This window comes from Phaethon aethereus (genome assembly GCF_964289735.1).
Source record: "Phaethon aethereus genome assembly, chromosome: 2".
Lineage (NCBI taxonomy): Eukaryota > Metazoa > Chordata > Aves > Phaethontiformes > Phaethontidae > Phaethon > Phaethon aethereus.
The window spans coordinates 167,418,633-167,490,721 of record NC_138582.1 but is presented as its reverse complement, the minus strand read 5'-3'; the positions used below and the strand labels follow the sequence as shown (position 1 = coordinate 167,490,721).

The 72,089-nt window shown below is 40.6% G+C and overlaps 1 protein-coding gene across 1 annotated transcript; it reads right to left on the bottom strand.

The window, feature by feature from the left end:
* Window positions 1–24,249: 24,249 nt before the first annotated feature.
* Window positions 24,250–42,461, bottom strand: GHRHR (growth hormone releasing hormone receptor). Its single transcript, XM_081996298.1, has 12 exons — window positions 42,374–42,461; window positions 41,641–41,748; window positions 40,355–40,455; window positions 37,156–37,253; window positions 35,250–35,382; window positions 34,190–34,343; window positions 32,003–32,063; window positions 31,197–31,266; window positions 29,506–29,597; window positions 28,646–28,775; window positions 27,101–27,142; window positions 24,250–24,761 (listed from the first exon to the last, which is right to left on the bottom strand). Exons 1-12 carry the CDS (start codon window positions 42,444–42,446, stop codon window positions 24,639–24,641), a joined length of 1,185 nt encoding a protein of 394 aa, XP_081852424.1. The 5' UTR covers window positions 42,447–42,461; the 3' UTR covers window positions 24,250–24,638.
* Window positions 42,462–72,089: the final 29,628 nt, after the last annotated feature.

Genomic DNA, 72,089 nt, shown 5'->3' with positions numbered 1-72,089 from the left:
ATAACATCTGAGGGATAATAGTTTAAATGAACAGTTGCTGCAAATAAATGGTCAAACCTACACTGCATATCGTCTTCATTTAATAAAATGCTGTGGCTTTTTTAGCCACACAGCATCTTCTACTACAGTTTTTGTCTGCGAAGATTGCTTGAAACCAGACAGCAGAACATTTTTGTAGTCACTCAGAATCTGAAGGGTAAGCTCTCTTTTTAAAAAAAATAGGCAAATGGATGTGGAAGAGCATGCTGGTGACAGACTGTGTGGAAAGGAGCAGGAATATATCAAGGTCTTTAACTGAGCTCCATCACTCTTAAAATGAATCATATGTAATAGCTCTTTGGCAGTAGTAGCTGGGCTATTTTAAAGAGCTGTTTGAGAGTAACAGCAAGGTTACTTTTCCTGACACCTGAAAGAATTGGACCATCACATGACTTAATACTCATTAGACTCTCTTCTAAACCACCTTTAATATGCTACAAGACTGTATAACAATGAAGAAATAGACTAAGCTAAATTAGTATTCCTAATTTCTAGGACAAAAGACTAAATTCTGTTTCCCTGATCTTTTTTGCAGTTTTCTTTTCCTGACTGCAACACAATGAGTAAGCGTACAATATGGCACTTTAGCCAAGAAGTGGTGTTTGACCGTGCCTAAGCTTCTTATCAGTTGTGGTGTGAAGTGACACAGATGAGTTCATGAAGTTTCAGAGTCCCTTGCAGTTTTCCCCTAAGAAGCAGCAGCTCTGCCAGGCAGTGGTAACTCTTCATAACATCCGAACTCGTTAGCGGCAACCACCTCCTGATTCTCTAATATACTGAACCACAGTGTTATGCAGCTCCTGTGCTGAGATGTGAATGACAGCACCACGTGCCAAAATATGGAGCAGGACTTGCTGGCAACTGGTGGCCAGAACTCGTGTGAAAATTGTTTTCTTTTTTAAAAGGTCTATTTGGCTTCCTTAATAGTTAATGGAGAGAGAGACTTATTTTAGGACATGTTTTATTTAATCTAGTTCAGCTGTTTATTTGACAAGGAGTGAGTTGGTCACACAATCCGCTGCCTATATTGACTAAATCTCCGCTGTTCATAGGGGGAGTCAAAGATACTGGTTTATATGTAGATATCTACACTATAAACATCTACACTTTGTCATATAAAACACACACTTCACATTCAAAATCCGGCACTCGTCTGGTTCCCAAACAGCCAGGCTTTACAGCAGGAAGAAGGCAGCGATCAACAGCAGCCTTTACATTAACAGAAACGCTTCCGTAAGCGATCGCACTTCCACCAGTCATCTTCCATGAGCAGATAAATGTTTCCTTTGGGGCATGCCCAGAACCATGTACATTTTGATGGCACTGAGCAGCTGAGCGTGTAATTCATATTTATGCGCTGTCGGGATTTAAAAACTAATCATTTCTCCAAATCCAGTTAAGAGACGTACAGAAAGTTTTTGCACCAATTGCAGGCTCAGAAAATTGAAGCATTTTGTTTTTTCCTTTTTATCCAGTAACTCACGGTCAGAGATTTTAAGTCTGTCTCTCGGACAAGGAGAGCTAAACCCACGTAAGCCTGTCCTAACCATTGGGGTGCAGTCTGGTGGCATTCTATAATCCTCCTGCCATTTGTTTTTCCTGTCACAAGTGCTCATTGCCAGTTACCTGAGCTCGAGAGAGGAACGGGATTTGTGGTTAGGTGATGCACCCATTTACAGCCTGCTCTGATGAATGCATACATTACTTACATTAGTTGAAAGTGGGACTGAAGTTTAGCTCCCTTCCCTCCAGTGACTAGCCTCTGGGGTTCAAAATTACATCTACTGATATCTCTCTTTCTCTCAGTGGTCCAATTCGTTCTGAATTATTTCATGCAAAGTGGAGCAGCTTAAGGAGAGAGTGAAAGCATCTGCTTCCTCCATCCTAGACAAGTCCACAGCAGCTGACAGACTTGTGGCTGGAGTACCCCGTGCACACACGTCGGTTTAATCTCTGGAAGTACACCAAGGTTCCTCACCGTCGAGGGGAAGGTTCTGCTGAGCTTCCCCCCAGATAAAGGGTGGCAGCACTTCTTCCATGGAAGAAAAGGTTCCTGTGTATCTTGTGGAGGGGTTTTGTTTGGGTTTTGTTTAATGTAAACCAGAGACCAAGTTATTTAATTCCAGGAGTCTGCATAAAACTGTGGATTCCCTATGAAGAAAAGGCAGCTCCCCACAGTTCAGGATAAAATACTGAAATCTTCCAGAGTCGCAGAACTCAAGGCAAAACCCCTTCTTTCACATCGCTCGCTGCCCAGCCTGCACGGGCTCCTGTGCACAGACCTGGCTGTTTCAGCTCTCCCCTTCTGCCCCTCCAGCTTGGACGCCTGCAGCTTGGTGCCTGAAGGCACTGTAAGAAGTAGCACATTGTCCACCTCCACAGAGCCGACCCAAAGTGATTTATTAAGTCTCACACAAGAAGTGTGCAGTGGACAGCAGGGTCGAATTCATCTCCTGAGTCTTAATGTGATATCGTATCTACTGGATCGCCCTGCCTCTGAAGGTTTCATTTCTGAAAATCTTGACAACCAGATGCTCTTCAGTTACATTTTAGTGTCTTAGGATGCAGTCGTGCACATGTTTCCCAGGTCAAATTCTGATTTGTGGGATCAAAGACAATTATTTTTCATTTTATGCTTCATGGGTAAGTACTTTGTAACATGAAATGTAACTGTCCTTTTTGATGTACGGACTATTTCTTTCCCATTTTGACTCAAAAAGATTACTATTTTCCTAAAACATTTTTCATATGCAATAAAATGCACTTATTTCTTTCAATTTTTTTCCCTTCTTTTTATTTTCCTTTAAACACAACATGCAAGGGAAGTGTCATTCTGGCTACTGAGGCTTGAAAGAGAAGGGCAGTACCTTCCACAAGGCTCGAGAGAAAGCTGGAATAGCAGTAGTGCTTACTGGCCCTCAATGGAAATAAAGGTAGCTGAGCAGGACTATTTGGAATATGTAAAAGAATAGTTTATTTGTATTTTAGATTGCATTATATGTGGGAGAGTTTAGTCCTCAAAACTCAGGGACACTCTACACTTAAGAAAATAGTATGATTAACATTATAAACCTGAGCAAACGAACTAGCCCTGCATGGATCTAGTCAAACTAACTGAATTACATGGCTTGGAACCATAAAGCACCAAAACCCTAAATCAGAGGCAGAGGGAAGGGAGATGGTGTTCTAAGGTACAGAGTTTGTTGTATTTCTGCTAAGCAGCAAAGATGATAGAGAGGCAGATGATGGCAATCGGCAGCTGAATTTCAGCAGAAAGCGTCCAGAGAGGAATGGCTCGCTGCGGTGGGTTAGCAGGCGGCCCTGCCTACAGGGTCAGATGCAGCTCAGTAAGGTCCTGCTCATCTGCAGACCAGTGAGAGACTTCCAGAATTTGGCACAACAACCTGCAAAAGGTGTCACGAAGGAGGTAGAAGTTTGTCAGCTCCTCTTCTAATCACTTCAACAGAAAATTCAAGAGAGTTTTAAATTATTGCTGCTGTATTCTGGGAAAAGGGTAGTTCCTTCCCTTTTTCTCCCTGCTTTTGTCCCGTCTCCCTCAAAGTACTGTTGTTTTGTCAATACAGTTGATTTATAATTTGGGAGCGGTGCTCCTCAAGTACTCAGGGAGTTGGAATTAGCTTCCAGGTTTCTGGGCAGGGGCTCAAGCTGGTATTTACAGAAAGCCCCTTAAAAATGAACTCAGTCCTGCTGGTACCAATGAAAAATGAAGGACTTACACAAGGAGAGTCTGTTTGCACCTAGGTCCAAAAACATGATTTGCAAAGGCTTAAGGATAGGAAAGATCATATGTTGGTCTCATTTGTCCACTTCCACTTAGCCCCATAATTTCATTCAATCACTTTTCCAAGGGACCAAAGAGCTCTTTTTGTCTTGGAATGGGCTCTGTTTTGAGGAGTCTCTTTTCAAAACTTGGAGAAACCACTGCTGTGTTCAGAGGGAAGCTGGGGTGAGGGAAGAAAATAGTTAACTCACAGATTATTTTCCCTCATTATTAAAACTTAACTGTATTTGAATTTATCTTTCTCTTCCTACTGTTGGCCAACGTTAGGCTTGCCTGCACTAATACCTCTTTAGGACCTCACATAGTCACTTTCATAAATCCTAATAGGTGCAATTTCCATCTCAACAAATCTAAACACCAATGCAAACCTGACTCAACAGAAATATCTGCAAGAAAAACCCATTTATTTTAGAATAAAAAACAGCCTCGGGATAGATTTGAAGGAGTTGTTTAATTGAGCCACCCTCTCTTCCTCACTCCATATGCAAACAGCAGCAGTTGAATTCCTAATGTGTCCTAATTCTTTGGAAAATGAAATCAGTTTTTGCCATTCTTAGAGCAAGCTAGATCCTTCCTTTGTCTCCATTATTCCCCCTATATCTATCAGTTCGTCAGCCGATGTTTATGCCATTCTCTGTGTAAGCTGGGATCTTGCTCTCTTATGTACTGTTCAAGACCTGCCAACATGAAGAGAATATTACAGCCCTGTAGCTACTGCACAAACAAAAGGGATGCCAACGACAGCGATTCAGTATCTATTTTAAGAAGAACAGCAGGCAGGCTCTCAGTTTCCTTTATGCAGTCCTCAACTAGTAATAATTATAGTTTATAGGTCCTTACCTGTAGAAAGACAGAAATAAATTTTCCAATGTGAATATATAAAAAAAAAAGAAAAAGAAAAAAAAAAGAAGAGTCAACTTTTTAGGGTCTGATAAGGCAGAAATACATGTTGCAGTGATGTCATTGGGTGCATTGATCCATCCCAATGAGCCATCCCACATATGAGAGTTCCTTGCTCCCTTCACTCTTCCAGGACTGCGGTATGGTCATGACAGTCACAAATCTGAAACTCTTGTTGAGTTCTAGTTCTATGCCTGTGGACACCATTCATCAACTTATATATTAAATTATACAATGAGTGATATTGTTACCGAATCATCTTAAATAACTTCATCATATTTCCCTGCATTTGGTGTGTATTCAGAAATTCAAAAACATTAATTGAAATTAGAGTGAGCCTTGACTAATTTAAAGCAAAAGATGCCTGTGATGGAAGTCGAAGTTACTTATACTTATGTATATTTATCTTAAGAACTCTGGCTCTCAGAGAATCATTAACAAGTGGGAAGAAACTTGCCAGAATTCTCCCTATCCACCGGATTAATTCCCCAATTAATTTCGAGAAATACTTCTGTTCTTTTACAGATTAAAATACTAGATCCTGGCATGCTCACTTAGAAACAAACAATGGATCCTTCTGGATCTGTTGCCAGAAGGAGAAGGAAAGAAATTTTAAGAAAAAAAATTCACGTGTGCCTTTACTTCTATCCTTTTTTCTACTGAAGTGAGGAATCGTTGGTGGAAAATCAGTGTGCATTATCTCAGCAACCTCTTAGATATTTGACAAACAGCTCAAACAGAGGAATGATCTGAGGCTGGGTGGCAGTTAAATAATCTGGTCAGTGATTGACTGCAATCCAGATGGCAAGAGATTATGTGAATGCTATTCACAGTGAGCCTTGTTTTAAAAGACTTTTCTTGGGCAAGTAGAGATCTGGCTCTTTCATTCCCTTGGGAATGTTCTTTTTACAAACGTACACGTTCGTTCATCCTCTGCATGCTAGGCATCCCAGGCACCTTCTGTACACGTATGAGCTGAGTTATTCCTCCTTAGAGATGGACCTCTTTTTGTAGATGAAAACACACCGATTTAATTGTCTAAATATATCTACATGTGTGCAAAGTATCTAAGTGTTCATTATGGTCAGTGAAGGTCTGATCAATACTGTGGAGCCCAAAGAGCTGTTCCGCTCACCAGATGGAGGACAGTACCTTACGACGTACCTTCCAGCACCTACTACAGCAGGTTGGTTTTGGTTTTCTACTGCTTCCTGGAGGCTACCAGTGAGTCACAGCATGGGTAACTCAGACATCCTAGGGCATCTCCAGTGTCACTTGACAGCTATTTTATCACAGCTGAATCAAGCTCTTCGCTAACAGTGATGGGGGCCTGGATGCAGTGTACGCATGTAGACAAGATGCTGTTTATATAGAGAGAGTCCAGAAGCATAGCCCGTCAGCTTTCAGCTAGGAAAATATTTGCAGGCCATTAACCTCTTTGGATTTGAAATGAACAATTTCCTTCTTCAACAGAACACAAAGAAAAGGTCATTCTGATTTTGAGATAAGGGCTGCTGTTACCTACAAGAGGGATCGGATGTGAGCATTTGAGGTCTCATATAGTACATTATTCTGAGAATCTATTACAGTGAGAGCTATAAGATTTCTCTTCTCTAATGAGTAGTGAAGGAAGGCAGGCAATGTAATAAATGAAAAAATATTTGAGAAAAAAAAGATCCTTTTAGAACATTTGTCCTACTTTCTCAATCACTTTCTGGTTTTCACGTCCTGGTTTTGGTGGTTTCCTTTTTGGCAACTGCTCCTGAAATCTTACACTTAGCGCTAACATCTGATTCTCATCTCACTTCATCCTACCTCAGTTTTTCACTCTGGAGAAACAACTAATCATACTGCCAGGGATTTACAATTCATTGTCTCTGTATTACAACAGGATGACTGTCTGGAGAACTGGATTTGGTTCTTGCTTCTGATATTGAAATTTGGCACATTTTTGGGTAAATTCTCTTTTGATTCCATCTTGGTTGGTTGAAAAGTCTCATTAAATTTAATTTACTTTGTGCCCATATATCTCTTTCTACTCTTAGCTGATATTTATTTGTGCAAGGTAGGCAGGTTACCTGTTGGATCCTTATATTCACTGGAGAGAAATAAAAACTGCAATAAGATGATTTGTCTAATTCTAAGATAACAATTACCTCCTTCGATGCCAATGTCTCTCCAGTGACTACAAAAAATAGGAGACTAGCATAAACTGAAGGATGTAACTTTTAAATATTTATAACTAGGTGATGTGAATTATATGTTTTATAAGTAGGACCTCAGGCAAAAATATTTTAACTATGTTGCTTATTTAAGTGGACTGAGTGGAGAGAACTCATGATAAAATTAATGGTGATCAATTAACATATCAACCTGAATCATTCTGTAAAGCTTGAGGAAGCAGAATAATTTGTGGTTTATGTTTAGCAACAAAAATGAGAAGAAACAGAAAAAAAGTGAAACTCTGTTTTTTGTCAATGTTATTTTCCACCATTTATGCAGTCAATTAAAAAAGGACAACATCACACAGAAGTGTTTTTATTTGGTTTTCTTTTGGGGGTTGTGTGTGTGTGTGTGTGTGTGTGTGTGTCTCAGCTGTGTTTCTCTCTCTGGTCTTCGGTATCTTAATCTGTAGGATTTTCCAAATCTATCTATCTGTTACATTCTGAGTAGGGAGCCTGTATAAAGTATACTTGCTCCCTTGCAATTACAGTCCCCACATAACGGTCTTTTAAAGATATAAAATGTGACTGTCAAAAGGAAAGTTGTACATTCATGTTTACATCTACTATGGCTGAAACAAGCAAACAAAAGATTTAAATCTCAGCAAGAGGTGTTTCAGGTAATTATAAAGACATTAGTTATAAAGTATTCTAGCAAGAAGTATCTCCAGCAATATTCTTATTTCTGGGTTTCATTAGGAGCAGACTGTATAAATATCTAAACTATCCTTTAGGTAAGCAGGGTCTTCCTTGAAGAAAGAATATGGGCTAGGTAACTTCTTGAGGCTTTTGCAGCTGTATTTTCAATGATCTTTTGGTTTTGTCCTTAACTGCAATGAAAAACTAGAGAGCATGTCTATCAGGACATGGATTTCATTGAGAGAAAATTGAAGAAAATCAGGATACGGGTTGCACAGAGAGCTTCAAAGCAGAGCCAGCTGAATTACTTGTTATTGATACATGACTCAAAATGCACAATAATAATTTTGGAGGATCCTTACAGATTGAAATTTCATGTTTGTATGAGCTACCAAACTCATGTTATTATTCCTCTGTTAGTCTCTTCAGTTACTTAACAGCACAGAACAAATAAATTGGCTCTTTTTGGGCTGCTTGGAAGATGCTTGACAAACAAATGCTTGATTTATGGGAGCAATATGTGCTATAGATAAATGTACATGTAAAAAACTCCTTTCTTTCATGAATTGATAGCACAGGGGAAAGCTATGCTGTCATTCCAGAATGTGAACAATTATTGAGTTTCTCTCTCTGCTCTTGGCCACCCTTACACCGAAGACTGTCTTACTCCACAAAAGGCATTCTTGAAGACAATGGGTCTAACAGAAGTGGCAGAAGAGAAGTGGTAGAAAGAGTCCTCTGAGCAGACCACTATCCACTTGGTTAATGGGTAGAGAGATGATTTATGCAATATATTAACAACAACAGCTGTTGGCAATGATATTTATTAGTGACTGCATCTGTAATTAAGTCCTGATCTCAATGAAATATAAAGTGCTTATCTTTAATACGTAAAATCTCCTGGAGATAGAAAGCATCTCTCCTATGCTGGATTTCTGTTGTGCTGCTTTGTTTCAACTGTCCCTGATTCAGCTCATCTGGATGCTAATTGCTTTCATTTTCATCCAACTTTCACTCTACAGAGAGGAACTAATGCTGGGCTCACCCATCAGGGAAAGGAAACTGCTGATGCTCAACTAGTTAGAACAGTTCTACATTGCTACCAGCTACGAATGCGTCTTACAAAGTAGTGAGTATTAGATGATAGATAGATATTGCTATCTAGAAGATATGGACAGGTAGAACAATAGACAGGCAGGCAGACAGATGAATAGATCTGCTGCTCCTTGATTGTTTCAGATGCCAAGATTGCAAGTCTAACAGACTGACTGATTGATTATCTTCCTCCTAGATACTTAATGGTTATAGTAATAGCTGGGGTCAATCTGCCAGCAGTTGCTCATGAAAAGTAATTAATCTGGTTCATACCCTTACCCAGGGGAAAATAAATTATGTATATGTCTTCCTTTGGTTGTCCTTTGCAGGCAGAATTTCCCAGCTTCTAAAGCACTTTCAATCTAGATACAGAGTAAGGGTTTCTTTATTGAGAGAAATGGAAATTTAAAGTCTGTGGAAGCTCAGAAGCAAAATGTCAATCAACTGAGGGTGAAAGCAATTCATAAACTTGAAGTCATCTGTTCATCTCTACATTCATACTCTCTGGTACCAAGAAGGAATCAGATACTCTGTGTGTGCCACTCTCATGCACTACAAACTGCACATGTGGATGAACAATAATTTTTGGAAAAAACACTTCTTGTTTTGGGCAGAGACATAAAGCTGGATTCATCTTACGTAAAATCAAAGTGTCTTTTGCCCTGAAGTGGTCAGACAGTTGGACTAGATGATCATTGTAGGTCCCTTCTAATGGAAAATATTCTATTCTATTCTGTTTTTCAAGCTAAACTTGTAGGCGGCCAGTGGAGACACACAGACGCTTCCAAATGTCAATTCAATCTCTGTTAAAGTATGACTAACAGAGGTCAGATGAATTAGAGGTGGGAAATTCCGGATTTCATTTCACTGGATTTCGTTTTATTGACTATAGAGGTGGTCTATACAACCAGCTTAGATTTGATTTCTAACTCCTGAATAGCTAATAGAAGGTAAAAGAACTTCACCTTCTAACTTGTTCTCGTTGGACTAATTTATTTTCGTCACTTACTAAGTCGTCTTTTATCTCTATGAAAGCTTCCTGCACGTGCTCCTCCTGCCCCCATTTCCAACAGCCTCCCCTGAGGCAGTGTCTAGAAGTTACAATGCAATCTAAATTGATGATTTTAAGCTTGCCCACAGCAATTAGCCATGTAGGTTTAATTGCCATGTAGTCAGATATATGTGTCAAAATCTGTTACGCACCTTTGAAAAATCTCTCCCTCCACCTACGTGGTAATATACACAAAGATTATCTTCTGCTTACAGGCCTTCTATCATCTAAGAGGACTAAACACTACAGTGATGCTGTATGGGGCTATGAATTTTGATTAACTCTTCTGCAATTTGCTTACCTAACTAAACAACTTGCCTTCATTATCTGAGCACTGCTACTGGTGTTTGGGATTATGTTCAGTTCTCTTTACAAAGCTGCATTTTCTTTGCATAAATTTTAAAAGAAATATTTCATAAAAAAGATGCTGCTTCTTCAACTTCTGATGTTCTCATTCTTTCAGTCTTTGTTTTTCCTAAGACTCTGAAATGTTTGAAGTCTTCATGCTTTCATTTCAATTCTCTTGAGAAGACACTACAATGAGAGAAGAACGAAGTCTTGCCTGTGGCTTCTAACCTCCAGACAGGCATTGAAAATAAAATAATTTTTTTCTCAACTGCAACACTAAAAACATGTTGCCATGGTAGCAACAATGTAATTGGATAAATGTTATGATCAGTCTTCATGGATCCCATTCATCTTGGTTGGGAGGGCCTTGCCTTATCATATAGCATGGTTGGAGGTTAAAAACATCTACTTTGTCATACAGCAAGGGTCAATAGTCCTAGTCAGTAATCTCAGTCTCTCTTAGGGTACTGTTTTCAGAAATAACCAGGACATCGAGTAAAACCTAGCACCTAAATCAGTGAACAATAACAACGATTATACCTAAGCTTTAAGCCGAAGTCAGTATGATGGACAGAATAAATTACCACACAGTCCAGCAGCTCAAGAAACTTGCACATTGGTCCTTCAGCTTCCATCAAATTCTTACCCCACTAGGCCTCTAGCAGATGGTTCAGAAGGACACAGGTCTCCTGTAGGACCTCAGTCACATCTGCCACCTTGAGTAATCCAAGCATCTCAAGCAACAGAAAAGACCTGTGTATGGACAACTGGATCAAGTCATTGATATTCGTATTCCCACTTTTAGTGGTGGGATTTAGCTTTAAATACAGGCACTTAAATATAAGTGGCTATGGTATATGTTAGCTGTCATGCTTGCATCATCTGCCTGTACCAGTGAAGAATTTTTTTTATCTGTTTCAAGTCATTTGTCTGACATAGTTCCAATCTGTCAGTCCCATATAACTGTTCTGGAAACCCTAAAGTAACTTATATGATGAGCATCTCATCTAATGTTAATTGTAATAGATGACTATGAGCGACTGAATGACATCTTAAAACACTACCTAATTAGCTCCCCCTATGAGACATCCTTCCACTTGCCCTTCTTTTCACAAGGCCATAATTTTCATGCAGCTCCTACATTATACTGGTCAGCATCACATAGGTGTGTAAGATTTTTCAGGACATCTCAAACAGCAGTAGGTATTTTTGAACAATTGAATCTAGATGCTTTTTAAAAGATTAGATTTATCTGATACCAGTCCCATCTCTCAATAATACCAAACACCTACACTATTGTGTGAAGCTAGAGGTAAGTGCTAATAATAACATATTGTTATTAATTAGTTAGTAAGAAGAAAACTCTCTGCAGCTCTAGAATGCAGGGTAGAATTTGTCTCCTTTAATACAGTATTGAAAGGCTTCTGTCTCAGTCTGACATAGGTATCCTCTTGTCTGTCTTCATGGATTTAGAGAGAGAGGCATCACTAAAGGACAATTTATTTCATTTCGGCATACTGCGCCTAAGGTCACAAGTACAGCGCTCTGAAAGATGCCTACTTCTCTCCATCATGTAGCCAGTGAGCCTTGCTTGACTAGTGGAGATTTAGAATTCTGGTGTTAGGCTAAGTCAGTCCTACCCAAAGTATTTGAATTGCATGCGGAAATTACTTGACTATGTGTCAACACAATTCATACTTGAAATATATAGGAAAGCTAGTATGAAAAAAGCTTGCCCTAAGGCAAGTTCCACGTAGAGCATAACAGAAACCACAGAGCTAAAATCTGACACTTTTTCATGTCTTATTTTGAAACTGAACTCCTGAAGAAAGAATAAAGCAGACAAGGTTTTGTTTGTTTGATTGGTTGGTTGGGTTTTATGTAAAAATTCATTTCATGAACACCGACCAAGCACAGTTATACAGAAAAGCAGATAAGAAAAAATAAGTTCTAAGGACCATATTGCAGATCTAGTCGGTATTTTTAGTTTGCTCTCCAGAAAAAACAGAACACGCAGCAGCAGGGTTCTCCTCTTCAAAGCCCTGACATCTGAGAAGTGATAGGAATAAATTAAACATTTTACCTGTTGAAAGTGTCCAGGGGTGTCTCCTGAGTCTCCTGCAGAGGACTGTGAAGTAAGCAGCATAGCAAACAAGAGGGGCAAGTGAACAGGCTTTGACACTTTTCGGCAAGTTCACTTCGTCTCACCTGCTACAGAACAATTGCTCTGACTTTCTGTGGAAAGTGTAGGATCTGTTCCGTTTGATTTTCTTTATGGGCAGCTCCACTTGCCATTTTTTTTCACCTTTTTTATCTGCAATGTCTCACAGAGCATCTCTGCTCTTCATTCTGTTTCTCCTTTAACTTTCCTTCTCACTCTCGGCATCCTACATGCCTTGTTTCTTTAGAAAGCAATGTGATCTTGAAAAAGACTCAGCTGAAATTCAGTTAAAAGAAAGCATGCTTACAAATACACGCAGTAGAGACAGAAATCAACTTTGATTCTTGAATCGGGTTTCAGATGCTGCAATTTAGACACTTATACACCTGAAAATTAAACTTCTAAATTAGAAATGGGACCCTTCTAAAGTCACTGGTGAGTGATACCACATCTGCAGTGCGGTTCATCTCAATGTCTTAGCTGAAACTCAACCGTATGAAACAGTATTTCTGATCCAACACATTTTTTTTTAATCAATTATTATTAAACATTATCAAAGTTTAGCCATTTTAGTTTAGCTTTGCCAAGATATTGACAAGCAAATCAGAAAAGGCAGCACATGAGTCAGAAGGCTTTAGATTATAACTTTTAAACTTTACACACCTACAAAAGGAAGAATAGCATGTATTTTTCAGCTCCCTTATCAGGTTGACCTTTACTGTGAAGAGGTCAAGTTGCACTCTGCTTCTTAGGCTTGATCTCATTTATATTTCATACATTGGCTCAAAGCTCAAACCTGAATCTTAGAGCTTAATTCCTGTGAGTTCCAAGGCACCTGTACTGAAAATCCGAAGGCAGTTTTCTTCAGACTTGGATTTTTTCCTAGAAGCTTTGGTGACACATATCTCAGACAGAACTTAGCTTGACCCAAGCATCCCGGCAGAAGGATGCTCCTCACCAGTGCCACCCGTTTGCCTTTGGCTGAGTCTAGCCCAGGTGCCTCCCCTGCCAAAACCCCTCGTGCTCCGCAGATGAACATCTACAGTGAAGCAGCTCGTGACTACTGGCCGTGTTCGGTTATTTGGGCTGCCCTATTGCACACGCCCCGAGCAACAGGCTCTCACATTTTGGTTTTGCCTGGCACACGTCGGTTCCTGCAACATCTTACAGAGCAAACACGGACCAGCCACCGAGGCCACGTACTCCCCTGCTGCCTTTTCCTCATCACATGTTTACCCAGCCTGGAATCGACTGCTTGATGTTTGTCCAATTTTGCTGCTAAAAACCTTGTTTTTCTCATCAAAAAAGCTTTTCAGCACTCCAAATCCTAAAAGCCTGTTAGAGGACACGTGTTTTTTATATGGATCTTTTATCAGACTATTTTCCAGTGTGGCCTGTTATCCCCTCTTGCTGATGCCACACACTGGCAGAGACTCTGGTTACAATCTCTTTGTTGAGATATTTCCTGCGGTTACACTTCCTGGAGCTACTTTATAAGTGCTCAGGTAAACCGACATGCAGGGGAACAGAAATTTGGAAGAGGTGGAGCTGTATGAATATACAGGAAAAAACCATCTCTATATAGGGAAAAACAGCATAGGTACTGCACAAGGTAATTCTGGAAAAAACATGCGTGTGTCTGTGTGTTTGGTGTGTCTGTGTGTGTGTCTGTATCTGTGTGCATTCTGAAATATTTTTACATACTGCTAAAAAAAAAGCCCCATTTTTTTAACCTGAGGAAAAGGAGATTAAGAGTTTAACGTTTCTCCAAAAGTCTTCTCCCTGAAATTACACTGAATCACAGAATCACAGAATCATTAAGGTTGAAAAGACCTTTAAGATCATCAAGGTCAACCATCAACCCAACACCACCGTGTCCACTTGACCACGTCCTGAAGTGACACATCTACATGGTTTTTGAATACTTCCAGTGATGGTGTGGATCAATGTTTTCAAATAGTTTTAATATTTTAAGAATAGCCTGTCTTTGTGAATTATCATTATGTCATAAGAAAAGGCAATATTAACAAAATGCAAATTCTAATAGCTCATAGGAGCCCTAAGGAAAATGCAAAAGTAAAACATTCAAAATTATTTAATGGAATTAAATTGTATTGAAATTGTCAGGTCTGATATTTGGGTCTGCCTTTTACTTTTTCAGGTAGACCAAACATTTCAGTGTGAACTCCATAATCCTTTTTCAAAATCAATATTCCATGCAAAACATCTTGGTTTCATTGAGGAAGGATTTTTAACAGACATACTGGCCTCCAAAACCAATGAAGAAATTATTAAAGGAAGGTTCCAGCCAACTGTAATGGAAATACTTTTCATTTTTCTTTCTGTAACTTTAATATTTCATTGTTCAAATATGTGGCTATAAAGACAGACAAGTGGAGTACTAGCGGAAATGTAGTACATGACCAAATGCTGAGCAGTCACCTATGAAGTGAAAAAGCAGAAAAATTAGAGGAATTTAGCTTCCTTTTGTCTCAGTCATTATATGACTCACCAAATGTTCCTCTCCATCACATATCAGAGGTCGAGGTACCAATGTTCTGGCAGTTTTCTTGCTGGGTGCAGAGGTAACCACTTCCTGCTAAAAGCGTCTGAATTGTTTTCAAATAGCTGATAAATGCAAGTGCCAAAAGGAAAGTAGGGGAAAAAAAAAAAGAAAAAAAAAAAGAGAGAGAGAAACAAAAAGAACACAACATTTTAAATGTGAGCTGTGAATTAATCAAATTAAATTATATTTTCCACCGTGTCTCTAGGAGGAAAGAAAATTACTGGTGTTCCAATAGTCGCTACTTTATTAAAAGCCACTCTATTTTTTTTTCCAAAGCTTTTAAAGCAGAGACAGACCAAGATTAAAATCCAAGTAGTTAAAAGCTACTTTCCTTTTGTTGCTGAGCTTCTGAAAGAGCACTCAGGAAAACAGATGCAAACAACATGCACAAAAGCTGACGGATGAGGATAGACAGCCCTCGCACCTGGTTGCTTCGGTGTATTTTGTCTGGAAAAGCCAGAGCGATCGCACCAGGGCAGATAGAGTAGCGTGTGTCCAGGGTTCCGCATACCCACGCAGGTCTCCGGGAGTCTCCTGGATGTGAGCCCTGAAACACCCTGCAAGGTCCCGACATGTCCTAGTGCAGGGCGGCAAACGGGCTTGTGAAGGCTCGAGGTAGCCTGTGGATGCCGGGCAAAACAGCTGACTCGGGAGACGATCGTAAGACTGGTCACGCCTGGTGAGAACCAGATTTGAGGAGTCTCTGGGGTGGTTGTGAAGGCTGTAAATTTGTACAGTGTCAGCACAGCGAGTGCAGGCAACGCTCACAGCTTTCTGCCGCTTGCCTACGTGTAGTAGAGGACGTTGGAAGGGACCATCAGGCTAAACGTCAGATCATCTACCGATGATCTAGGTGGGCTTCCTTTATAAACCCTGGAGAGCTAGCGAGGGGAGTCTGCAGTGCAATTCACCTCATCTTAAAACAGAGTATCTAAAACAGATTAGGTAAATCACATTTTATCAGTTTTTTTGGTCAATTTTTATCAATTTATCAAAATTATCTATTCGTCGTTTTTTACTGTAAAGAGAGCCTGGGTTGCCTGGCCTGAATTTAGGCACTTGCCTCTTAGACAACCACATAATGTCAGACAAATCCCATCCCTTTGCACCTGACCAGGTGATCCCACTGGGACTGCATCTGGAATGGTAAAAACTTACTTTCTTTGTAACGGTCTCCCATTACAAAGACCATAAGACACACAGTTCCTACGGCAGACACATCTTCAGCAGGAAAAAAAAAAGGTGGTGGTCAACAACAGGGAATCCCACGATACCTTTCTTAGGTTGATAAGTAGGGTAGTTTGATTTTTAATGGTGGTCGTTGTCTGCATTTCCTGCATAAAGATACTGCATAAAGAGCAAATTTTACATTAACAAAGACACAAAAAAACATGCTTTGGATTAATATAGTCCCTGTTGCAGGAAGAGACTTAAGTATGTGTGCAACATTAACCATGTGAGTAGGTGGAGGTGGTTTCCACAGCTGGTGTGGACCGTTTTCCAAGAATGCAACAACTCTTCAGCAGTATTACAGAGACTCTAAAATTGGTAGAAAAATGTTCATTTTTCAATAAAACATTGATATTTATAAAATAGTCAGTCTAGGCCTGGTTATGAAATTAATAGTAAGTTAATGTTTCCAATACCTTAATTGTTGTAACCTTTTCTTTATCAGAAGGAAAATGGAAAAGCTATTTTCAGTCAGAACTGGAATAAAATTCTTTAATCCCCTGCATAAAATATGACAGCTCTGTAATCTGTGATGGTAGCATGTGGAAAATAATTCTATTAACATTCATCTAGCCATAAAAATTTCTTTTTATTTATTCTTTCTCTTTTACCTATCCACAAGCATTCAAAAAACTTTTTTTTTAAATGAACTCTGTAGCTATATAATCACCTACCAGAATCAGAATCCATCTGTGTTTCAGGTCTAGCTCTTTTATCAGAACAGATCCTCACAGAGGTCACTACAAGCCTACAAGGTTTTCTCTCTAAAATCTATTAAAAAGTATTAAAACACCATAAATGCACTAGCAAAACAAAATAAAGACAGGCAGCTACTGAGGTTTTGTCACAATATTAAAAAAAGGAGCACTATGTGATTTTTAGAGCTGACTTCACAAATGCCTCCACTACTGTCACAGTCAAGTGACCAAGCCACCGTGGGGTCACCCGCAAACGAGTTTTCTTACAACTGTGAACAGCCCAGCAGCTGTGGCACTAAGCCTAGGTCAGCTGTTAATTCCATTTTTTTCTTGGCATCTCAGGTAGATTTAAAGCTTGAATGAGTTGAGCTCTGTACAACCACAGCAATCCTGCTGCCCGTACCCAAGGTGCTTTTGCACCAAATCCACGTTCGCTGCTTGATGGGGTGTAGCCTGAGAGTGCCCGGCTTCTGGCAGGAGTTGTTTTCACTCAAACGCTAGTGCTGAGGCACTGATTGATACAGTCAAATGATTCAGCTCTTGCTTTGTCAACTCTGCCATCTGCCTGCTTCTCCGTCATCTGTCCAAATGGGAGGGGATAGACCCACAGCAGTCCATCTCTTCCCAGAAGCTCTCACCGGCAATGCAAGGAGACATGGCAGTCCCCAGAGGGACTCTCTTTGTGCTTGGAGATGTCTATAGCCTGCTATGGAAAGCCATTATGACCCTGAGCCATCTCCAGTGTGGCTGTAAAAGTGAAATGATACATATTCCACTTCGCTGTCAGTCAACGGTGGCCTTGCAAGCAGCTTTCAGGCTGCTCTCTAGTCATGTTTGCTGGTCCAGGAGCCTGTAGACCACGCTCAGGGGTCAGTATGAGCTTCAGCCATGCCTGAAGCCACATTTGCAGTCTCACAACCTGTACAAGGCTTGACCGGCTGGCCTCGAGGGCACCTTGGGCTTGACCTACTAAGGGACCTCCGGTGTAAACACACGGCACTACCCTGCAGAGAGGCTTCCAGGTGCCTTTATGATCATTTCAGCAATCCCAGGCAAGCAGAAAGGGAAAGAAAGGTGTCATGTCCTGGCAGCAGGACGGATAGTGGAGTCCGTCGGTGCTGTACCGAGTGCTGAGGGTTTCACTGGAAAGATGGTCAAATAATTCATCCACTGAATGGAACATCTTAATTGGTAAATGTCAAGGGAATCTGTCAAAAATATAATCCGGTTTAAGTGGGATGAAGTCTGTGACGGTCCCGGCTGCCATCTAGTGGAGTCATGATGTGTCTTTAGACTAAGAGAAATATATAAATAGTACATATGGGAATAACAGAAAACTAACCTGTAATCTGTAGGTTAAATAACATCATTACCTGAGAAGAAGTCATAAAAAAATAAAGTAGCCTAGACACCAGTGGAACTGAGGACAGAACCACATTGCAATCACAGGAAAGAGACAATAACGGAACACTGAAGGTGTCTTGCCCACTATTTCTGAAACAGTTTGTGTCCCCTCTTTCACCTCCTCGGAAAAACACATAAAGGGTTTAATTCCCAAGAAAAGTTGGGCTGTTTTCAGGGTAATCATACCGTATTTTAATTCCCCCCACCCCAGCTTGTTTTCTAGCATGGACACTTTGCAACACAACTACTTTTACGCTAGAAAAGGTGGCAAATATTTTCACTGAAAGTTCACTTTACAACTTTCTGACCGGCAGTGTTTGTTCACCCTCCGAGCAGATCAGAACATACATCAGGTCTAGCCTGTACCTTGTCACCGATGGTGGCCAGAACACCTAGGGAAGAGTGCAAGCACAGGGCAGGCATACATACTTCTTCCCTGAGCAACTCCCACTTACGTCTCTGGCATTTTCCAAATTTTGCACTCATTTGTCCAATCTTGTCTTGAACCCATGCAAATTTTGCATGTCTGGCAAGGCTTTGTAAAACAGTGTCGTGCAGGAAATGAGGGAATTTTTCAAGGAAAAAAAAAACCCTCTCACCTCTATGCTGACACTGCTCATTTTCCTTTAACATGCTTTTATGTTCCCTTATGAAATTTGACCTTGGTTCTGTAGACCCTACTGGATAAAAAAGCACAGTTAATACAGTATAAACAGAATATCATGTATTTTTTCCCATCAGGCTGATTTGGACTCAGTGTTCTGTTTTACACATTGTTGTTACCTGTTTAGTAAGGAGATGGAGAAAATCCTTAACCAGTTAATGCACTTAGTGTGAATTAGGTGTGGATATTTCTCTACTTTCTAAAATCACTTCAAATCATCAGAAGTTAATGCTATTACCCAAAAAAGGTGTTTCTACAATTTTCTGTGTGCTGATATCAGCACTCATGCAGACATAGTCAACTGGGTGAAGGAACTGATCTGGCTGGAAACCAATCTGAGTTATTAAAACAAAGCTTGTGCTTGGGCAGAGCAGGGGAGCCACTACCTCACCCTCTTATCATTTCCTAACCTTGGCTTAGCTACAGCAGCTAGAGGTGAATCCCATTCCTAATTTAATGGTGTAGTTCTAGCTGTTTGTCCTGGTTATGGGGAATCTAGCTTAGTCATTTCTTCTTCACTCATTGTCACGGGAGAAAGGGAAAAGGTCCTCTTCAGGTTGCTTCTTCCCACCTCCCTAACACAGCTCTATCAAAGTTCAAGGTGAAATTTGGCTCAGTGAATATTTTCCATCTGTGGCATAATAGGTAGCTCCAAAAAGAAAAGAATAATTTTGCTAATATTTTAAACACGTAAAAAGCAGCGAGAGAACAGTCTGATCCAAGTTGAATTTGGGAAAAGGAAATGGATACATATAGCCCTCCAATTCGGAAGTGGATTGACCAGAAGAAAGGACTATATAAACTAAGTCTGGAGCAAGGAATGTCATCATCATCCAGACAGCTCTGCACATGACTGACTATGATACAGATAAAACGGTCTGTCAAGTTAAGTAACTGTAATAGGGAAAATAAAGAAACACGCATTTATTACAGACATTTGTATGTACAATATTAAGGATTTATTGTATGTGCTTCTGTCTCTTTAATAAAGGTATTTATTGTCCACTTTGATACAGCAGTTTTGTTCAATCACATACAAAATGGCAGGAAAACCCTATTGCTACATGAAAGGACATATAATCTTTTCACTTTCTTTTCTCATATTGTAAAATATTAATATGTATTAAAATTGATAGCATTTGAACCAAAATAAGTAAACACTTATTATTGAACCAACATAAATAAACATTGCTATTCATTTAAAATTATGACATAAAATATGAACATGATACATTTTTATTTGTGACTAAACGACATTGATGTTCTGCAAGCATAAAAGTAATGAAACATTCATACAAACTGCAATTCTCTTTTTAAGCTCCCTCGTTATAAGATTTTCATAGTATGTTATAAAATCATTTTCACCAACCAGAAAACTCACCAACATTTGGACATATTTTGCAGTAGGCAAGATCTGATTAAAAGCGGTATTCTTTATGAATAATTGCAAGACATTCACCTTAAGGATACCATGTTAATAACTTAATTTGATAATATGAGAGCACAATTCAAACTAGATAGTATATAGATATAATTCTCTCTTGCAATGAAAGATGATGTGGATTACGCATGACTGATCTCAGTTTCAATTTCCAGACCTCTCCCTGATCATCAGGGAACCATAACGTTAGAATTAAAAGATGTTTCATGCTTGTTCTCAGTCTATTATCCCTTTTCCTACAGATACACACAGGCAACACAGAAGACCTTAGATCTTAAAACACGAAAGGGTTTCAGGTACGAACTGGTTTAGATAGATAACAAATTTTGCTACTAGGGTTTTTATTTGAATAATCAATCTAAAGCTCACTAAACACTTTGGGCCACTTCTAGTATTTTTATGTTTTTTCTTCTCTACAGCATCCTACAATAAGGCCAATGTCCTTATCCCTGTAGGACACCCCTGGATAGAGGTGCCAAATGTTTACTGTATTACAGATTTAACCATAATTCAAATAAAACAAGACACTGAAAAGCTGCCCTTTCTTCACTCAAATCTGAAATTATTTCATGATTTCGTAATGTAAAAACAACAATAACAGCCTTGCCTTGATGATGGATAAAGAGAGAAGAACCAAAACTCTTCACTGTTAGTCACTATATGATGCACCATTTCATTTTGTTAACATAAAATATATACTGTTAGTAGGAGAGCCGTTGCTATTGGTTGCCATTGAAGTTCTTAACACTTACACTGTGTGGGGAAGCAAGGTAAGGCACTAAGCTAGAGTGAAAAAAACATCGTAAAAGGGTGAGTGCCTGACCAAGAAAAGATAAAAAAATTTAGGAGAAAACCGATGGACAAGAGTCATTAGGCCCTGCCTCTGTTCATGTTAGAAAAAGCTGGGATGACTAGAAGAGAACAAAGACCTAGTTTTTAATAGCCCTATTTAGGTGAGAATGGATGCTGCAGATAGATACTTGAATGCAGCCAAATAATTGTCTATGTTACATATGCTACAGAGACAATGGAAATTATTTGGACAGACTGACAGTATTCTTAATTCAGAGGGATTTGGGACCAATGTTAGGTAGCAAATGTTACCTGAATGTGTAATGTAGAAGAAACTAATCAAACACTCTGCAGTGAGGTATTTCCACTAAAAAAAAAAAAAAAAAAGGAAGATGGGGACTTTAGTGATGCAATGATGTCAAAAATATTACATCTTTTTAGGAATCTGGCCGGTGTCTTTGAGGGTAGAAGGAGTTAATCCTTGTTATACAGTTAGTTGTGATACAACATAAAAGCCAAGTTCAAATGACTTAAGTTGCACCTAAGCTGGCAGATGAAGCTAAAAGTGCTGGTCTTTTTTTCTGCTGCAGCCTGGAGTGAGATCAGCACAGCCACCGCGCCTGGAAGCTCTTTTCTACTGCTGCCTTTACTCATTGCAGTGTAAAACCTGTAGCAATTTGCACACCCTGGAAACTATTCTCTATCTTCAGGTCAGTTTTCCATTGCTCTGGCCCTACTCCAAGTGAAAGTAAATCATACTTAGCATAATTTACTCTGTAAAGGTTAAGGAGTTTCTGTTACTCACACTTTTCATACCTGTTTTATCAAACTTTGCAAGTGACAGACGAGAAGCTGCAGAAACATAATCTAATTTCATAAGTGTGCATGTGCTCTTAAGCTAGTGTTAAGCTCAGTAAAAATTATCTAAATTCAGTGCAACTCTTTCTTGAAAAATTGAAAATTTCTTAAGTTTTTAAATTCTGCTTAACACTTTATAATCAAGATTGAATTTGCTAAAAATATAATGCAACCTTAAAATCCATGTCATGCCTAGTCATAACTGATATTAATATCTTACTTAAATAGAGTCATGTTTTCTGATTTTAGACATTTGTGTTTCCGGTTTCAGCTGTCCGACAGGAAAATATTCCCCCCATAGTGGTTATTTATTTCAGGAAGGAATTAAATGTTTTCTGAAGATTCCTGCCTCTGTTCATGTTAGAAAAAGCTGAGATGACTAGAAAAGGACAAAGACCTAGTTTTTGATAGCCTTGTTTAGGTGAGAATGGATGCTGCAGATACTTGAATGCAGCCAAATAATTGTCTGTATTATATATGATACAAAGACGACAGAAATTATTTGGATAGACTGACAGTATTCATAATTCAGAGGGATTTGGCGCCAAGCCCTTAATTCAGGCTTTTATAAAAGCAGAGAACAAAAGCCCTGAGAAGTCCACGTATTCACATGCCTTCATATCTGTTATTAATGTTCACAGTTAATGTCAAAGTCATCATGGTAACACCATTTCAGTATCGTAGGACTTAATTACAAGCCAGAAAATCTATTTGATATAGTCAAGACTTACAGGTCTTAATATGACATGTTATATCACTGGTTGAGACATGAAGATAAGAAAATGCCATCACACATTCAGAAGTCAGCTGAGCCAGACAATGGCTGATCTGTTCAACAGAAGAAAGAAATTTATTTTTTTTTATCATCTCTTCTTTTATCTTCCAGTTACGGAATATGATGATCTCCAGAGTAAATTTGTCACTTCACAATTATACAACAGAAATGCAGCAGCTGTAAGAAATTTTCTGTCTAAGCATATATGGGTAGAGATGAGTAAAATGTAGACTTCCTAGTTGAGTTATTACTCTGGTCTCCTTTCTAGCTCATAGAGACCATGATCATTTTGAGGCTGAAAAACACCCATCTCCAGGAAAGAAGACTCATTCAACTACCTCAACACTCATGCTTACAGGTTGTGCCACTTTTTCACATTAGCTGGGTGCTATATAACACTGAAACCCATGCATACTCATCTCTCTGTTAGTCTCTGACTTTCAACAGATCACCAACCATTTGACGCATGCTTCCATCCAGCTCACCTTGAATCCTTCTGAATAAAGGAAAGAAACCAATATAAACAATATCTTGGACCCCACATTGTAATATGTGTTCCAAAGAGTCACTGCAGAAATGGAAATAAACACCTTCCTCCCACTGCTCCCTCAGATCTGAATTCAGCCATTGCTGTATTTTTCACAGATGGAAGAAAAAACAAGGAGAATACCGATGTTTTTTAATGGAAAGAGGAAAACACATCCTTGGAAGTCAGCTTTTACGTAAAAACTAGATGGCATAACATTCCAATTCTTCAAGTTAGCTGTAATTACCTGGATAGAGAAAGGAAAATGGAAAATCCACTTTTCTCTATTATCATTTCTGTTGTTTAATCGAACTTGGCAGGTCACTGAAATGTCCAGAAGAGCAGTGCAAAAATGTATCAGTCTGATAGTCCTCACTGTTTGGTACAGTTTAACTTTCTTCACTCCTTTCCAAACCCTCATGTTCCCATCAAAAAAGGTTAATCAATCTATTACGCTAGAGGTTACAACTACCATTGGGGAAAAAAACAACAACAGAAAAACACACCACAAAACAAACAAACAAACAAATGCCCTCAAGTGCAAACACTGGGAATGCAACTTTATTTTCAAGCCTCTGAATATTTTACAACACTGGAGAGCAAAACAATCACACATAAGAAAATACTTAGCAGTGTTCCTAGCAGTCTCCTAGTCCATCTCCTCTGGGTCTCATTCTCTTTCTGTGCAAAAGCTTGCTTTTCTTTCTAACTTACGTGCAAAGAGCAGTTATTCCGTAATGATTATCTTATAGAGCCTCCCAACACCTCCACTTTCTGCTACTTAGCTGTCAGAAATTTTCTAACCTGTAGCTACTGGAATAACACCACAACATGAAAGTGTATTGGTTTTTATTGTGAACTTTGAATCTTTTTGCTTCTCAAGAGACAATATGAAAAGACAATATAAGAGGACTTTTTAGTCATTGTCCTGCAGTTTAACAAGACATTTGGTTTCTCATTTGCATGTCTACTGAATCAGAACAAGGAACAAAGCTTGAACAAGCTGGATAGACTCCGTTTCCCATTGTGTAAGGATGGAATACCAGTTTCCAGAGCTGGTCATCTATGGTGTCACTGAAGGGTACTACTGGTGTCGGCTCTCTAGACACATTATGCTATATGGTTCATCAGTGAAAATGCACAGGAAGTGAACCAAGAAGAAGTGACTTTTGGGTTTGCTGTGGTGCAAAACATGTCAATGAGAGGGGTATTTTAATCAGCCAGTCACTGTATAATATGTCACTGCAATGCTTGTCCTGCAAAAGAAATCCAATGGGCAGAACTGCTACAGAAGTGGATCCTCCTCCAATTTGCTCCGTATAAGCTGCAGTCATTACATTTGGTGGATCTTTAAGGTTGTTTGTGGTTTTTTTTTTTTTTCCTAATTGGGCTTTTGCATGTGATTACTCCAGGTCCTGAGGCTATCTTTAGCACATAGATGTGGTCATTTTTACTCCAGAACTAGACGGCACAGTCCATCTTGTCCTCCTCCACACTGGCATAAGTCCATATCTCTTACCATGCCACCTCCGGCCAATTTCCGCTTGTACCTCAAAAGGAAAGGAGAATGCTATTTTGTGGTCAAATACTGCTTGGGAGTAGACTGGTGGGAAAGAGCAAAGACAGAAATGGTGGCTAGAGAAGGGTAAAATTTAGACATCTCAGTCCAAGTTAGTTCCTCTAGGCTTCCTTTCTAGCTGATAGAGAAAAGTAGGATCTTCCAGAGAATGTTTCATCTAGCTTGTCTCAGCATGCTCATCTCTCTGCACTGACGAAAATGTCTGGTGTGGCTATCTCAGAGTTGGCCTCCCACGCTGAAAAGAGTAAATGAACCTCACTCTTCCTCTCAAGCAGCAAGGACATACTCTATGTGAGTCCACCCAGTCCTGCATTCCTACTCAATGACTATGGGCCCAAGAAAGTCTTTTATTAGTGCTGTCACACAGTTGAATATACGAAAAAAAGTCCCACTTCCATTTTTCGCTTTCCTGGTTTCTATTTCTACCTGGTGATCCTCAGTCCACCTTCCTTTGCTGAACTGAAAAATCTGTCATCACTAAGTAACTTTCTCCCATCAGAGTAGTTACGCTTTGACATCTTTATGCATGATCAAGTCACCTCAATCGTCTTCTGGGAAAGAAAAGAGCTTGAGGTGTCTAACTTTAGCACTATGAAATATTTTCTCCAGCACTAGAATATTTTCCCAGCTTTTTTTTCATAACTTCTCCCATTTTTTTTAAATATGCCTTTGAAAATTTATTCTAGGTCTCACCAACGTTGCCTACACAATTAAACACATCTCTCCACATTGCTTGCTCTTCCTCAGTTGTTAAGGGATGTTGTCTTGTTGCCATCTGTTTCTAGAAAAGTATAATCTGCATCAAGTTTCTTAACTGACACTCACCAATCTGTGGCAGAAATAATACTACTTTGCTATTTAAGACCACAAAGTGAAGTCCGTCAGCAATCAGGAGACATTTGCTCTCTGTTTTTGACAACTATCTGTACCATGCATTGGCATGTTCACAAAAACATACGGTGGGTCGAGACCAGCCACTAAAGCCTGCTTTCACATCTGGTTCTCATTAGAACTGTACCTTCCGAGATGTTTAATAGGAAGGAAATTTCTAAATTGAAGTGTTGTATGTTGCACAGCTGGGATGTTAAGCTGGATGTAAAGCTTATCTACTATATCTACGATAAAAAAAGAGATTAATAATAAAAAAAGATTATTAATAGACTAGTGAAGAGGAGTGTTAACTGAGCACAAGCATCATCAGAGCAGTCAACAATTCATAGCTGTAAACTCAACTGAAAGCTAAGAAATGTTAACATATGGGAAGATACATTTTAATATTTCAGAAATTTTTGACAAAATTATCAATTAAGTGTGCACCATGGAACACGCAGACAGTTACATACTGTTTGCAAGCTTAGTCAGCCCTAGACTTTAAACTTGAAAAATGGCCATTTAGTCAATACAACCCAAGGAGTCTATAGTAGGTCAGCGGTCTCTAACACAGACAAGGGTACTTGGTCCTTTCAATATCTCTCTAAGTTTCACGTGCTGTGATGAAGGGGCAGGATTCACCTCCTAAATACACATTTGACACCCTAGGGGATGCCCTGTGGGGTAGCATACATGAATCAGGAGGCTCTCCCTTTTTAGGAGCTGCAGGTAGAAACCAGTAAACTCTTAGTGTTAGTTTGAAAGTGAATCCCAGTCATACTCAGCTACCCTGTAGTCACAAAAGAGGGTGAAATGCCAGGGTTTCAACCCATTCCAAAATATGGAGGATAAACTGTTATGTTGCCTGTATAATTCATTTAAGATGCATCCTTATCACAATGTTTAGACTATATAAACGCACCTGGCTAATAAGGTAAGTGAAATGATTCCTGTCCAATCGACAGTAAAATTCTGACTTACATATTCTAAATAGAAAAAGAGATCTATCCACATGAAGAAATACTGGGAAGGTTCATAAGGATATTAAAAACACTAGAAAATAATATTTTGGTATGAGACAATCAACATAAATTTCTTTTCTTTTCAATTTAATCGCAGACTTTTAGTAACAGGAGATCTCTTTGCATCACTGCAGCAGCTTGTACTTTCAGGTCCAGACTTAGCATGGATTTCCCAAGCCCTGCTATAGTATGTGCAGAAAGGATAAAAAATTCTTGATGGAAGAGCAAAGTGGTAAAAGTTCATTCCTCCACTAGATGGCTTCATTCCCATGAAGATAATTGAAATAAAATTCAACATCATTGATTCCCACGTTAGTTCTTAAGAAACTAAAATATCTGATTATCTGCTTGTATGAAACATTATTGACTTTATATATCTGCCAGTTAAAGCAATACTGTAAAGATATAGGTCCCTTACCTCTTGGTTCAGGAAACAGTAGAGAACCGCTACAATAAATCCCTGGGAAAAAAAAGTTTTAAAAGTTGAGTGTTTGAAAAAGCCACTTGCACTATCTGACTTCATGATGGCACTGTGTGTGTGAATTAATGAGCATCATTATAAGTTGGAGTATTGTTATAAATTGGAAAATTCCTTATGTATCTCCAATAAAGGTGATCAGCCAGATAATTAACTAGTTAGTGGCATTTCACCAAGGTAAGTTCTGTAAGGCGATATGAATTCACAAGAACAGATGATACGGCAACTGAAGTTCTCCCACAATATGCTTACAAAAGTACAGCCCATTCTACAGCCAAACACCCTGTGAGCTAATTCTTTACACAGTGCTAATCAGTAAGGAAATACAGACTTCGTAAGGGGATCCATGGATGGAGTGGATACAGCTATCCAGTCAACATCCATGTCTTTGCAGTGTATCAGATGAGATCAAATTCTGGCCGATTAAATTGTTAAGATTCTGAACTGAGATAAACCCAGGAAAATCCTAGGAGGTCAATGGACATACGTGATCAGATACCAGCTAAACACCTCACCCTTTTATTCATTTTAATTATTCCTTACATTGTTAATTAACTCAGTGGAGACCAACTCTAAGCAGGGAGGATCAGGATTTAGGTGTGCAGGGTATATTGGACGGGATTGACACAATGGATTAAAACCTCAAGAGGGCTAAGCCAGCACAACTGCTGGATTTTCAGTGATGCACACTGACGAATGATGCCATGCAACCACTCAGAGGGAGGTATGCTTCCTGGTGAAGTTCGGTAGGATTGCCCACAGCCGCTTCTTGCAGACTCTGAGGTGCAGCACCGGGAAAGGGGGGAAAGCAAAGGGCAGCTGCGTGCTGCCTTGCTCATAACTCAGGTGGCAAAGCCACCTGGAGGGTATGTCAGAGCAGACCCAGCAGCTGTTCTAGCTGCCACCCAGCTCCTCAAGCTGTCCATACCCTGTCTGTCAATTCAGAGTATTTGGGGGCATCCAAAGTACACCAAATATTTTGCCTGCTCAGGAGGGAAAAGCACGTAGCATTCCTCAGCAGTAGTCTGTACGGGTCCGATAGGTGCATCAGTCACTATTCTGTGTTTATGTGCTTGCTTATCAATTTATTCTTGGCCAAAAGAATTTGAAAGAGGGGTGGACCTACAGCTTTGATTGCCCCTGGATAATTTAACGTCAGCCCAAATGAGATTGTCAGTGAAATCAGGGAAGGTATGTGGATTACCACTAGTAGAAAAGGTTTTCTATGCTTGACTTTGGCCCAATTTACACATGCACCTGAAAGACTGAAAGAAAAAATCTGCAAATATACAGTCTACCCTACAGCCAGATAGGAGGTAGGTCACATCTCCAGATACTGTAACTCAGCAAAGAACCATGAACTCTGTGAGGAAACAGTAGCTTCAGGATCCAATGATTTTTTGTGCAACACTAGTTGTCATGTGAACACTAGATTAAATTAGAAAATCTACTAAGAAGGAACTGAAACCTCTGTGCTCATTTTACCTGAAAAGATCCAATGCAGAGCTCTAAGTAAAGGCGAACCCCCAGGCTAGTATATTCCGGAAGAAAGTTGAAAACGATATAATGGGTTCCAAATAATGGAATTAGAAGCAGAGTTGACCTTGAGAGACGTCTAGCACAGGACATGAGAAGAAGTAAGGTAATATTATTTTCCTGAGTAAAGACTAATGCATGCGACAGTAATGAACAGAAGTTAAAAAGAGGATCTAAATACCTACATGTGAAGTTCATATCTCTTGGGACTAGTGCTGGACAGAAAGCATAATGAGAAACTAGCCAGAAGTAGATTTCTGACACATTGCCTTATTGGCAATACCATGTTCATGGCAATACCATGCTTATGGCTTTTCTTATGGTATTTTGACATTCTGTCTTTCTGAATGAGATTGCTGTTGAGGAAAACACAAAAAAGTAGAATATATTTTGCCCCACCAGAGCCATTGAAAATTTGGCATTTATTTGTAAGTAAATACACAAGAAGTAATATGTTCATGTACAGGAAAAGGCATCTACAGAGAGTAATTTATCCTACTCTAAATCAGGGATTTAATGTGGATTCATCTACTGGTTTCCTAATCTCTTCATTGGTGGTGACTGGAAGGTAGACATCTGAACTGATCTGAATCCATCATGTTTACATGGTCACTGTTAGGTGAGATGAATCTCACCCTTTGACTAGTTTCCTTGGGAATGGGATAAAGTTGGGACTTTCTAAAATGTAATGCCAGACAAACTAAACCTGTCTGTGACACTGGACATGTGCTTCTCATTTTAGAAAAGATGATACAAGTTTAAAATAAGGTAAAAATAATTGTGGGTTTTTTTATTATTCCATACACTACCTGTACTGAGAAGAGTTATTGAAGTTGATTTGTCTAGGGTCTAGTTTTTTCAGCAAAATTCTGATGATGTTGATAAATAGGACAAAATTGACCTGTTCACAATATTTTTGGGGAGAAAAAAAAAAAAAGATTACTTTCGCATGTAAAACTTTGTGATGAAAATCTGGGGTTTTACTTCTGTTATGTAAATTGTGCAGTTTCAATGAGACCAGTGTAAGATTATTAATGTCATTCCTGTTGACAGCATTCAAGCATCTCAATAGGTTACATTTGTTCTTAAAGAAATAGCTGCTGAAGATGAAAACTTGAGAATTGGATTTTAAGTAAACTATTTTTGTCAACAGTTTACGTGAATCTTTATTTTTTGTAACTCATATAATTTTGATTCTCTTTTGTGATGGTTATTGCATTAAATTATGGCTAATATCTTTAGACAATGTTAGTAGAATTCTTCTAACTAAATATAGGTATCTACAACTACATGTCTGCATCTGAGCTGATCATGCCGTTCTCCTTTTGTAGTTAAAGGAGACCCAGCCAGTATAGCCAACAGAGCCTCACGTGGAGTTTGGGGCGAGTCCTCTCTTCCAAATATAGACACATATTACAAGTCAGATGAATCACATACCCAAAATGCATATTTCTCTTTGTTGACTCTGAAGAGAACTGAGGAGCATTAGCTAAGATCCAAAACTATCTAGGGTCAATCCTAACCTGCAAATCAAATTTTCTACAGGTGTAATTTGTAGAAACAAATTCTACAGCTTTACCAAAATCTGTGAAGTTGCTCAGTTTTCCACAATCAGAGTGTTTCTCCCTATGCATTTTTGTGTGTCCGTACACACCAGCTCTTCTTTAGGTGATGCTGAATGCTTGATTTTCCCTAAGAATGTCCACATTTCACCAGAAAGTCCAATCTCATTTTATCCATTGGAGATGCCTTAAGTACATTCCAGCAGAAAAAATCACCACTGTAATCCCCTGAATCTCTTGACTTCAAATGTGGATGTCAGAGGAGCACTACTGAGGGGAAAAATAATGGAGGTAGAAGGAAATGTAATGTTTTATTAAAACATGACAAACTATGACCAGAATTCAACTTGAGATTCTTCATTCACATTGTTTGCCTATATATGCCATACTTGTATGCAACTGTCTGCCGATTAAATCAAGTTTTTGGTAGATGGCCTTAGGGTCATCCATTAGCTTCTTTCTCAAACATTTCTTGGGTTTAATGACATGTGGGAATAATCATACACAATAATCATTTAAAGCCCATCAGTTTATTCAATAAATGTCAGGCTCAAGAACCGTTATTGTTGTCATCACCTATGGATAGAAACCTATTGCCCTTGAAAGTTTGTATTAAAATGTATGGATGATTGTGGACTCTTAATCTAAAACTTCTGTTTTCAAATACTGTAAGGATGGCTTAACCTCTCAGCTGTTATTAATTTCAACCAAACTGGCAATTCCATGTAATCTTTCATTTATGTGAAGGTTTTTTGCTTGGAGAGAGGGAGGCAGTCCTCTGCCTCTGTTTAGTTTGCATTGGACGTAGGCAAGTTTACAGTAGAAATTCTACCATTCCATTTTCTTATTTCAAAAAATATTTCAGCAAAAAATAACCAGATTTTAATTTAAAAACCTTTTTTCTTCTAATTAATGTTGGCAAACTTGGAGGTACCTACCCCAACAGAAATTATAATAGGTCCTTTGATTAGCCACCAGTATGGAGAGCCTTGATTAATATCCCAGCATCTAGGAAAATAACAGTAAGTTTAGAAAGACATGTATGTAATCGCTACAATTAAGACACCACCTAACAGTGAGAGTGAAAATCTGAAGAGAGATATTTTTGTGGAATTGCAGGTATAGCACAAGTATCCAAGTATTTAAACTCTGCTTTGAACAGGACATACTCTTTACAGATTATCCTACTCTTTTCAAAAAGAATTAATCATCTCGATATGTTAAATGACAGCCATAGATGCAACAGCTCTGACAAAAGACTTAAACAGATGATGCTGTGACTGATTTAAAGATATAGCTTTTTTCTTCAAAGTCATTTAAGACATCAAACATTTTGTCTGTGTAAAATAGTGAGCACTCCAGGCTTCAGAAATATCAAAAGGTATTTTGTATCAGAAACTCACAAAATTTGCTTCCTTACTTTGCTTATCTGGTTAGAATATCTTTTTTTTATCGTAGCACAAATACATATTTCAGGTTCCTGGGAGGGATCCCTTGCATAATTACAATATCATTGCCATAATATACTCTAATGGAGATTGTAATCCCCATTCACTATGTCCGTAGTGGAATGGAAATGCAGAACTCTACCACAGGCACTAATCTACTCGGTGATGTAGGGAAAGGTGGGTTATATACTGACATTATTTTCCCATGTAACTGAAATTACATAAGCTCTCATCACTATAGTTATTTTAAAAATATAAGCCAGGAGTCTAGAACAATGTAGGAAACAATGACTTACGCTGTGTCTTCAAAGTAGAATTTTGCTAATATCCACATAAGTGTGAAAAGCGTTGGGAAACCTGTTAGTTAAACAAAAACTGTGGTTATCTAGTTTCATCAATTAATGCAAAAGTTGTCAACTGAAACTCTGCTGTGATGATACAGACCACTCATTTTCAGAACTGGAATTACCCTTTAGACTCATGGTATAATCCTAAAGAGAAATCTCCTAAAACCCATGATGGAATGAAAAAAGTTAAGGCATTGACTGTTTGCTGGTCATGCATCACTGTGAAGATATAAAGGGACACACTTTGCATGTAATATAATTCTGCCACAGAGGACTAAACCTGCAACCTCTTACTAACACAAACACAATTCACATATGAGATCTCATCTGAAGTTAGCACTTGTGTGCAGATAGCACATTAAACCCAATTTTATTTAGTAAGCATGCTTTTTGCATGACAAAATATTGGGGAATAGAATTTACCAAGTCTTAAAATAACAGTAATACTACCACTTTACAAACACAGAATGTGATGCAGCCTACCTTACATCTTCCTAAAAAGGCACCTGAAGTCTCCCTAAAACACAAAAAGTGATTCAGTCTGCTTAGTTGTCAGGCCTACATTAACCTTTGGTGGCAACAGTCATGGACTGCCTTTCTGAACAGACCAAAAATTCCCCTCGGCAAGTGCATTCACATGTCATATATCCTCAGGACAGAGTTCTCTGCTTTTTAGAATCCTTAGAATCAAAGAATCATTTAGGCTGGAAAAGACCCTTAAGATCATCAAGTCCAACCATTAACCTAGCACTGCCAATTCCACCACTAAACCACATCCCTAAGCACCACATCTACATGTCTTTTAAATACCTCCAGGGATGGTGACTCAACCCCTTCCCTGGGCAGCCTGTTCCAGTGTTTGACAATACTTTCAGTGAAGACATTTTTCCTAATATCTAATCTAAATCTCCCCTGGGGCAACTTAAGGCAGTTTCCTCTTGTCCTATTGCTTGTTATTTGGGAGAAGAGACCAACACCCACCTCACCACAACCCCCTTTCAGGTAGTTGTAGAGAGCGATAAGGTCTCCCCTCAGCCTCCTCGTCTCCAGACTGAACAACCTCAGTTCCCTCAGAGGCTCCTCATCAGACTTGTGCTCCAGTCCCCTCCCCAGCTCTGTTGCCCTTCTCTGGACACGCTTCAGCACCTCAACGTCCTTCTTGTAGTGAGGGGCCCAACACTGAACACAGGATTCAAGGTGCGGCCTCACCAGTGCCAAGTACAGAGGGACAATCACTGCCCTACTCCTGCTGGCCACACTATTGCTGACACAGGCCAGGACGCTGTTGGCCTTCTTGGCCACTTGGGCACACTGCTGGCTCATATTCAGCCACTGTCAACCAGCACCCCCAGGTCCCTTTCCGCCGGGCAGCTCTCCAGCCACTCCTCTCCAAGCCTGGAGCATTGCATGGGGTTGTTGTGACCCAAGTGCAGGACCTGGCACTTGGCCTTGTTGAACATCATACAACTGACCTCAGCCCATCAATCCAGCCTGTCCAGATCCATATCTAAAACCTTTTTCCCTTATGCAGAAACTTTATGGGGGAAGCCACTTAATTTCTGATTTCTAAATCACAACAAAGGTCTGAACAATTAGATTTCTTGCAAACTACAAGAAAAAGGAGTGAGGATGTTGCTGTCTTATGCCTGCAGTGTTATTTAGTGTATAGACCTCCTTTATTCACACAATTGCCCAATGAAAAAGATGGGCTATAGCAATATCAGGACTACAAAATGCCTGCTATGTCTCCAGATGGACCCATTCTCAGAAAGAAGACTATGTAACTATATTCTTGCATGAACTGAAGCAAGGTACACCTAACTTAAGTATTTGAGATAGTTCCTTAGAGGAATCTGTGTTTTCAGTGGGTGGAAGAAGCTTAAGTGGACTGGATCTCTCTCTGTGGGTTCCCAAATGTACTTCATTTTCCACTTCTTTCACAGGGACTTTAATATCATATTTAAAAAACTTGATTGTTCCTCACTAGTATGTATGTAATAATAAAATCAAAGCCATGCCAAGCTTGGGCACTTTAATTAGTCAGACTAGATTCCATATCCAGTATTTTTAATGGGATGGATAAAGCCTTTTGTAACATCTTGCCTTTTATTAATTTCATGTAAGAGCCTTACTTACCCCAGCCAAAGAGAACAAGCCACCAAAAATATCTTCTTCCATGAGAAAGAGATGAAAGCAGTAGACAGTTTAGGTAAAGAGCTTCTACTAGCAGCCACATGAAATTTGTCATCATGAAGTAGTGACAGAAAACAACTGAGATCTTGCATTCAGTCTAGGGAATAGGAAAGTCATAGTTTTGGCATTACCTGTGCATACATGTGTTTGATTTGCAGAGGCAATAGGTATCTGTAATTATGGCTGAGATCTATACAGAAGATCTCACAATTACATGCATGTTTGAAAGGAAAGCTTTAAATGTAATATGGCTTTCTGAATAGTAAGTCTTTCATAATAACCTGCAATCTCTGCTATATTTTGGTTTATATCTCTATGCTAGAAATATAGTCTGATCTCCCAAGCATGTGATTTCTCCCACAAATGCACTGTCTTCAGTGTAGCTTATATGAGTAGAGTCAAATGTTCCATAGCCCTTGGACAACGTATGTTCAAGGACCCATCATATTTCACTTTCCTACTTAAGCTCAGTGTGAAATTTTTGTGTGGCCATGAGCAATGCAGAAGAATCATCCCATAAACCTCTGTTTGAAAACCATTGCCATGTTGCCAATATTTGTGGCTGGGGCAAAGCAAAGTTGATTGCTAGTACCTTGCATGTCTTCTGCTTTACAATTCAGAACCTCCAGTCAGAACATGAAATCCAACATTTCCAGAAGAAACACCTTTTAAAAGTTGTGTTATGAGGTACTCAGAAATCTTCAATTTTAGGCTTCAGATTATAGAAGGGTAACAGTGTAATGATACTACTTTTTTCTATGGTGAAGTCTATATCTGGTTTAGAGTACTACAGGATCACAGATTGATGTATTCAGAATGTAGAGGTTCTGAGGTGCACACATATGGCGATAAAATATACTGAATAAAATAATTATATAATTTTCACTACAGGATTAGAAGGAAAAAAGTTAAGTAGTAAAAAATAGCAACAAAAAGTGAAACCATATATAGATGGTATGCGGAAACATCAAGTACCACAATATCTTGCTTTTCATGTGCTTACTGTAGAGAAGCTGCAATGATCAATGTCTTCCTCTTGGAAAAGGACAGCATCCTTAATGAAAATGGCAATAGCTTTTAAGATAAAAGTAAAAAATAGCTGAACATGGATATAATTTCTGGGACAGCGAAGCCTCCTGGAAAAAAAGAAGAAATGTGCTTCTGAGGTAATTAACTGACTTGTACTGGCAGTAATTCAAATACGCAGTAAGTCCTTCTTCCATCTCAGGTACCTCCAGGCACGTATAGAAAGAACATTTTCATCCACTCCGCTCTCTCTGCAGGCAGACAGAGATAGAAACCTTCCTCATGTAAAGCAATTCACCCACAGTCTGCATTTCAACCTCCTTCCTTTTTAGGTGGCACCCTGGTTATGTATCTGGTCTGCCAAACTCCAGGAATCCCAGTTTTAGTTTGTGTTCAGTATACCTGAGCCAGGCTTTTGGTTGGCATTAGTTTTGGGCCAAGAGAAACGTACATTTGAGGACTGATCTTTACTGATACAATTCTGACTGTGGTTAAACCACTCCCAAGAACAAGCAGGCAGAGGTATCCTGGACTACCTAGACAGTTTTCTCAAAGAACAGGGTAACGATTACTTAGCAAGATTTTCTACACAGTAAAATGCTGTGGGTGAGTTAAATGGTGTCAAGTCTCTATGCAGACTGCCTTACCCAGAGTTAAAGAATTCTTCCTTAATTTACCAAAGTTACTCTTATGAATTAACTGAATGCAGATAATTGCTTTAAAACAATTTGGCACATCTGCTTTCTCTTTCACATCTACTGTTCTTTGAATTCTCATATTCCATTAACTCAGATTCATTTTTTTGACTGTTATTAGATGCAGACTTTTGGAGAAGCTCTACAGCTTCAACTTTGTTTTCATTTGGAGCTGAAGACTTTAGCTGATTAGCAAAGAACCCCATTAAAAGCTGAACTCCATTCAGATCCAGTAATCTCAAGGTCACCTAACCATAAAGCTCACTTACTTCGAGCGTGCAGAATTTTATTACTGAACTCAAATACCAACCCCATTGTTACTGTAACTTTTTCCTCCTTATTGCTAAGTCTCTTTATGTCCATTGTTTCTTTCTTTCCCCTTATTTGGCCTAGTTTGTTTTCCTGAGGTCAGAGTGGATGTCAATAAACATATCTGTTGACTTCCAGGCATGAGCTAGGAACCAACAGAGGTCAAAAAACTTTCCCTAGAGAAAACTGTTTCTGACAGCATAATAGTAAACCCCTTTTTTTGTCTTACACAAATACAAGAAATAAACAAAGATTAATAAAATAAATCCTGCATGGCAGTAAACATCCAATTTACATTAAACGAGAAAATAAACAGTCAGTTTTACTCTAGATACTCTATATTATACCTGAAAATGCCTAATAGTTCACTAGGAAAGAAATCTTACTAAACAGAGCCAAATTCAGAGCCTAAATTTCAAAACATATCTTTAGTTGTAAACGTTTCAGTAGTAATATATACAGTGCCACAGGAACATTGATTCAGAATGGAGTTCTTTGTGTATATTCTTCTTCTTAATATATAATTCATTGAAGCCATAAAAGGCAAGCACACGTAGTTTATAAAAAATAATCTTTATTCCAGCTAAAGCAAGCAAATTTATCTATTGTTTATTTAGGATCAAAGTGGGTTGCTGACTTTTACCAATAGACAGTCGGGGTTTATTTCCCCATTCTGATTATTCTTATGTCTGTCTCGCTCTGATCACATTTCATTTTTCACCTCAGTTCAATATTATTAAACCAATATGGCCAGAAATTTTTGGTTTTATTCTTCTGGATTTCTATCTGTATTACTTTGTTATGTCTGATGTTGGCTCATACAGTCTAAAATACTAAGAACTATTAAAAGAATCAAGGTAAGAAGATAATTTTACATACCTGAATGCAATAAGAACTGCCACAGCAATAATGAGTGAGGTGATAGATACACTGTATCCTACAGTGTAGATGATCTTTATAGTAGAAAAGTAGGATTGCTATAAAAGAGAATTACTTGTCATATAACTTGCAACCAAATGACAGCTGTTTTACTTATTCTGTCAGTTTTGCTTTGTTTGGTGCTTCCAATCTGTTCACAACCCTGATTGCCTTTTTTTCCCCCTTTTAATCCCACAGCAAAATTCAACTGAAATCGCTCATTGTGCTTCTTTTATGAAGACCCATTCCATAGCTATGTGGATACAGCCCAGTTTGATAAAGAAACAGGTATTGATCAGCATGATTTCCTGCCCATTCATAAACCCATAAAAAACTAAGTCAGTCTTCCATGAAGGCATTGTAAAAACTCTTAACGCATTTTTATAAGCACCACATTTTATCCCATGTTTTCTCCACAGCAATAGTAGGACAATCCTGCTGGCAGCTGGCTGCATGATGAATACAGAATTCTGTCAGCCTTTCCTTATGTTGCTCCACTTTTCTTCGTTCTGCTTCCTTACTTACAACTTTGCTGCCTATTCTTCTTTTCCATTTTTATTGTGTTGGTGGTTTTTATTCCTGGGGTTGTTTTTTTCCTCTTTCTTCTTGCTTCCAGACTCAATTGTTACTCAGTCAGAATGTCAATCAAAATCCATTTCAATTTAAATGGCACTTCTCTCAGACATGATCTCTGAGTGAAGATAAACTGACTTCAGCTATCACACATGGAAGCAGAAAATAGAATGAATAAGCTCTAGGCTGCAAATCTTTCCCCTCATTCTAACATGGTCTGTCTCTTGGTTCCCGTTTCAATATTTTTACATCCTAAAATCTACACAGCTATGTAATGCATTGCTACAGTTCACTGTGGGGAAGGGCAGACACTTGTTTTGAGCCTTAAGTATCACTTTAAGGCATTTTAAGGCTGACATTGGGTAGGATTAATTTCATTTATATTAGGTGCTTAAAAATTAGCTGCCTAAGCATGAGCAGCTGAGTCTATAGTAAAATGAGCAGTGTGAGAGCATGGCCACAGGACTGTACTGTTTAATTGTTAACACAATCCTGTTTCTTCTTTCTTTTCTTCCTGTTTTTTTTCTAGTTAACGAAGGGAAACAACACCCCCAGAAGTCAATTCAACTCATTGCAAGATGAGACCTTACCACTTTCTGCCAGCAAGAAAAGTATGTACCACTACACCTGCCTTAACAAGCGTAGGTCAATAGGTCTGGTTTAGTAAAGCGAAACCTTCGGTGCTGAGGACCCTACATCCATGTTGTGTGCATTTTGGACTAACCATAGTCTAATCCCACAGGCTGAACTTTTATCATTGGTCAGAACACACTAGGTGCACCCTGCATTTGTCTTCCAGGTTAGTTTCATCCACAGGAGGCTGAATCCTCCTTTCTGACAGCACCCCTTAGTCTAAATGCAGTACGTGGGGAGAACCAAGAGATTTCCTTGAAAAGCTCACACCTGATCCTGACCAGAGCACTAATATAGATCCACTGTGTCGTGATTAGCTTAGCCTTACACAAAAAATTTTTGAGATTGATGAAGTAAAATGATGTGGAAACCATTCATAATGCCCTTTTCTGTCTGGTGGATGATCTGTGATTACCCGTATACCTGACTACGCACAATTTCAGCAAGAGCTCAGAGAAGTTCCTCAGAGCGACAAAGGTAGCCGTAAGTCTGGAAGGCAACACTCCGTAAGAAACATATCAAAGCTGTGCTAGGCTGACCTTAGTTGGCAACCTTCACTTACAAACCAAATTTGGAAAACACAGAAAATAATCAAACCCTTAAGTGGATAAACCTATAACTGAGGAGTTTACCTTGAGGTAAAATGTGGGTTACTACTAAAAAAACCAATAGACTCATTTACATTCCATCCAGAAATGTGAGGAAGCAATAAAAGAAGGAAAGAAAGAGAAGAGTTGCATTTTAGTGCATTTATTTATGGAGAGCAGCAGGTACTGTGGCTTAGAGGTTGGAAAGGAAGTTTGAGTTAAACAGTGTAATAGTAGTCAGTACAAAAAGTAGTGGGAAGACAAGAGAAGTCAGCCCATGATGATATAATTAAATGCTCTCCAGCAGGTTGGATGGACTTCATCAACTACAGTTTAAATGTTATTTTCATTCTCTCTATAGTGGACAGAAATGGATAGTATTCACCTAACTTGTACAAATAAAGAGAAAAGTGCAGTGTTTTTCCTGTACAGAGGAAAGGTAGAGATCTAGAGTTAGACTACACAACTAATTTTTAATCATTTAAAGTGATTTCTACTTCTTTTCTATCAGTTTTATCTTAGTGGAGATTTATTCAGATTCTTTCCACTGAGTTACTCCTCATTTTCTCCACAGTAGCTAATAAGACAGTAAAACACGATCACAAAAGAAGCTTTATGCAACCATAACAATTTTCAGGATTGTGGTATTTTTCATTAAAATATGGTATAGTATTTGGGCTTGCTTTTCTTCCCTGAAAGAGGAGTTACAGGAAGCTAAACACATCTATACAATATCTTTATATCCTTATTAGTTAGAAATCAAGCACTATTTTTTTCCTGTACAGATAAACTCTAATTATCACCAACTGTGTAAATCTAACTGAAGCAATATATCAAATTCTGATCTGCATTACAAAGATGCAGATTTTGAAAGATTTTTTAATTTTTATTTCCTAGTTGAATTTGTTATTTTATGCTAGGCAGGATGAGAAACGAGAAACCTGTCCTGTCCTTAGATATTGCTGAGTTTGGAACAGTGGTGGTATGACAGTGCATTTGCTGCACTGATGCTGTGATGCCACAAAATCATCTTGCTGACTGATATTATTGAAATGTCTTAATTCATATTTTATGAACACTTTGTGATATATCTCTAGCTGTTATATCTGTGAGCAAGATCAACAGAACTGCATGTTTGTATGGAATTTGCAGCTGGCTTTATTTTTATTACACACTTGTACCTGAAAAATAAAACATCCTTAGCAATTCTCCAAAATAAGTGACTAGAGTAAAATTTGAACTGTATTCCATTCATGGTAAGAAATTTCAGCTTCAGCTGAGTTTCCCTTTGCAGTGGTCTTCAGGAATAGAAAGGAATCCTTTAACGTCAGCACACCACACACATGTATTTATTTAATTAAACTTACTTCTTCAAGCGGAATCTCATCTTCTACTGGACAGGCAATATGATAGGGAGGGAATGGGTCAGACCAGCCTTTCTTTGTGCAGTTCCTTTTTATTATCCCAGCTGAAAGAGAAGCACTTATTTTTTTTCTGAGGAAGAACCACAGAACACAGAAAATAAAAACCAGTTGGAGATCTTTTGCTAGTACCGGGAGGAGAGGATCATCTCCACTAACATTTCACAGAGTTGATAGGACATTTTGCATGTGTACATTTAGGTAGTCAGATGCAAATCTTTTCACTTTACCTGGAGACAAACAATGGGAAGAAGTGAGAGAACCGAGGTGACAGAGGTAGAGGTAGGAAGGGGTAAGGAAGAAATCATATCAGGGACGAGGAAGTCCATTGAAGAAGATTGGGAAGCACTGCTCCATCAGACTTCTGCCTCGTTCAGCACTCACCCCTCCAATGTACCCCTTCTCACTCCCACTTTCCTTGGGGCTTACTCTTTCTTTGCAGTTTATTCCATGAGGATAACATGTTTCCATAAAAAGATTTATGAGTCAGATGAAGATGAAGTAAAAGAATCCCATGGCAGGAAATGAATCTGCACAGATGAAAGGGATTTTCTTTATTCCTCATTTATAACTAGCATGTGTTGGGTGAGGCAGAGGTTGGGTTTTGCAGTTTCTTTTTCTTGTGGAACTGCCAAGAATTAGGTCTTTCCTGGAAGTTCATTTCCTCCTTATGGGCTTGCAGTTTGTTCCTAGCCATATTCACCCAGAGACTAAGCAGTCACAAAGGCATTAGTTTGCACAGTCTTGCATTTGACCCAACACACATGCTACTTCAATGACAAAATTCTGCTTTGTATCTCCAACCTTGGTCTTAAAGAACAATCACATTATTCATTCCTCTGCCTTTCATTTCATCCCACACTAACCAGAGTATAAATCTCATAAAGCTCCAGGCTTAAATTCTGACCTAGACAACCCCCATATGAGCTCTAGAAAACTCATGCAACAAGCTGATCCCAAAGCCTATGGAAACCAATGGAAATCACTTCATTGATTTCAGTGTTCTTTGGCTCAAGGCTTCACCACAGACTATGGGATTATATACAGTTATGGATACTGCTTAAAATACGAGAAGAACTGCTAAGCTCCCTCAGATCCTCCTGAAACCTTTGCAGTAACGCTCTGATCCAACTTGAGAGCAGGAACTTGCAACTCTTCACCCCCAATTTTTAGAAGTGGTCTTGCCAGGCATGCAACACAACAATAGGAGTACAACCATGATAGCACATCACCTGGCTCCTTCATGAAGTGAAAGAGGATGTTTGGGCACGGTAAGGCAAGAATCTCTCCAGCATCTGCCTCTGGCCAGCACAGTAATTTGTCCCAAATTCTCTTGCAACCTCAGACAGAAAGTGAAGTATATTTTTTTTAAGCATAATTATATTTGATCAACATAAAAAATAATTTAAAAAACTTTTTAAACTTTGACCCTCCACCCTTTACATATCTTATAAAAAATAGTTTAGCCACAAATTTTATTCTATAGTGAGAAATAAGTACCTCGAGAGCACAATTTAATCTGCTTTATTTAGATCCCTTGTGTTAGACTGGGGTGGTTTTTCAAACATACTGCAATAAATCAAGACATTGTGGAAATGGGAGGGAGAATGATGCTGGAAGAAAGACCAGATTTCAGTACTTATTAAGGGGTTACCCTAATTTTAAAGATCAATATATCCTCACATAACAAGCATGATGCCACGATAGTATCCAGTTGGGGAAGGAATAGGACAGGAACAGAAGGCTTCACTCAGATAGGTTACCTATCCACATTTGAATGTGAAAAAAATGTTGAAAAAAAGAATTGAAAGGAATGGGAGTAGTTGGAAGAAGAGCTGCCCAGAAAACAGGGATTTGGGACAATAAGTAAAACACTCGAACATGCACATTGGCAGTATGGCTGTGTCCTGACCCTGGTAGGGTGTTGCTGCTCTGTCACTCTTTTCATCCCTCACACATGGATACCTGGTGGTGTTGCATTCCCATGCACTTCTGAGTCCTCCAGACATTCAGCCTCTTTTTTCTTCAGCTCTGTCATAAAATCACATTCTGGGTGGACATTCCCAGCAACCTACAGGGAGAGGATTTTCATCTGATTAGTAAGAAGGGGTTGGGTAGGATCTTATGAGCCATTAAGTCCAGACACACTTTTGCAACTAACAAGGCTGTTAGTTGGACAGCTAACTAAGCTAACTAAGGACATAGAAGACTAGCTTAGGGTTTAGCAAAGGGTGCCCCTGGCTCTGCACAAATTGCAATGCTTTCAGCAGACGAATCCAGCTGAGCTCCGTCAAAGGCAGTTGAGCTGTGCTACTTCACATCAGAGCAAATCCTTAGGCAGTATAGCTGTCAGAAGAGGATAGCCACAGATCTGTACTGGAAAGTTTGTAAGATTTAGCTGGCTATTTTCATAATGAAAGATCTCTTTGCTAGGGCCCAGGTTTGAGTGCAGGACTCATTTGCACCCTGACTTCAGCCCCTGCTAAATTTGGACCCAGGGAGACAGAGTGCACTTGGATGGTCTCCTTTTCTTAACAATGAAGGGCCCAGCACTGCAGGACATGCTACAGAGCCCATCCGCTACTCAGCATAGACATGCCCCTGCCAACCTCCAAGGAAGCAACATCTTGAAACCACACACAATTACTGCAAAATTGTCTTCGGAATGAGTTCTTCACTCCAAAAGGAATTAATCTGTTCTGTCCTTTCTGCCATCTGCCTTTCTTTACACAGGGTGGGAGGCAAAACTCCTTTCTTTGGAAAAAAACTCTGCACCGAAGCATTTGTTGGTTTGGTATGTTGGTGTAAAGAAAAAAATTGGCACCCAGTGTTTTTACAGCACGAAACTTTTAGTTGCTTTAGTCCTTATTTAGACTTGTGCTTACACAAGAGAATTAGATGGGATCCAAAGTACCTTGGCCACCAAAGGACACGGTCTGCAGCCGGCTATTACACACAACTGCTGTGGGTGTACCCACTGTGCAAAAGTACATATGTCTGTTTTTCACAAAGAAAGCGATATGTGCCTTGCCCAACCATATCCATTGTCCCCAGTCCCAGAAGGCCAGATGTCATCAGAGACACTCTCGTCTTAGCTCTACACCCTGGCCACTGGTACCAGTGTGCTCTGTACGTGTGAATATGGATATAAAGACACAGATACACACAACAGAAAACAAACTCAGGATGACATTTGCATGGTGAACAGGTGGCTGGCATATGGCTCAGTTTTGTTCCACCCAGGGAAGCTTAATATGCAGGGAATTTGGAAAATAAATAACCGGCTTTCAGTTCATCCAGAGGGCAGATCAGATCCGTTCCAATAAGCTGGTGTTTCCCCTCCATCTTAATGTTCATATCTCATGTTGGTCTGCAGAGCATTTGAACTGCATACTGGCTAACAACTTGAGCTTCTCAGGCTGCTGGAGAATACTGAATTAATTGCTTTGCTCTTCTGGGGTTTGGACCCTGGCAGTTGAAAATGGCATGTATCCACATGTATGCCCTTCAAGGAGAAAGTCTGCTTCCCATTTACTGCACTTTTAGGAGGATGTGGTTTTCCTGCCAAACTGACAGAGAGCAGTGCCATTGATCAGTTTAAGGCAGCAAGGAAAAGGAGGGCCCCATACTCAAGGCTGAATTAAGTTTGGTGTATGTGAGAGGAAGGTAGCTATGAATGGATGGAGCAGAGGCCGGCCATTGTCTTAGTCTCAGGAGGTGGAGATCTCATGAGTAGGATTCCTCAGCAATTTCAGCCCTGATCAGTTAATATAGGTAGTACAGGAAGCCCCTCAACTCCACAAACATATGCAATGGTAGGCAGGATGACAGATAATCCTCATCTGTCTTGAACATCTTTGCTCACTTGATATCTCTTCTCATGACAACATATATTCTTCCCCCCTTATACTCACACTGGACAATGAAAGTCATCTATGCTGAAAAGCTCACTACCTATCATGTACAGCAGATATTGCAAAAAGTAACTTTATTAGTCAGTAGAAAAAAGAGTCAACCGATTTACTGAAAAACTATTTTACAATATTCTTTTGGTTCAGTGAGCTGTGCCCAGAAAAACTTCAGTAGGCAGGAAATGTACCCATTTACACGGTCCTAAATTATTTCTCCTGGCAAAAAAATGACTAGATTTTGCCTGTGAAAACTCTCTTTGCTCATAGAAATGTTCATGGCAAGAACAAAGCTTGTTTGTCTTATTCACCAGTCCAGGAAAACTTTTCTTTTTCTTTCTAAGTCTCCAGACTCATAAGAATACTTTACCACATGCATCTCAAAAAGGTGAGGCTGATCAAGTGCCAGGTATTTAAATCATGACCTCTTTTTTCAAAAAGACCTGACCTTAAGAGATGCTCTCACAGTTTATATTCAAGTCAGCACTAACCGCTGCTTGAATAAACACTGAGTGCAAGATCTGCTATTGACAGAAAAGCAGGTAAAATAAACTAAGGAGATTTATTCCTCTCCTAGGCTGTGTTCTAGATATATTCATCCCCCTAGACCATTTGACTACATCTAGTAGATCCTTATACTTTCCAAACAGCCCTGAATATTATTCCCAATCAATGTGTAGAATCAGGTTCCAAACTACTCTGAAAACTTCTATAGACTTACTTGTTCACTCTAATTTTCTACATCCTTCCCTTCTGCCCAATTCTGGAAACATCAAATAATAGAGGTAGAAGGCATTCTTTAAGACAAATGTCTATGTACATGATTCAGCCCCCTTTAGTGTCTACATCTATAGAGACATCATTATCGGATCTAGTTATCTTAGGTCCCTTTCATGAGGCTAACAGAGAGAAGCTAGCATTTCTGTGCATAGATCAGTTGAATTATTTCATATATTTACATTTGGATGGAATGTGCTGTGGTTTAGACTCAATTCACTAGGATTCCACTCACAAATCTGTAGTCACTTTTTAAATTTGGGCTTCAGTACTGAGTTAGATGAATACTACTTACTACAGCTACTGACATTATGTGGGCTTGTGCACAGATCATTACAGCAGAGTTATTTTGTCTGGTAACTCAGCTGATAATGACAAGTGTTTCTGGTTTGTAGGTTCCCTAAAGAAATGAAGCTCCATAAAATCTTTCGGTTTTCCACTTTGGTAATCCACTTGTCTTAGGATCCTCCCTACAGAAACTCCCTCTGTTGCTCCCAGATCACAGAAACACAGAATGGTTGAGTCTAGCAGGAGCCTTTGGGGATCATCTAATGCAACTTCCCTGCTCAACACAGGATCAAGTAGAGCAAGTTGCTGAGGGCTATGTCCAGTCAGATTTTGGATATCAACAAGGATGGGGACTCCACAACCTCTCTGAGCAGTTTCTTCCAGTGTTGGGCTACCCTCACAGTAGAAAGTGGTTTCTTGTGTTTCAGTGGGATTTTCTGTATTTCAGTTTGTATGCCTCTTGTCTTTTCATTGTATACCACCGCCAGAGAAGAATTCAGATTGTCCATGAGTTGAGCTGTCCTCAGGAGAGATGCTTCTCTCAGTGAACTAGAGGGAAAGTCCTGGGTAACTGCCATCCTACTTTAGGGTCTTCCACAAAATATTTAATGTTATGGTGAGTGAATGTGGGCTGTTCCCACTACAGGCAGCTTCTTGTGTTGGGTAGATGAGGTAAAACAGGAATCCAAACTCAGCTTGTTTCTTTTTCTGAATTCTGATAATTAATAGAGGAAACATGAAGCAGAGGTGTTATTACTTTTCATGGTCATTTACATCCATGAAAATGGACAGATGTACCACTTCCCTGAGAGCCACTTAATAACATATAATAGGTGAGGTCTGCAGGCATGTCTGTTCTGTAGACCTTGCTGAGTAGCTACAACCATTTCACAAAGCTGAGCAGAACATATGTGTCTCCTTTTAAAACTGTGCTCTCACCAGTTGAATTGCTTATATTTTTAAGTCTACTGGTTAAAATGTTTACATGGAGTTCAGCAAACCTAGATTCAATTCTCTACCAAGCCTGAGAAGTTTCAAGTTTTTGTTTCCCATTTGTCAAATGAACCAGTATCCCAGTAATGTTTCTTTAGGGAGAAGGTTCCTAATCATGCAGTGAAACAATTATGCATCTGCACATGAAATTTTTAAGTGGAAAATGGGACGTGCCTGATGAATTTTGGTAATGTTAGCAAAACTTGAAAGAAGAGGAAATAGAAGGAGGAAAGAACAGATGGATGGTAATTTCAGAATGCATCTTCCCAAGTCCATGTCAATCAGAAGATAACAATTTTGGATTAGTCTTTTAACTGATTCTGTGATAACTACTCTTTGGCATTACTGATGGGCAAACAGTACTGCTTAATATCTTCATCAATGACGTAGACAGTGAGATCAAGTGCACCCTCAACAAGTTTGCAGATGACACCAAGCTGAGTGGTGTGGTTGAGATGCCTGAGGGATGGGATGCCATCCAGAGGGACCTGGAGAAGCTCAAGAAGTGGACCTGTGTGAACCTCATGAGGTTCAACAATGCCAAGTGCAGGGTCCTGCACCTGGGTCCGGGCAACCCCCAGTATCAATGCAGGCTGGGGTATGAAGGGATAGAGAGCAGCCCTGCCAAGAGGGACTTGGGGGTCCTGGTGGATGAAAAGCTGGACATCAGTTGGCAATGTGCGCTCGCAGCCCAGAAGGCCAACCATATCCTGGGCTGCATCAAAACAAGCATGGCCAGCAGATTGAGCAAGGTCTTTCTGCCCCTCTGCTCTGCTCTGGTGAGACCCCCCTGCAGTGCTGCGTCCAGCTCTGGAGCCCTCAGCACAGGAAAGACATGGACCTGTTGGAGCGGGTCCAGCGGAGGCCACAAAAATGGTCAAAGGGCTGGAACAGCTCTGTTGTGAGGGCGGGCTGAGAGACTTGGGGGTGTTCAGCCTGGAGAAGAGAAGGCTCCAAAGAGACCTGATTGCTGCCTTCCAGTACTTAAAGGGGGCTTCTAAGATGGGGACAGACTTTTCATCAGGGTCTGCAACAACAGGACAAGGGGTAATGGTTTTAAACTAAAAGAGGTCAGATTTAGACTAGATCTAAGGAAGAAATTTTTCCCAGTGAGCGTGGTGAAACCCTGGCCCAGGTTTTCCAGAGAGGTGGTAGATGCCCCATCCCTGGAAACATCCCAGGTCAGGTTGGACAGGGCTCTGAGCAACCTGCTCTAGTTGAAGATGTCCCTGCTTATGCCAGAGGAGTTGGACTAGATGACCTTTAAAGTTCTCTTCCAACCCAAACTATTTGATGACTCCCTGATTCTATAAAACACAGGTCCTCTTAGTGAGCGCTGAATTTCCAACAGCTTTGCATTCCCAGAATATCCATAAGAATTCACTAAGGCAGAGCAAATTGGTCAGCAAACTCAGTGGGCACTAGATATATTTAAAGGATTTTGACTTGTGGAAGTCAGCTACACCTTCGTGATGCTTCTACTGCCATGAGACAAAATAAATGAATAATGGCTTACCTCCAATCTGAGTTGCTGCCAAGGTCCTGAGGGGCCTTAGTGGCCCTGCTCAGCCTGCCCTGGGGCCCAGGCCCAGGACCCCTTTTCAGTTCAGTCTCTGCCCCACCAGTGCTATGGGATGTTGGTTGCAAGCTCCACCACAGCCCTGCCCTGCCCAGCCATGAGCCCTGCTGATGTCTCAGCCTGGAGTCAGCACATCCTTACGCCCATGGCCCTGTCTGATCAACCAAGGCTATGTCTGACCCTGAGTCCCCTCACCCAGCTTGATCCTGACTCTGGTCCTGGCAGACCCGGCCCCTTCACTGGAGATGGTGGGATGGGCTGTGGCTGGCAAGGTCCTGCCCTGCCAATCAAGTTATCACTTATAGAATAAATATAACTTAGAAAAAGTATAAGTGTTTTTCTCGTGGTCATGTAACCCATTTGGAGTTAAAGAAACAGGTATTTCCCTAATATGCTTTTTAGAAGGGCAAAAATTATAGGAAATGTGCAACAGGAGTCAAAATAGAAAATCTTTTTGAGAGGATCATAGCTAGTATTTCAGGTTGTCCTGAATAACTTTATACAAAAATCTTCTTGCTGATGAGGAAAACTAAACTAGAAATGAAATATACACTGATATGTTCCAAGTAGAATATGAATTTGCAGCTGCTATATGCATCAGTTAATGTATCAAATACAGCTGTGGGTTAGCATAACCACCAAAAATCAAGCAAATCTTTATGATTGTTAGAGGGCCCCTGTTGAAAGTCTTGTTAGTGAGATAGAAATAAAAAAACCCCAACAACAAAATAAAACCTTCTTCCAGATCAGCTCTAAAGAGGGACATGAAATGCATGCATATGAAAGTAAACTTTTTTTAATTAATCTCAATGTTTTCATAACATGATGAAAAATATGCTGCTTGAATGATGCTGTTCCTCTGTCTTCTCTCATACACGTCAGAATGGATCAATATTTGCATTCTTTTCACATTAGGTAGGCACCATACAAGCAATGACAGCAAAAAAATCTCAGTTTCTGGAAACTGAACGTCATCCTCTTAAGCATTTAAAACCTCTCCAAAAGTTGAATTGAGCTCTTCCAGGGAAAGCTGGAAGTTACACCAACAATGAAAAGATGGCTGTTTTTCCACCATTTTCTACTTAAAGTTGTTTGCCTATCCTCTGTTATAATAAAATATGCAACACAGGCTAGGAGGTTTTTATTATACACCTACACATAAACTTGGTTTTGATCAGTGCGTAATCATATTATAACCAAACCAACTTTATAGAAGAAAGTGTTATTTGTCTTGCGTAAATGGGACAAGTTCTTACAGACACCTTCAGTGATACTTTTAACTATTAGCACTGGATCCCAGTACTCTACTTATGAGCAATCTTACTTATCTGCTCCCATTACAGGGAAGCAGAGTTTATCACACAGATGATACAAAGGAAACCATAGCTTCGTATCAGTAAAAAGTCTTTGCAGTCATTTCACAGTTTTGTTTCTCTTGATCTACAAAAAACAAGCTGCTGTACCACCCGTCATGAAATGGTCCTTCAGAGAAGAGATTCCCAGAGAAGAGGAAAGAATATAGCCAAAGGATCACAAAAGGAAGATGCTGAAAAAGTAATTACTCTCACAAGCAAAGAAAATATCCTTCCCTCACTTTTCATAGATCTTTCCCGATATCTCAGTGATCATAAATGCTGGTTTACTAATCATTGTCCAAAGCAAAATATCAGCAAGGACTCTAGGCTTTCTAATGCATTTGGATATTTCTAATTCCACCATAAGCAACCCAGCTGGTTCGACTCATTTGTTACCTGTAGCATCTCAGCTGCTTACATATGAAATAACATTAATGCTACCAACAAGGCAGACGAAACTGTAACTACTAAGACCATGTAATCTGAAATTTAAGAAAACTGAAAACTCTATCAAAATTTGGATGCTCTGATATAACAGCTCCCCTCCAGTTTCTTCTTCTTTGTCACTGTCTTTTAAAGCCTACACACAAAAAAGGGGGGTTCTGCCAATTATGTTGTTTCTCCTTAGTGAGTGTGTGGTTAAGAAAGCAGTGAAATGCATTGATATATAGATCCTACAATGTGTGTCCCTTCTGCCTCTGTTCACACTTTTCATAGCATCTTGCCTTGTCTAACTGGAATCCAAAGCAAATAAAGAGACTCATGCAAAAAGCTATATCTGACCATCTGCTCCAAGAAGAAAATTATCGAAAAACAATGAAGGAAAAGCTTTTTTTCATGCAATTACTTACAAGCACTGCCAGACTCAGGGAGTACAGAGCACAGTGGTATAAAGCACTAGAGTTCATGTTCCAAAGCAGGAGTCAGACTTCACTTCTTTCGCCTTTCTTAGCATCTTTCACCTGCTATTTGACTTCCTTTCTTCATGCCAGTTGCTGATTTGAGGCATTTATCTTTTTGCACAGAAGTGACGTAACGGTACAGTGAAGAGGGAAATAAATATTAACAACTCTCTAAGCTGTATTTAACCTGCTTTCCACCGTTTAGACTTTACTGCATGCTCAAAGACTGGACTGGATGAATTGAGTGATTGATCCCAGGAGTATGGGAATCCTGTACCTCCTGGCAAGACCCCCGTTTCTTTCTTTGTAACACAAAGTGATTTTAGGAGGTATGGACAGCTCTAAATGTTGCTAATCCTGTATTAAAACAACATGGCTGGCATAACAGAAACCCTCTACTAACAGCTAACGTTAATGTCAATTTATTCTAATAAAACATATTTCATAGTGTGGCTTCAGTGTACCTGTGTGTGGGTGTGTTTGTATGAAGTATAATGACCATGGCACTGTATTTTAAAACACAGGATCAAAACCTGCTAACAGGCATGTGAACACAAACTTTACTGGGTACCTTTTGGACATTGATTTAAAGGCAAAACTGACAAGGGATTCTTCTCACCTTGCTTCAGACTTCTGACAGTTCAGTATTTAAAACTGAACTCGTCAACTTCTCTAGTCGAAGTAGAGGAATATGTACACTCAGCTCGTTTATCTCATCCTGAGCTTTAAGGCAGGCCAGAGGAATCCCACTCTGGAAATACCCAGTCTTACTCAGAACTAAATGTCATCATAAGGTCAGCTGTTACTCCAGCTATGCTGTGTATGTACGAAAACTTGTCTATCAATTCATACTATCATGAAGGACTTCAAATTCTGTATCAACATTAAGTAACAATTAAGTTAACATTGCAAAATGAGAGACGCAAGATATGAAGTACCTTTAAAACATTGTTCTCCACTTTTCTATTCTCATATCATACCATTCCTCAAAATCAGTTCTTAACCTTAGCTCCCATCTTCCCGCAATGGTCCATCCTACAACCCTGTTTTCACATCTGACACTGCTTTTAGTCCATCCTCTCTGCTCATCTTTCTGCAGTTATATCAAATGACCTCTTACTGCTTATCTACACAGGCTGGGTAGGGGAATGCGGAGTTCCCAGCTCCTGGAGTCACAACAGCTATGAGGGACTAAAGTTGTACTTACGCAGGGCTTGACTATTGTTTGGAAACGCCGGTGGGGACAAAGATTTCAGGGCTTAGCTGTAGGCTGGATCCGTGAGGGAACTGAGTATGTGCAATGAGAGAAGGTGCTTTTGGAGACATGAAGTTGGCAACCTTTCCTTTCAAGTGTGTGCATAAGGATTTATTTCATTTTTCTCTAAAGCCTTATACCTTGTCTAAATTAGGTAATCTTTCACAGGGCTGTCTAAAACAAAATTAGAGCTGTGTACCTGCCAATTTTCCTCATCCAGTTCCAGGGGACGAAGCTCTAGACCTTGTAAATGAACACTTGCAAGTGTATTTATCATGGACAAATTCTCATATTTTTCTTAACCTCTTTTCAGAAGCTACAGAATCTCAAGAACCTAAAGTTTTGCCTGCAGAGGTATAGCAAAGAAAAAATTCAGCCTGTAGTGTTAAATTTACTTTTTCACCTGGTAAACTTATGAAAAAAGATGGTAAGAGAATTTAAACCTACAGAGTCTTAATTCATCATGCCACATGCCTTCAAAATAATGTCTGGCAACAGTGTGCAGTTCTCACCAGTTCTACTGGGTTTGCCTGGCAAGGGTTTGGCACCGGGGGGCTGCAGGGGCGGCTTCTGTGAGCAGCTGCCAGAAGCTTCCCCCATGTCCGACAGCGCCAGTGCCAGCGGCTCCGAGACGGACCCGCCGCTGGCCAAGGCCGAGCCCATCGGCGACGGTGGCCGCGCCTCAGGGGAACGGAGTGAAGGAGGGGAAAACAAACGGTGCACAGCATTTGCACCCGGAGGGAGAAGTGAGAAGGTGTGACACAGCCCCGCAGCCCCCGGCCCAGAGCAGGAGGGGCAGGAGGGCTCCAGGCGCCGGAGCAGAGGGTCCCCGGCAGCCCCCGGGGAAGCCCCCGGGGAGGCCGGCTGTGCCCCTGCGGCCATGGAGCTCCACGGGGGAGCAGATCTGCACCCGCACCCGGGGAGGGCCCCACGCCGGGGCAGGGGGATGCCCGAAGGAGGCCGTGACCCCGTGGGCAGCCCACGCTGGGGCCGGCTCCTGGCAGGGCCTGTGGCCCCATGGGGAGAGAGAGGAGCCCCGGCTGGAGCAGGTTTGCTGGCAGGACCTGGGACCCCGCGGGGGCCAGGCTGGAGCAGCCTGTTCCTGAAGGACGGCACCCGTGGGGGGGCCCAGGCTGGAGCAGCCTGTTCCTGAAGGACGGCACCCGTGGGGGATCCAGGCTGGAGCAGCTCGTGAAGAACTGCAGCCCATGGGAAGGACTCACGCTGGAGAAGTCTGTGGAGGACGGTCTCCCGTGGGAGGGAGCCCATGCTGGAGCAGGGCAGAGGGTGAGGAGCCTCCCCCTGAGGAGGAAGGAGCGGCAGAGACCAGGTGTGATGAACTGACCACAACCCCCATTCCCCGTCCCCCTGTGCCGCTCGGGGGGAGGAGGGAGAGAAAATTGGGGGTGAAGCTGAGCGTGGGCAGAAGGGAGGGGTGGGGGGAAGGGGTTTTTAAGATTTGGCTTTATTTCTCATTATCCTACTCTGATTTGATTGGAAATAAACTGAATTAATTTTTCCCCAAGTCAGGTCTCTTTTGCCCATGACGGTCGCTGCCGAGTGATCTGTCCCTGCCCTTGTCTCGACCCACGCGCCTTTCGTTCCTTTTTCTCTCCCCTGCCCAGCTGGGCAGTGACAGAGCGGCTTTGGTGGGCACCTGGTGTCCAGCCAGGGTCAACCCACCACACCAGTGTTTTGCTGATTACCTCGTATTACCATCTGAGGAGGTAGATAACCTGAATATTTACACTACCCAAAGTGCTTTCAGTAGTAAGACTACAACAGGGATTTTTAACTCTTACAAATATTGAATATTGTTATATTCCTTGAAAATCTTATAACACCATAGTGACTGGTTCTGTCATCACAAGCTCATGCCAGCAGAGGCTGTGTTGCAGCAGACACATTCTCTCTCCTTTCCTTCCCAAAGTGTTTTCCAGAATAAAGAAAAAACTTTGGCTGAGCATCGATCAGGTTTCCTGTAATGTATCAGTGCCATTAAGGTTAATAGTCTTTAGGCTATCCCACAAATGGTCTACAAATCATGCACCCTACAGCCATTTCAACTAATGCTTGAAAAAAATCCTAAACAGTCCTTTTTCAAATGAGTAACACCTCGCATTTCATGGGGGTTCACTTTTTTGGTCCATGTATTAGAAAAAATATGTTGCCTATGAGTAACATTTTGGTGTACATATTAGAATTTTCCATTTCAGCCACCACATCTGAACAATTTTATGTATTTATTCAGTGTTATTGAAGTCACGTCTATAAAAGCTGCAGAAGGCATTGCTTACCACTTTTCAGTGTACCTGTGCACACAGAGGGCCCTACATAAGACATTTGAAAGGGCTTTAATTTTTCAGGGAGAGTGAGCATTCGTATACAGGGGTCTCATGCTGACACCACACTGGAACTCTGATGTCCATGGGTCATTTTGGAAAATCCGGCTTTTCTGTATTTTCAGCCTTATTCTGGCAATCTGCAGCACAGACATCCCACTAAAACGAGTTCCTTCCTACTGTCGCTGTTTTGTGCAAATTTCCAGATGTTTGTGGTTAAAGGGAAGGACATGTCTAAAAGAAAGTAATGGCTTATGGGTCTTATTTTTCTTAAAAATGACTTTTTTTTTTATTTAAACAAAAAAGTTTCCTCAATAACTTGCAGAACTTTGAGCTTCTTAGTTTCACTGTAGAAGCACATCTGAAGGACCAGTATTCACAGGCACAGATGAAGTTATCACTTCCTACCAGTTCTATCCAAGTTTTTCAGTCTTGAACACCACCACCCCTGCAAGTCCAGTCCCACGCTTCTGAGCAGAGGCAGGCATGTGATAGATCAGTAATTACTACATCTTCTCTCCACTCATCACCTCCATGATCAACGCACTCCCTATTGCAGACAGCTCCTCTGCCAAGTTGTTTCTGGTGGTGGCAGCTTGCCTTCAGGATGGCAACGCTGCAGAGGAGAGATTGAACATGCAGCAGAGGAAGTAGAGGCTTCTCCCTATGGGCTCTCCAAAGGTGAAAGTCTGACATTTTCACAGCTCGCTCAAGGATTCTCTTGCTGCTCTTTGCAGATTGGTTTTAGGTTGTGATACCAACTTATATAGTTTCTAAGATACTGGCTGATTTCACAACAGCTTGTTGCCTTCTCCCACCCCTGCCAGCCCTGTTTCTGCACTCTTCCCCCCTACACATAGACCAGCATCCCAAAGCTTGTCTAAAACTCGTGGGGTTTTTCTGCAACTTTTTCTCTCTCTGCAAGATCCTCTCCATTATTGTAATTACAAAGATGTTTACACAGAGATTAATCTTATGCAGTTGAAATGTGGCTATTTATTTTATTTAAACAATTTTTGAAAATGTCTATGGAAATCTGCATTGTTTGGACCCAATTAATCTGATTTGTTTGCCAGAGGTTATGATACAATGCATGAGCAAAAAAATAATAAAAGTAAACTACTAAAGCTAGATGGCCTCACTGAACAGAGTAGTTGGATTTCTCCAGGCAACATGAGCAAGGGTGTAATTATTTTAGACTACTCTTGTCCTCTCTTCATAGCCTTGAGAACTAGGTGCTCATATACACCTGATTTGCCTTAAGCAAGACTCAGGTTCATATCTCCTTTTCCCTTAACCGCCATGCTACTGCAGTTACATGTAAATAGATGAGAGTAAATTTTCTCTTCTACCAACATGCATGGCTGGACACTGACTCCTAGAGCACAAGGTGCTGAGTGGTGGTGGTCGGGCAAAATTTCACCCATGGTATGAAACATTAACTAGCACAATATAGTCCAAAATTTATGAAGAATATTTCTACAGCATTTAATAATATATAGTGGTCCTATGAAGATGGAAAGCTGGAGGAAACCTTAATACTATAAACAAATATGTCACAATCTTACCATTTTCCTAAAAAAGTTAGTAAGAACTTATTTTATGGACATGAAAAAATCCAGGAGCTTCCAAAGTTAAAAGTAAACACTTTGAGTTAAATAGTCAAGGCTTCTGAGATGACATTGCTACAGCTTCATATTTCCTAAGGATCATGCCCAGAAAAATGTATTAGAATTCATCATGGAGAAATGGGTTGCAGTTAGCATTTTGTCTTGAACTCGTTAATCCAATCAGCAGGGTCAAAAGTGAAAATGGAGTCAGGACTGCTTCTATGGTCTACTAACGGTCAGACCCACGGGCACACACTGTCATGATGAAGTTTGTAATACTGAAGGCAAATCTACTGTGGAATAAAGGGAAATTTCAGTCTCTACCGTTGTTGCCCAGAGGCTCTTATTGCCATGACAATTCTTAAAAACTATTGAAATTTAGAGGAAAGGTGTGGGAGGGGAGCGGGGGGAGGAAGGCTCGGTCTAAGTCATTTAACCACAGCTCCAAGAATAGGCAATTTTGTTGTGCAGACGTGACGGATAAATGTTTAGCTTCTGGGGAAAAAGGGAATGTTTGAAACAAGGCAACTTTAGGCAATTCAGAGCTTCAAAAAGTTTTATAAATGGTGCCTTGAATTAACATTTAAATATTGAAGATCAAAAATATGCAGAGTCAGAATTATGCAGTGCAATTAATTTTTATTTGCAACACAGTCTAAAAGAGTGATCATTTTTCTCGCACCCTGTATGAAATGGGCAGATGGATTTTAATTAAAGCTGTTTAAACAGCGCGAAATGTAGAGCATTAACTCTTGATCACGTTAAATTAAGTTAAATCTGTTTAAGCACTTGTATACTAGGGGTTTGCACCAGTGTGCTTGATTGATTTTGTTTCCACTGGGATAAATTTTCTAGCTTGGCAGTAAGGCTATGGCACATTTACTTGACCACAGTGCTAGCTTCAGCACTTCTTTCCTTTCCCCTTCCAACTTTCTTTGGGCTGCTTACTCCTGCCAGAGCTATTTGTGGGCATAGTGGGGAACTGGAGCAAGGAGCTGATTCAGACAAGAAATAAACATTTTTTTCCCCCAGGAGAATCAATTCCCCAGTCCACCTCACCATGTCTCATAAATGTTTTTGGTGTAATGGAGATGGCAGCCCCTGGTAGAGGAGCCAAGGCCAGTTTTAGGAGAGGGCAGGCGATGCTGAAACAAACCTGAAACTATGTCTTGCGGCTACCTAGGGATCATCAGGTGATGTTTTCAGACACACGTCTTGTCATTTGAGTACTGTATTTAAAACTTCTCTTAAGGAGGAAAAAACCAAAAGTTTTTACATGCAGAAATAGGAAAACATAAACTCATGCGCATGATCTGTACAAATGATTGAAATAGGCTGCTTAGCTTTTTTTAACAACAGCCTGTTACTGAAAAACTATAGATTGAAGTGGATTCTCATGCATACTTATTGCCCTCATCTTTGGTATGGCCATAGGTTTAATCAGTGACATTTGACTTGATTTCCTTATTTACAGGTAAAAAGGTTTCCTTTCTATCTGCTTGTTAGCAAAATTTGAGGCTGCAATTCAATGCTAGGGCTGTTAGTATACATATAGTAATGTAACAAGAACTTTTTTTTCTGCCAGGTAGTCTACAAAAGTCCTCATTGATACAAGCACATTTCATAAAATTTACATATCAGACCATTCTATAATCACCCTCCGGGGCTGAACATTGTCACCAAGGATGAGGAAAAGGCTGAGCTACTTAATGCCTTCTTTGCCTCAGTCTTTAATAGCCGGACCAGGTATCCACAAGGTATTCAGCCTTGAGCTGGAAGACAGGGATGGAGTGTACAATAAACTCCCCATAATCCAGCAGGAAACAGTTAAGGACCTGCTACGCCTCCTGGACACCCACAAGTCTACAGGGCCAGATGGGATCCACCCAAGCCACTCTCCATTACTGTTCAGCAGCCCTGGTTGACAGGGGAGGTCCCTGGTGACTGGAGGCTTGCCAATGTCTCACCCATCTATAAGGGCCAGAAGGAGGATCCTGGGAAATACAGGTCTGTCAGCCTGACCTCAGTAACAGGGAAGATTATGGAGACGTTCATCTTGAAGGCACCCACAGGGCATGTGCAGGACAACCAAGGGATCAGGCCCAGCCAGCACGGGTTCATGAAAGGCGGGTCCTGCTTGACCAACCTCATTTCCTTCTATGACCAGGTGACCTGCCTAGTGGATGAGGGAAAGACTGTGGACGTTGTCTACCTGGACTTTAGTAAAGCCTTTGACAACATCTCCCACAACATTCTCCTGGAGAAACTGGTGGCTCATGGCTTAGACAGGTTTACTCTTTGCTGGGTAAAGAACTGGCTGGACAGCCGAGCTCAGAGAGTCGTGGTGAACGGAGTTAAATCCAGTTGGCAGCCAGTCACGAGCGGTGTTCCCCAGGGTTCAGTTTTGCGACTGGTCTCGTTCAATATCTTTATCGATGATCTGGATGAGGGCATCAAGTGCTCCCTCAGTAAATTTGCAGATGACACCAAGTTGGGTGGGAGTGTTAATCTCCTGGGGAGTAGGAAGGCTCTGCAGAGGGATCTGGACAGGCTGAGACCAACCATATGAGATTTAATAGGCTAAGTGCCGGGTCCTGCACTTGAGTCACAACAACCCCATGCAACGCTACAGGCTTGGGAAGGAGTGGCTGGAGAGCTGCCCGGTGGAAAAGGACCTGGGGGTGCTGGTTGACAGACGGCTGAACATGAGCCAGCAGTGTGCCCAGGTGGCCAAGAAGGCCAACAGCGTCCTGGCCTGTATCAGAATTAGTGTGGCCAGCAGGAGTAGGCAAGTGATTGTGCCCCTGTACTCAGTTCTGGTGAAGTCACACCTCCAAGTACTGTGCTCCATGTTGGGCCTCTCACTACAAGAAGGATGTTGAGGTGCTGGAGCGTGTCCAGAGAAGGGCGACAAAGCTGGGGAGGGGTCTGGAGAACAAGCCTTATGAGGAGCGGCTGAGAGAACTGGGGTTGTTCAGTCTGGAGACGAGGAGGCTGAAGGGAGACCTCATCGCTCTCTACAACTACCTGAAAGGGGGTTGTGGTGACGTGGGTGTTGGTCTCTTCTCCCAGGTAACCAGCGACAGAACAAGAGGAAATGGCCTCAAGTTGTGCCAGGGGAGGTTTAGATTGGATATTAGGAAAAATTTCTTCATCAAGAGAGTGGTCAAGCATTGGCACAGGCTGCCCAGCGAGGTGGTGGAGTCACCATCACTGGAGGTGTTCAAAAAACGTGTAGACATGGCACTTTCGTGACATGGCTTAGTGGTCACGGTGGTGTTGGGTTGACGGTTGGACTTGATGATTTTAGAGATCTTTTCCAACCTTAATGATTCTATGATTCTAAGAATATTTTCTATATTTTTTAATAGGGACAACAGACATTTTAGAGGATGATGGTTTTCTATTTCAAAAAAAAAGCAAAATTTATAAAAAATAAAAGGAAAGAAAAAACCAAAAAAACCCAAAACCAAACCAAAAAAACCAAAACAAAGCCAAATTAAACATAAAATGAAAATAATTTTTTTAAATAAAAAAAATTACTGAACATAAACATTAAACAGAACAAAACTTCAGGTTTTCTTGGAATGATAATTAAGAAAAAATAACATTTTTCAGGTTTAATAGGTTTATTTTGCATTTTGAGGTGGCAACAACATTCTCCTCTGAAACAGTTTTGAATGATCAATTGATTGACTTGTCTATTGATTAAATATTTTCTAATGTCCACCATTGGTTGTCCATTGTACCACAAAAATTACCAAAATATTTAATTTAAATTTTATTAAAAGTTATTTTTTATCCAAAAGGTCAATAAAAATTTCTTTGAAGCATCTGTCTGTATCTTATGAGTTCTAATGTAGGTAATTTTCAAATTTCTGGTATAGTCCAGATCTTCTGTCTTGAATTGTTTACTGGTTTCTCTTGATTTCTGTTATTTGGGCTTGACAACAATAGATTAATGCAATAAACACTCAGTTCAGGAAATTTTATTTCCTTTTTAAGTGAAAGGTTGTCTCAGCCAAACAGAACATTCATTTCTCACACAAAATATATCCATTACTTTTCCCAGCTGTACAGAAACATGATTACTCTGTGGTCCAAAATGGCGCTCTCTTTTGGTTTTCATTTAATCAGTTGCTCATCAAAACCTTGCAAAATCTAAAAATGGTCCTTACATTCATCATCCATCATTATCTGCTAGTCAGATTCCACCAGTGTCTTACATCAGAGAAGCAAAGCAATCCACTCTCTACATTAATACTTTCAGGATACAACATAACAGAAACAGCTGCAAAAAGCAATACTGGGCTGAAAAAAATCAAGAACACAAACACAATCTATGAAGCTGCTGTTTAAAGAGCAGGCCTCCAGGAAAGCATCTGAGGGTCAAGGTGGCTAACAAGGTGCGTAAATTATGTCAGTGATGTTGTAGTACTGGAGAAAGGCAAAATTATGTGGTGTATAAATGAGGGTAATACTTATTTTCTACATGAAGCAATACTTCATAATGGTAATGACGGTCTATGATGAGGACTATTTTTGAAGTGTTTTTCAAGAAAGCTTTGGATCTGCTGGAAATAATCTAGAGGCAAGCAGAGGGTTTCAGGAGAGGCCAGGAGACTGCAGTATAAGGGGAAAGGTCGGAAGGAAAGCAATGGTTTTGCCAGAAGAGAAGATGAAGGGGATACATGAGATGTCTTGCATTATAAAAAGCCCTTCGGAAAGGAGACAGGAATAATTTTGCCCATGTCAGATAGGACAAAAAGACACTGGCTAAAGCTGATAGAGGAAAATTGTGGATGGGATGTCAGGAAAAATCTTTCTGGAAGTAAAATTGGTAAAGCCTTTGATAAATTAAATGAAGAAAACATGGAGTATCCATCTTTAGAAGGTTTTTGAAAAAGATCGGACAAACATCCATGAGAGTGATGACTGAGACTGCCTTGGAGCTGGACAGTGGATTGGTTGATGTATTGAAGTCTCTTCAAGTCCTGTTCCTCTGTACTTTGATGGACTTCCAGCAGTCACAGGAAATTGATCCTTGAAGTGCACCGCCAACAGAGTTGTCTTCAGGGGTGGGCAAAGTAAATGGCCTTTGAAACAAATGAGAATTTGAGCAGAAAAAACAGTTTATAAACGTGTAATATTTTCTTTTTCATAACAGTAAGTAATTTCCTGGTCAAACTGGTAAGAACAATGGATTTAATTCTTTGACTTTTTTTTTTTAAAGAAGTTCTGAAGATAATGGGAGAAAAGAGCAAATTTTCTTAACATTTTTTTCTAGAAAGTAGATTAAAAGTTGCCACTACCTCCCATGCTTTGCAGATGAACTTCAGTATGAACTTCACCGTGCAAATGTTACAAACCTTGTAAAATCACAAAATGTCTTCACTGAAGAGAGGAGTAAGAATAAGGTATAAACATAATACTACTGTTCTAAATTAATGGAACAGTTCCTGGCAAAAAAAAAAATGTTGGTCAGGGGAACAAGAACGTCAGTGATAGTACTAGTAAGGAGCAAACCCGTATGTACTTGATATGAAATGATCTGAAGAGCAGCATCCTGTCCTTAGCTGTTCCCTCTCCCAGAGTTGTTCTCCTCTCATATGGATTCATCTAATCTCTCCGGTGTAGCGAATGTGTATAAGGGGACCTTGACTGAAAAGATTCAATGGGAAAATATTGCTAAATGCACACAGAAGACGGTGCTGTGCTTGGTGGAATTCTGCTTTTTGGCCATGATGACATCTCTTTTCTGCATTCTAAGAGATGTTGTGGGAAGCTCCAGTCAATATACTGACTGAGCTTGCTCCTAAACCCTTACACAGTGGACTCAGGCAGCTATCATAAATATCTGTGCCTCGCTTCCCCCTTTTAATGGTGAGAACAACAGTGAACATGAAAAGTGTAGAGGAGGTATGACATCACATTATGATGAAGAAATCTCTGGGTTAATGTATCTTATTGATTCTTTATATACATTATTAATAGAAAACATGGAAAATAATAGACAATTTTCCATAGATTTGAGACAGATTTAGGTTAAGACAATCAGTAAATCCCTGATCACCCTAATCATAGGAGAAGGTGAGAAAAAGTGGGCCAATGACCAGCAACTGGGAGGCTCTTTTTTTGTCTTTTTTTTTTCCTGACAAATGGCAGAACCTGACTACCATGCATACAAAAAGGGGTTTAGTTAACCATGGTTTCTGGGAAAGGCAGGACTCTGTGGTTCTGCTTTAATCTCTGTGCTGTCCACTAACAAATCTTATTCTTCTTATTGCAAGCACACAGAGTACTGCTGTCTCATGATCTGGAGTGAACAGCAGTGTGGTTGGACTCTTGCCTATTCGGGATGGCTGAATATCGCCCTTTTGGCAGAGACTTTTTTCTTCTTCTTAGTGGAAAATTGCCTCCTGATACATTAAAAAGATCTCCATGGACTTTAATGTGATTTCAGACATCTGGGACAGGATTCAGTTACCTGAACATATATGGCTATTAATATCCAAGATATTCTGGTTCATCCTACTTAACTTCCAACTTGTCAGAAATAGTACAGGGCTTCCCTAGATCCAACAATGTGGGTGCCTTCAGTACCCTGGGGTTTCTCAAATGTCAATAGACATCATGTTAGGATGAGTAAATTAAGCACCTAGGCCAGAAATCTCTTCCTCCGCATACATATATTTAGATGCTGGAAATAAGGTGTCCAAATCTCAGTTTGGATCTTGTCCCTAACTGAGTCTGGCTGAGATAAAATTAATCTTCCCCATAGCAGCCCTCATAGTGCTGTGTAGTGTGTTGATAACACACCGGTGTTTCGGCAACTGCTGAGCAGTGCTCACACAACATCCAGGCTGTCTCTCCAGCATTCCCCCCTCACCAGTAGGCTGGGGGTAGGCAAGACCTTGGGAGGGGACATAGCCAGGACAGCTGACCCAAACTGACCCAAGGAATATTCCATACCATTTGATATCAGCTCAGTAAGAAAAGCTAAAAGAAAGGAGTCGGAGTGGCAGCATTTGTTATTATGACGTTTCCCTTTCAGAGCAACCACAACGTGTACTGAAACCCTGCTCCTGGAGAGTGGCTGGACATCACTGGCTGATGCACACAGCCTTTGCTTTCGCTTTATTAAAATACCTTTATCTTGACCGGTGAGTTTTTTCCATCTTATTTTCTCCCTTGCCCGTCCTGCTGAGGGGAGAGATAGAGTGGCTTGGTGTGCAGCCGGTGTCCAGCCAAGGTCAGCCCACCACAGTCCTTTTGGCACCCAGTCTGGGGCATGAGTAATTCGAGATAAGGAAAGCAGGAGATGTAATGGGCAAAACAGAGACTAAACACAGCGAGAGAGTGAAAAGCAGAATGATTGTGGGGAATTTCTGTTGTAATTGTGGGATGAGGGGTGGATTGTGTGTGAATTGTCCACTTTCGCTGGTGTTCTGATGTTATTATATTGATTGTGATGTGGGGAACTTTACTGTTGATATGAGTGAAGTTTGTGAATAATGTGTGATGAATATGGATTGTAATGGTAATTCTTAAATATGTGATTCACAGAGGCGGGGAGTGGAATGTACTCGGTTTGTGTGGTAAGATTTTGGCACCGGGGGGCTGCAGGGGCGGCTTCTGTGAGCAGCTGCCAGAAGCTTCCCCCATGTCCGACAGCGCCAGTGCCAGCGGCTCCGAGACGGACCCGCCGCTGGCCAAGGCCGAGCCCATCGGCGACGGTGGCCGCGCCTCAGTGGAACGGAGTGAAGGGGAGGGAAAAAAGGCAGTTGCAGCTGGAGAGAGAAGTGGGAATATTTTAAACAAAGAGCCCCGCAGCCCCTGGCGCAGAGCAGGAGGGGCAGGAGGGCTCCAGGCGCTGGAGCAGAGGGTCCCCGGCAGCCCCCGGGGAAGCCCCCGGGGAGGCCGGCTGTGCCCCTGCGGCCATGGAGCTCCACGGGGGAGCAGATCTGCACCCGCACCCGGGGAGGGCCCCACGCCGGGGCAGGGGGACGCCCGAAGGAGGCCGTGACCCCGTGGGCAGCCCGCGCTGGGGCCGGCTCCTGGCAGGGCCTGTGGCCCCGTGGGGAGAGAGAGGAGCCCCGGCTGGAGCAGGTTTGCTGGCAGGACCTGGGACCCCGCGGGGGCCAGGCTGGAGCAGCCTGTTCCTGAAGGACGACACCCGTGGGGGGCCTAGGCTGGAGCAGCCTGTTCCTGAAGGACGGCACCCGTGGCGGGGCCCAGGCTGGAGCAGCCTGTTCCTGAAGGACGGCACCCGTGGGGGGACCCAGGCTGGAGCAGCTTGTGAAGAGCTGCAGCCCGTGGGAAGGACTCACGCTGGAGAAGTCCATGGAGGACTGTGTCCCCCGTGGGAGGGACCCCAGGCTGGAGCAGGGCAGAGGGTGAGGAGCTTCCCCCCGAGGAACAAGGAGCGGCAGAGACCAGGTGTGATGAACTGACCACAACCCCCATTCCCCGTCCCCCTGCGCCGCTCGGGGGGAGGAGGGAGAGAAAATCAGGGGTGAAGCTGAGCGTGGGCAGAAGGGAGAGGTGGGGGGAAGGGGTTTTTAAGATTTGGCTTTATTTCTCATTATCCTACTCTGATTTGATTGGAAATAAACTAAATTAATTTTTCCCCAAGTCAGGTCTGTTTTGCCCATGACGGTCGCTGCCGAGTGATCTGTCCCTGCCCTTGTCTCGACCCACGCGCCTTTCGTTCCTTTTTCTCTCCCCTGCCCAGCTGGGCAGTGACAGAGCGGCTTTGGTGGGCACCTGGTGTCCAGCCAGGGTCAACCCACCACACTAACTTAAAAGTCTACTTATGATATGCTGCTTCCAGAATAAATGGAAATAATAAATGGACCCAGAAGAAGGGTCAACTTTGAGTGAGTTCAATGACCTATTCTGCTTGCTCTGAGATCTTAATCTTTAGAGGCTTAGAAATTGTCACTCCTTTATACAGTGCCTAGCAGAATGGGAGCTTGCACTGAAAAATGATCTATCCCTGAGCACAGTCAAATAGTTAAGTCAGTGAGACCCAAGTGGTGGTCATGGTGCTGATTAGGCAGTGTTAGCAGCAGCACAAGATGAGTTAAGTCAGATGTTCACTCTTGGTGGCCCATGTACCACAGATAAGCCTGTGCTTGCGGTTATTGTGCAGATGGCTTAACACTGTAAAATGCTAGGCCAAAAAGTAGGGATTCTGGCTGCATTGGTTACAGTACTAATGAGAAGAGTAAGCAACATATTATTATTTTGATTGCACAGTAGTAACTGAGTAATTACACAACGTGGTAATTCAGGAATGACTAAAGAGAAAAAGGAACCATAATTAACTACTCTATCTTGCAACATAGACCTGTATTTGAGGAAATGACATAATAACATGAAAGTAATCTCTCCTTTCAAACCTAAGTACTATAGAAATAGTTTTCAGCTCAGATAATTTGTGCACCTTAGGGAATTACTGGTATAATAACTTTTGAAGGAAAACGAGAAGAAATATATACATATGAAAGTATACATGAGTGTGCAAATGGGCTAAACTATGATGATTATGCTACATTTTCAAGGTGTTTTGGGAGAATAAATTCTGACTGACTGTTTTCCATCTAGCCATCAGATTCAAAGCCTTTTCATATACAGGTTTGAACTGCCTTTCTAGAAAGCTCAGGGTTTTATTTTAATTTTGAAGACTACATATTCAGAATCCCGAAACCATTTTCAGGGCTCAGTAGAAAGACCAAAGATGACATTAACCCAATAAACAAAACTTGTTTAGCCATTCAAGCCTCTTCAGAGCATTCAGGATATCTATGATCTAATTTTTATAATGAGTCTGACCCCTGACTAGCTCCATCATTTAACCAGGGCTTTACACAGACTCAAGGTTTTCTCTGTGAGGAATTCTTTTTTTCTACAAATTCTCTATTTTCCCATTCTTTAGTACTACCTTTAAAATCAGAATTAGTCAACACTGTTCTTTTTTCTTACTCCACAAATCTTTTTGTACCTTCCAGAAGCGTGTATCTTCCTGAACTAAAGCCCTGAGTAAGTAAAAAACCATCCATACTTGCAATAGAGAAGAAAGGAAGAGACATCTATCAAAACAGTGATACTTGTGAAACTAGCTCAAGAAATTTACCCATGGACAAGTTCTGAGCCTTGTGTCTTTCCCACAAAATTGATCTGTCACATCTAAGTGAATTTCCTCAAAAAGAAGTCGTCCCACACCCAGTGAATCTTTTTGAAGTATCTCTTAGCGCATTGCTATATCAGCCTTACAGATCCTCATTTTTTATCATCTCACCCATATATCTCCTCTCTTAAGATGGCACCAAACTGTGACCATTTGGACAATACTTGATGGTAACCACTGTTAAACAGAGAAGGAACACCTCACCATGACATTTCTTTCCACTGTCATTTAGACTAACAAGGCGTATCTGCACCTCTTTTCCTTACAAGGGAGTATCAGCTTACTTAGTTTACTGGGGTCCAAACAGATTTGGAAGGTTTACTGAAACTACCATAAGGTATATTCTCCAACTACCCCATTACGTTTGCCATATTTTGATGACTTTCAACAATGGATAAACAGGAGGAAAACACAAAAGTACCAGTTGTTTTATTACACAGTCCCTCATAGACACAAGGCATAACACACCCAAAACAACCCCAAAATCCCAAACAACAACAACAACAAATGTTTCCTCTTGGATTATCCATAACTACGAATACCAGTTATGCAAGACTCACTCTGGCTACAATAACTGAGTTAACTCACTATTTTAACCTTAATCTAACACTATGGCGATAAGGATTTAATTCTATGACAGATGGCTGTTTAACTACACAGATCTGCCCTGATAGTGATTCACATCTTCCCTTGGCAACCAACTCCACAGCCTAGTTTTTCTTGTAGTTATGAAGTTTTTCCTAATATTTGATCTAGTTCTTCCCTGCTGTCTTGTAAATCCATTTCTTCTGCCCATAATGATGAGAAGGAATAACTGACGCTTGTCTCTTATGTAACATCTTTTTTAGCCATCCTCAGTTAATCACCAATCTCCCTTTCTCTCTGGAATCACACGCCCAGTTCTTCAAGATTTCTCTCTGAGATCTTACTTGCCCAGCTTCTTCATTCTAGCAGCTTTCTCTGAGAATCCTCTGGTCCCTCTGTCTTACTTAAAAGCGAACTGGCAGTGTTTATAAGCATACTCTGACAAAAAGAAAATATAGTATAATTTTAAAAAATCTTCTGAATGCCATGTAAAAGCCAATGCAATGCCAAAGGCTTGTCTTCCATTCAGACCTAAATGTGACGAAAAGGGCCATGTCACTTCATCCAAAGATGCGCTAAAGAGAGTAAGAAACAACTTGGAGAATTTTACACATTATTTCAAAATGCAAACTGCAGCTACAGCTCTGTGCAACAGACACAGAGCAGTTCATGCAAGGATTCAAGGTGTACTATACATCAGTGCCTTCGTTCATGCAAAGTCACTGAACTTGAATCTGCAGTAGCTGAGGTGTCTCAAAAAGTGACAGAGAAACATACGCTTGAAAAAGAGGAAATAAGATACAGTCTCAGGTTTGTTTTTTTTTTTTCTTTTAATGTCATGTTCTCCGCAGTAGCTATACCAGCAGGGACTTGGGATGCAGTTTAACTACTCCATGCAAGGCATGGATGAAGAGACACTGCCTGGGAAGAATCGATCTGCTTCTATCCTCCACCGATAAGAATTTCTCTCATTTCATTCCCTAACATATCCAGGGCTTGCAACCAGCAGATCTGCAGATCAGCTGGCCTTACCTGTAGAAGCTGTCAGCTGTCAGCTGACTTGAGCCTGTGGCTTTTCTGCAGCTCCCTGGTCCCTCCTGCTCACTGAAGTGATCAGTTTTTGTAGAACTATGGGATTTCCAGATTAATGAGTTGTCTAGAATTTGACATTTTTGTTGTAAAGAAAGTGACTCTACCATTATTTTCTCCTATCTGTTCAAAAGCCTGCAGAATGTGAAACTGCAGGCATTATCTTGATTTTGTGGTTTTCCGAGCTTTGTTCCTCATAAAGACTAAAGAGGGTACAGAATGATTGAACCATAGTACTGGGAATGGACTGTATGACCAACTGACCTCTGAAATAGCAAAAGTCATCAAACTTCCCGTTTGTTCCCTGATCAGAAAGGGGGAAATGTAGTAATTTCCCTCTCTCATTCCCCTCTCGTTATGTCAGGATACCCACATGTTAGCAAAACACCACTTCCATACCGGGGTGGGGGCAGAGACTTGTACAGGAAGAAATAAACTGCAAACAAAGCAGAGTTGTAAACTTATCGAAGTCGTCTTGTCAGAAGCAGGAAAACATTTATAAACCCAGTCCACTTCTGGGAAGTTGGCAGTGTAGGACACAGGAATGGCAGCATCGATTCTGCTCTGGCATATTCACACAGAATCACAGAATCACAGAATCACAGAATCACTAGGTTGGAAAGGACCTTCAAGATCATCAAGTCCAACCTTAATCCAGCGCCACCATGTCCCCTACACCATGTCCTGAAGTGCCACATCCACACGTTTTTTGAACACTTCCAGAGATGGAGACTCCACCACCTCCCTGGGCAGCCTGTTCCAATGCCTGACCACTCTCTCAGTGAAGAAATTTTTCCTAATATCCAATCTAAACCTCCCCATGCGCAACTTGAGGCCATTTCCTCTCGTTCTATCACTAGTTACTTGGGAGGATACCAATACCCACATTGCCACAACTCCCTTTCAGGTAGTTGTAGAGAGCGATGAGGTCTCCCCTCAGCCTCCTCTTCTCGAGACTAAACAACCCCAGTTCCCTCAGCCACTCCTCATAAGACTTGTGCTCCAGACCCCTCACCAGCTTCGTTGCCCTTCTCTGGACACGCTCCAGCACCTCAACATCCTTCTTGTAGTGAGGGGCCCAAAACTGAACACAGGATTCAAGGTGCGGCCTCACCAGTGCCGAGTACATCCTCCATTCTTGGAGGATGAGCTAGGAAGCTCAAAAATTTCCTTATTTATCTTTGTTTTGCATGACACATAGCAATGAGGTGCAATAATCAGCATGAATTTAAGATAAGTAATTTAAGATTCAGCATTCATTGTGTAATAACAATAAGCAGCATTTCGAATGGCTGGCAGTTACAGTGAGGTGTGTTACTTTGCCCTGATGAGTGCAAAGAAACACACATCTGCCCCTTATCTGAACAGTGAGGAAAAAACAGAAATCCACCTCCCAGGCTGATTCACCATTTCTGTTAAAGACATTTTGCATATATCATTTCCTGGGATGTTCCAAGTAATGAAATCATTCTTGACACCTTGTCCCCACACAAGAATTACGTGTGATTTTCACACCAAAGTGACTACATGATCTGAAGTTTGGATGAGGGTAAGAGAGCAAAGTGTCAGGAAGAGTTTGATTTGTGTGACACCGGGCGCTTGAATGTCTCAACTGGAATGAGTGTCTTCCAGAGCTGTAGACTTTGGTGTTGACAGCAGACATCTCACCATGGTTATTAGATCACTGCTTGCCTCTGATCACACACATTCACATGGTGTTACTGAAATTCTGAGTATCACCAGAGAAAGAAATTGTCTCCAGATAGTAAAATGTGCAATATAAATTTTGAAAACCTCCTAGAGGAAGCGTTTGGGATTTTTTATATTGTTATTGTGTTGCTTCCTCCACAATACGCATATAATAATTTTTAACTTAGGGGGTGGTGTGGCTGGTTTTTTGTTTCGTGGGGTTTTTTAAGAACTTTTTTTTTTCCTTGGGTGCTACAATAGTATGCGTTGGCCATACTCCTATAGAAACCTTTTTCTAAAGACAGTGTGACTAATACTGATTTTTTTTTCAACTCTATTTTCCACTTGCTATAGAATAAACCACTTGGATTTTTTCTTTTTTTTTCTCTTTTGGAACCTCATTTGTCCAAAAAGAATGTAAGGGTTGACCTTTCAGCTGCTGCCCTGATAAACTCCACCTCTTGCTTTCACATCACTTCATTGATGGAAAAGGGCAGAAATTTACTCTTAGGCCATATCATTGACCCTCAGCTCTATCATAAAGCATTTCTTACTCTTTGAGTGAGAATATCTCAGAACAGTCAGTCATAGTGTTTTGCAAATTCTCATTAATCAACTGGAGTCCAATGGCTTTCAAGCAGAAAAGGTTCTCAAACTTCAGTTGTCATACCAAGCTCTAGTCCACGGGGTAAAAGGTTCTTGTGCTCATTGACTTTTGTGCAAGACGCAATCTGGTAGATGAGTTCTCACCAACTATGAGTGTGAGCTAACTCACCCCTCGATGTGTTCATCTTATTCACACTAACAGTACATACATGGGCAATTTCTAGTTGTTGGGTGACAAATTTGCAGCCCTGCTAGTTTCACAAGAACTTGTCTGTTTGTGCGTAAGTCTCTTCCTACTGGATCTATCTTCTAGGTGTTTGAAAAGGTTAATTCCACTTGACTCAGGCAAAAAGGCAGATTTGTGACCAAAGATGAGAGTTTGAGCAATAATTCTCAAAAGGGTGAAGAAGAACATCTGTGAAGGGAGACAGCTGTTTATACAACCTGGTTTATTGTAAACCATTGGTGTGATCAGAGCAGTGCCAGCATAGTTGTAAAAGGGCACAAGTGAGTTGAAAACTGTATTTAAAAATAAAACAATATAAGTAGCACCTTCATCTTCTCTGAAGCACTTGTAACATTATGCAAGTGAGTTACTAAAAAAATCTTCAGAAGGGTCAAAGAGGGCAGAAGTACCTGATCACAGTGCTATCAGAGAAAGTCAGGCATCTTAAATATTCAAATATATGATGTTTGTTTGTGTTTACTTCTTTTCTATCCTTCCAGCTTGGACAAAGTAATTAGAGTAACTCAGCTACATACTTCTTCAAAGCAACATTTTATTGTTTCTTCTCTTTTCTTCCTTGATTTTTCTTCCTTGATAATAACTCTCAAGAGAAAACTTGATACAGCATTCAGCAAGTAACCTGTTGTGGTCTTTCGTCTACAGCCACTACACAGAGCACTTTCTCAGTAATGAAGAAGAACAATTATAGACAGGTTATCTGAAAATTAAAAAAAATAAGTTCTGCACAATGTGGAGAGGAAAGAAGAAATCTCAGATCACGTGGGATACCAGAGTATCCTTTTAACGAGTTATATATTATATTGTATGATATAGATCTTGCTAAGGCATTGCCCCGATCTTTGCCGTACATTTTTATAATATTAAAAACACCCTCAGAACTAAAGTGCAACAAGGACCATGTTTAAACTCTCAAAACCAAAGGGATTCATATTATGCTAGAAATACTGGCTATAACTTCATCCCGTGTAATTGTGTCAACAAAATAATGGCAATAAATATGATCTGAAAACTATACCTCAGAGTATTTGCAAGTCATTAAGTAATTAAACGTCACAGCACTTTTGTGAGGTAACAAAAAGTTACTTTTGCAGTTTTAATATGAAAATATCCAGAGGAAGCTTCGTGCTAGTGTTGTAATTGCTGTACAGATACAGGCAATTAATTTCCACACACATCCCTCTGCTTCAGCATAGAAGTTCTATCCAAGTCAGAGGGAGGGAAACTGAGGCAATGATACATCACAGGCAAGTTTTTCAGAAATATGAGTGAATTAGGAGCAGAAGTCCCCAGAAAATTATGTTGAAATTAGAGTTTCTAATTCAGTCCAACATCTTTGAAAATCTTACCTCAGGGGAAGAAAAATCAAACTTGGTGTTGGTCTTCTACATCTGTATTTAGGTGCATGTTATGACGTGACACTAGAGTACTCTCAAGTTCTGTAGACATCCTCTGTTGGTTTTTTTACCAACTCTTACCTGTATGTTGCTGCTTTTTTCTTCAGGATAGCCAATATTGCCTAACATGATTTGCCGAGACAAGAAATGGAATTTGTGGCTGGGCCTGAAGTAAAATCCAGAGCCCTTCCTCTGCTCTCACTTTCTAGACATTAGCTCATGTTCTTTGAAAACTACATGCTGCGACTTCATTGCTATCACAGTCTGCATTAAGCCTTAATTTGGGATGACTTGGCTTCTGTTGTGATTAAATTGGACTGTTATCATAACCCAAATACAAGTTCTCGTTGTGTGTTTTCCCAGAACACAACAATATTGGCTTAATACCAAGCTGGCACTCTGCACCCCAGACCTTGGCTAGGAAATTATATCTGTAGATATATACACAACGCAAACACTTCTATACACACATGCACACACACCCTCACACACGCACACATGCACATCCGCACACTATTTCAAGCACTAAGATATGACAGTGACAGAGGACACTAGGAAATCTCTGGAAGACATATGGAAGCTGCAAATTTACTTGAGATGTAAAAAACACCTTGATCCAGTTTGAAATACCAGTCCCCACCCTTGGTGTCTGTGAAGCAACTGAAGCCTTTCAGAGACCAGCATTAAGTGAGTCCATATGAGAGAGTTGCTCCAAACCTTTTTAAATAATATTAAAAAACATTATTTTTCCTTTTATTTGACCACAGCCCTGGTGGTACCTCTTCCTTCCCCAGCTCCTTTCTTTGCTGGCTATATTTATTAAAGGCAGGCAGCTCCACTTTCCGACTCTTTGCGAGTAGGGATGGAGAA

What these genes read in the sequence shown, in the direction of transcription:
- GHRHR (XM_081996298.1), bottom strand. Translation starts at nt 42,446, where the DNA reads ATGACAGAGCTGAAGAAAAAAGAGGCTGAATGTCTGGAGGACTCAGAA. An exon ending in ATGAGATTCCGCTTGAAGAA is followed by an intron (nt 37,254 to 40,354) that starts GTAAGTTTAATT and finishes TCTCTTTTATAG; the next exon opens with CAATCCTACTTTTCTACTAT. An exon ending in CTATTATAATTTCTGTTGGG is followed by an intron (nt 29,598 to 31,196) that starts GTAGGTACCTCC and finishes TATTGTGAACAG; the next exon opens with GTCAATTTTGTCCTATTTAT.